The sequence below is a fragment of the Lucilia sericata genome, unplaced genomic scaffold (genome assembly GCF_015586225.1).
Source record: "Lucilia sericata isolate MDLA Ls3-8-SP2 unplaced genomic scaffold, ASM1558622v1 Contig000148F_arrow, whole genome shotgun sequence".
In the NCBI taxonomy this organism is placed as follows: domain Eukaryota; kingdom Metazoa; phylum Arthropoda; class Insecta; order Diptera; family Calliphoridae; genus Lucilia; species Lucilia sericata.
This window is the reverse complement of record NW_023994180.1, coordinates 52,207-124,295: the sequence shown is the minus strand read 5'-3', so window position 1 is coordinate 124,295 and position 72,089 is coordinate 52,207. Positions and strand designations below refer to the sequence as shown.

Here is a 72,089-nt window from a genome sequence, read left to right as displayed (position 1 = left end):
ACAAATCACTACTTATATAAGTACTTACAAATAAGGTGTTAAAAAATTATTTTGTTTTAAAAACAAAAAAATTGCTCCCAGAGAATACGGAGCTAGACTTCTTGTTCATTAGTGCGCTGTCATACTCACAGCAGCGCTGCGTAGTAATTTTATTATACCTCCAATAAAGGTTTTCACACAAAAAACCCATTTTCTTTCTGTGTGTGTAAAAAACAGTTGCTAGCGCGAGCTTCAAACTCAAAATAAAGTACTTACGTATCTGATTACATGTAAGTTATAGTAAGAGTAAGTAGTAGTCATTGAAAAGTATGTGGTTATATAAGTACAAGCCATTATCCAGTTTTTGCTGGAACATGAGTAATATCCATTAAAAAGTGTAAATTTTTCCATAACTTAATTCTAATAAGGTTCTATCGAAATCAAAAAACTTACCAAACTCAAACTAGCAGAACCAGAAATGAAAGCAATGAAAAAAAAATATTTACCTTTTTTAAACAAAAAGGTCAAGTGGCAAAAGTTTTGTAAGAGAATACAAAGCGCAATCTATATATATATAAAAGAGTAGTGTTACTGACTGACTGACTCATCATCGCACAGCCCAAGCGGCTGAATCTAGAATCATGAAATTTTGACAGTAGATGTGTATTTGGTTATATAGATCCACTAAGAAGGGATTTTTGGAAATTTGTACATTTACGGATAAAAAGGGAAAAAACGGGTAAAACAGGTTTTCTTAATTATATTACCTAATATTAGTGATACATGAAAAATTTTAAATGCACCTATATCTGAAATGTGAAATGTGTAACAAAGTTGATTTTGGTACCTTTTTTAGCCCTTTATAACTTTTTAACTAATAAACAAAAAAACATTTTTGTAAATATTTTGAATATATCTCCTAAAATTAGGAGACATCTGTTTCGTACTTTTTTATAATTCAGTCCTTTTTAGGTGTAAAAGGGAGAAAACTGTATTTTTGGTACTTTTTTTAGCACATTAAGAAAACTTTTTCAATTTATTGAAGTACTCCTATTTAATTACGGCCAACTCTGTAATATTTATTGAAACAAAATTTTTGCTATTTCACTGGGAAAAAAGTACCAAAAAGGGGAAAAACGGGAAATTTAATTTTATTCAAACTCATTGAGCCAATTTTTATAAAATTTGATAAAGTAGTTTATTTACTCACACAAAATAAGATATTGGTATATTATTTTGGAATTCGAGTACTAAGGGACCAAATTCGAGAAAATTTTTTGGTACTTTTTGAAAGCACAATTTTTCTGGAGTAGTATCTTTGAGTAGTATCTGTGATATAAAGATTTAAATACGGAACATTTTAGGGTAGCGAAGCACCCAGGGTATGCTAGTTTAGTAATAATGACAACAAAAAAACATTGTAGTTAAGTAGATTACAATGATTGTGTTTAAAAGTAACGATAATGTCAGTTTTGATTTTGCTATTGGTAGCGATATCAATGATAATGATGATGCTGGACGATAACCAATATTTTCTTTAAAGAAAAAACATGTTGCTAATATTTACCAATAAATTAAACACAATATAATAGGCCTTTAGTATAAATACAATAAATTATAGAAATGTCGGAGATACAACTAAACATTTGTTATATATGTAGATACTTAATTCTATTTTATTTCAAATCTATTTGTGTGAGTGAGCATTTATCAAATTGATGAGGGTTGCAGACCAATGGACCAATCTGTTTTCTAAATAACATAAAGTATTAGGGCAATTTCAACAAATTTATAAATGTTTATTTGGAAAATTGTTAATGTATATTTTATATGTTTTTTGTTTGTATTAAATTTTTATTGTTCATAATTATTGCAACAGCTGCTTATTACCAGGGAAACCAAATGTATGATTTTTTATGGTGCGTCGTATGAACTCATGGTCATCAGCTCCTTAGCACTTCTCGTTCGGACTCTATCGTGCTTTCAACAGACAGACGGACATGGTTAGATCGTCGTAGAATTTAATAAGGACCCAAAATATATATATTTTTGTGGGTCTGTGACCAATATTTCGATGTGTTACAAAAGGAATGACAAAAACAATATACCCCCATCTTTTTTGATGGTGGGTATAAAAATTCTATTTACAGCATATTTTCCTATTCATCATTACATTAATAGAGTTCCACGTTTCGGCGAATGACAAGAAAATCAACATCTAAACGTTTAAAGAAACACATTATAATAAATCGATCAAAACTAAAATCCTTCCATTTATGTGACTAAAATTTTATTTTGCTACATGGGCAAGAGTTCATTGATATTTATTAAGCTAAAAATGACAAGGAACATAAGGAAAATATAACATCTTAAAATACACAAGTCTTTCAAAACTAATACAACTATAAATATGTATATGTGAGCTTTCTTTATGATTCCTAAAACATTTTTTTTTGTTTCGTAATAAAATATACAAATTAACACAAAAATGTAGTTTATGTGTCAATTTTGTTAGTAATAAAAGGATAGCATTTACTACAAGAAGGTGCCCAGCAGTTCGGGGTGACTATTACGAACTAGTGATTTTAGAAATTTAGTTATAATAAGTATATATATTCTATAAGGAATACATTTTTGTCAAAAGTCCTGTGTGATTTTACTATCTCTGAAACGTTAATTTCTAAATTATTAGTCGCTTGTGTACGAATACATTTTATAGATACAAATATAAGAATAACATTTATATACAATATACGTATTTATATACATATATTTGTTGGTATACATAGTTTTGTAAACATACGAGAGCTGCTAATAAAGTTCTTTTAACAGAAAGTTCTTTTAAAGAACAACATGTTCATAGTCCTTATTAAATTCTAAGACGATCTTGCCATGTCCATCCGTCTGTCTATTGAAATCACGATCACGTGAACCTTCAGAAGATGACTTTAAAATATCCGTATAGTTATGAAATTAGAAGTTTTTTAGGAACCCAAATATCTCTACCAAATTTCATGTGCATCGGTTCATAATTGACCCTACTCCCCATATAATGTCATCATTAACGCTCATAATTGTTCATGAAAAACAAAATCAATATTTCTAAAGAATTTATGAAATTTTTGTGCTGATATTTGTAGCAACCAAAGGAATATTGGCATAGAATCACTTTCTGATTCGGCTAAGCTATGTCCGTCCATCCGTCTGTCTGTCCATCTGTGTGTCCGTGTTTGATGAAATTCGAAGAGGGCTTATATGGGGGCAGGAAGGTTAAATGAGGCTCGATCATTACGAAAATCAGCAATATCATTAAGACTTATATAAAACTAAGTTTTGTCGATTTTTTGGAGAGATACAAGAACATTTAACATATATGAGCTCAAAAGTGATATTCGGGGGCTAGGAAATAATGGACAAATTTTAATAATTTTTAATAGGCTTCGACCTTCGGCCAAAAGAAGAGTATGTGCTAAACTTTCTCATGAGCCTCTTGGTATATGTTGGATCATTATTTTTGGGTGTTACATCAGCACAAACGCATAATACACACCCCACTATAGTGGTGTAGGGTATAAAAACACACTTTAGGTATACTCATAACTAGTGTGGGGTGCCATATAGTCGGACATGTCCTACCATACTCTCTTACTTGTTTAATTTATTCTTTATTATTCTTTAAGCTTTAAAGGGAAGGGAGCTCGAGGCAGTTAACCTGACAAACGCAAAACCATTCGACGCAACAAAAGCTGAACTAAAAATATGGGTGAGAGAATCCAATAAGACCTCTTGGAATAATGAAACAGTGGGTAGAACCACGTAGATCCTATGGGGTGACCCTGATAAGAGCAAGACGAAAAATCTCCTCAATATGAGCAAGTATGAAGTTAGTATGATGGTACGTATTCTGAGTGGACACACAGGACTACGAGCACATCTCTGCAAAATTGGACGTGCGTATTCAGACGAATGTAGAGCATGTGGAGAGGACAGTGAAACTTTTAAACTTTGCTTATAACAAATTAATTTTGCTGATCCTATATTTTGTTTTGAATACTTTAAAAACCTCCCTCGTAACTTCCACAATGAATACAAGACATAAAACTTAATGTTTTTTAGGGGTGTTGAAATAAAAGTACAAAACTTTATAAGGTCATCTGTTAACAGTTGTTACTTTGTTGCTTTTGCTTTGTTGTTTTGTTGTTCCTAATAAAAATTATATTTTTGTTACCGATGATGTTACTGATTGTAATAATGAATTGATGGCTAAAGTTACACATTCTGCCATAAACAAATTCATTAAATTCTACTGATAAAGTCATAAAAGCACATAAATTAACTGAGGAAAAAGTAGAACAAATTTATGTACATAGGTACGTACATACATATACATATGGTCAATTCCATACGATTGTATGTGACATTCGCACGCCTTCAGAGTGGTATAGATTTTGTAAAATTAGGAGTACTTGGAAAACAATTTTGTCATTCTGTTCCATTTAAAGAATACTTTGCAAAAGGAATCATCACATTCGGAACCTTGTTTTCCAAAATATGGATTAAAATGTGGCGATATCATACGTGACAAAAAACGGATGTATTTTTAAAGTACATGTAAATATTTACGAAAATCTGCGAATTCTGTAGGTGTGTCTTTTTTGTTTTAATTTCTTACACTATGGGACACATTTTTCATTAGTAATCCATAATTTTTAAATAAAAAAAAAATTAATATAATTTTATAATGAACATTTTTAAATATCGTACGTGACACATCGTCTGTGACAGTTTTTTCTCCTGATTTTTTTTTTAGGTTATAAAATATATATTTTGGAAATATATGCATACACACACTTCAACAAATCAAGAGGAGTAGGAAAGTGCAGTCGGACATGGCCGACCTATACACATGTTTAAGCAATTTATAGATAAAAATAAAAAACTGGAGTTATATGGCGACTAGGGTCTAATATGGACCGATCCTCATAAAATTATAGGGTGTGATTTTAATTCATATAAAACTTATTTATGCCAAATTTTATCATAATACTAGTGATTAGAGGTGAGTTACGGACGTTTAAGTGTTTTTCTGAAATTAAACTTTGAATGGAACTAGGGTCAAATGAGGTCCAATCGTTATGAAAATCGTCATAGGCTTATAAACATTTTAGATCTGCCGATTTTTGAAAGGATAGTATTATAATTAACAGAATTATGAGATAAAAAGTGATATTTTCGGGTCCGTTTGTATGGCGGCGAGGTGTAAAAATAGACCGATTTCAAACATTTTCAACTGTCTTCGTCTTTGGTGCTACAAAAGATACATACCAAATTTTGTTGAATTATCTTAAAAAATGCAGAAGTTATAAGGGTTTTATTTTTCCAGTCGTGGTTTACCTTTTCATGGAATTGCCCATATGTATTTAATAAATCATAATTGATATAATTTATTAATTATGATAGCAAAAAGATTCGCTATCACTATTAATTATAATTATTAACATACGTTTTCTATTAAATAATTAATAATTTTTGTATACCTTCATCTTAAGGTATAACAACCGACGTCATTTTCTGAGCCGATTAAGCTATGTCCGTCCGTTCATCCATGTAAACAACAATTTTGATGATAATTCAAGTCTAGCCGATTGGTAGACTTTAAAGTGGTTGTAGTACCAATGCGTTACAAACATCAGCAAAAACGTATATTACCCTCTCCACTATAGTAGTGTAGGATATAAAAATTAATCACATTTTTTAATATGTATACTGATAACTGGACTATAGTACCATATGGCTGACCTTACCCGAATAAAGTTTATAATTTGTTAATATGTATTTGAAATAAATTAATTAAATATATGTGCTTATATGTGTAATGGTTTTAACTTTGGAAATTATTTGGTTTTTATTATCTAATAGTTAGATATAGTTTATCTTGTGCTAATATTGTAATATAATACTTTGAACTTAAAATATTTTACATAATATAGGATTATTCCAATTACAAAATAGCTGCAATAATTATTGGAATATTTACAAAATTAATTAGTTAAGCATCAGAGTTATCAACATCTACACCTTCAAATAGTACTTCTAATCTGTCTCTGTAAGTAGAATAAAAAAATATAATATAATATTAATGACATTTTATAACAATAATATTTAAGGATATCTTTTCGATAAAAATCAAATATAAAAGTACAAATCATTTCAATTCCATAGACAGAAATAAAACAAAATATCTCAATAAAAACAAACATTAAAAGATGTAATTGATTTAAGATTTTTTTGATTGAATCGCACCCAGGTAAAGAAATATTTCCATCTTAATTACTATCATCATGAATTGAACTGGATATAAAAGTGATAGGTCAAAAACGAATAACAAGACCAATAATGCTCTTTTGGAATGAAAGAAATAAAAACAGCAACTATACTTCACAAACTTGACCATATAAAAGCAGTGAAATCTAAGCGAAAGAGCAATTAGAAAGAGTGGAAGTAAAAATGACTATCCATCGTTAAAGTGTGTTAAAACTACAATAATAGAAAACTGAAAAAGTAGAGCAATCTTAAAGTATGTTGATGCATAAAAGCGGACTAGATATTAATCCACAATATGGAAGATTTGACGAAGCATCATTCCATTACATTGTCTGACAGTATGTATTTTGTAATTAATATTCTGAAATTCCCAGATATAAAACCCTGAAAATCAATCTGTAAATAACGAAGTTATGGGTCCGAAGAAACCTATGAAAATAGTGTAAATAAGTAAATAAGTAAAAGTGCTATATTCGGCAGTGTCGAATGTTATGTACCCACCATTTAATCATGTGCAATAAATTCAATTCGATCAATTATGGACCGATTTTCAAAAAATTTGACAAAGATTTTGGTTAAAATTAAACTTGTTATGTTGAATCTCGTTGCTATCAATGATTTCTAAGCCTTATATGGAGGCTTAGATCCATTATGGCCCGATCCTTATAAAGTATGACAGAAAGATTTTAGTTAATTTAAATCTAGTTTATGACGAATTTCATCGTATGGCTGTTAATGTCATTCTATAGGGTAAAATTTGTCTTGAAGCAAGATACGAGCGTTATAGTCATTTTCTGAAGGGGAACTTATAAGTGGAGTCAACTATGGATCTATAATCATAAAATTTTTATAGAGATTTTAGTTTATATAAAACTTTGTTCTTGGCTAATTTTGTTGCTATACAGGCATTCTGGAGTAAGTTACGAGCTTAAAGGTCATTTTCTGAATGGGCCTTATATGGGTATAGGATAATTAAAGAACTGATCCACACAGGGAAATTTTAGTTTCTTTAAATACTGTCTAATTTCGTTGTTATACTATAATGCTGTAGCAAACTATGAGTAATTTTCTGAAAGGGACCTAATATAAGAAGTAGGGTCAATTATGGACCGATCCTAATAAAAATTCGTAGTGATTTGAGTTCATATAGAACTTTAGAATTTCGTTGCTATACAAGTATTTTTGAGCAAGTTATGAGCATTAAAGTCCTTTTCTGAGGGGGACCTTATATAAGGGGTAGGTTCAATAATGGACCGATCCCAAAAAAAAACTTTAGAAAAATAATTTCAATGCTATACAACGTGTTTATGTTGAATTTCATCGTTATACATGCTTTTTAAAGCCAGTTAAGAGCATTATAGTCATTTTCTGAAGAGGTCCTTGTATGGGGCTCTAAGAGGAAATCGTGTACCGATATTGCTCATTTTCAATACCAAGCAAAGTGCATCAACTAAAAATATTTGTACAGACGGACAACCAGACGGTCGTCTTAGAATCTAATAAGTACCCAGAATATATGTTTATAGGGGATTTCACGACAAGTGACCCAACTTTCAAAACCGATATCTTCCGATCGGAAAAATAGGTAATAAGTTGCATAAGAAAGATAAAACACATGTTTTGCAAAATTGTCAAAGTTTGACCTACTGTAAGTTAGTACTTGACATATCTTGTTGAAAAATTGTGTCATCCTAATACGGTTTCAAAAAGTTGGGTCACTTGACATGAAATACCCCCCTATACTTTTATGGGTTTTAGACCAAAATTTACAAACGGAATAACAATATCAATATATCCCTCCTCTTTTTTTTTAATGGTGGGTATACAAATTCGAATCATTCGGTCATTGAAAACAACAACATTCAGCTTCATATGTTGTTGTATTTAGTTTATCTTGTGTATTAAAATTAACGACAGGTTGTTCTTATATATCAAGCTGTATGTTGTTATTGCCAAAAAGTATGGTATAGTCAGGGATGGAAGATTATGTATGAGATAAAAAAATACGTTTTAAAAATTTTTCAAAAAACACTATAGTGAATGGTATATAAGATTCGTCACAGCCGAAATTTCTAACACTTCTAGATATATTTTCCTCTGTAAAGTCAAAATTGCAAAAAACTATTTTTTTGCCAGTAATGTTTTTTCTTTGTTTTGTGTAAAGTTTTTCATAAAATTTTTAGTTACCTTGGATAATTAAGTATGTTTAAACAATAAGTTTTTGCTGATTCTGGGTTAACACAAAAAAGTTTGCCACCATCAGAATTCATTTCCATTGGGTTTAGATATGTAAGTTCTGCGCTAACGGCAATAGTTAGAAAAGCAAGGAACTGTATATAAGAAGAGAAGAAAACAAAGCAAAATTTATATTAATTGTTAAAAAATTTATATAGTTTAATTTTACACTTACCGCCAAAATTATGTGTGTTAATTTTAAAAATTGCATTTTTCTTTCTTTTTCTGTTAAGATTTAAAGCAATATTTGAAGAATCTTATAGCAATTTTTGTGTGTGTGATTTTTAACTTGTTGTTGTTGGTTTATATTCTGTTTTTTATAATAAGAATAAATTTAAAATTATTTTGTTATTTATATAAATATTTTAGCTTTTTTTACTCGCAGTCGTACTTAAACTGAAACCGATATGTTTAAAATAAACTGTTGCATTGAGAGAATCTTTGTTTAATGTTTATATACTTTATCAGTAATCACTGATAAGTCAAGTATTTCGCTCGTAGTCTGTTTGTGAATGACAAAAAATAATATTGAGAGAGAATATACTTAAAGAAATTGTGTCGTCAATAAAATTACTGTTTTTTTAATCTTGAATTTCAATAAATAAAGAAAAACCCCGTGAGAAGTAAAGCCAAGTAATTATGTTCGAAATAATATTATATATTGAGGCTATTCACAGTTGGCGGATGAGTAAGTCTATAGAAATTTTAGTTACTTGTTTGAAAAGTCTATATGGAAAACAAATATATACTAAACCATAATCTAAGATGAACATATACATATGCATGTATATGTTGTTCTTGACCTTTAATTAAAAAAATTACAGGTTTCGTTTCATATAGTTATATAAAGATTTGCCATTAACAAATTAACGTAAATACCCAAACTTATAAAATAATTAGCTAAGAAAGAGATGACTTGGTGATTCACAAAAAAAAAAAAAAAAAAAAAAATTAAATTATATACATATTTTTTGCAAGAAAACAAACTCACAGATAACAAACGTGTTTTTCCCAATCCCAAAATAAATCAGAATATCAGAAACTCACAACAAATTTTTTAAATGAATACTAAATATGTCATAATAAGTTCAACGTTGTTATAACAGAATAAATACTTGGGGAATACCATCAGCGTATGTACATATATACTGATTTGCAACGGAAATTCAAATTACTTGAAATAATATTCTTACTTAAGTGAGAGTAGAAGAACAACAAAAAAGTTACAGTTGTATTTATATTGATTTAAGTAAATATTTTTTTTAGCGTAAAAAAAACTGTATGTTTATCACTTTAATATACTAAAACTGATGTAGTTTTAAACAGTTCTGAGAAAAATAAATTTTATTTGCACCATTTAATGTGTTTCTGCTTGTAGTTTTAATATCATTTAGTGAACAATGAAATTGATTTTCTATGCATTATATTTTTTTAATGTTTTTCTAAATGCTTTGTTTTAATTGAACTCTTTATATGTGGTGCAGCAACAATAAAGCAAGTATTCGAATACTCAATATTTACACAATTTCAAGTGAATTTCAAAAAGTGTTCCATATTATATGATCCATTTGTTACCACAATTTACTCATTTATTAGCATTATGCAGCAAGTTATAAGCATTAAAGTCAATTTCAGAGGAGGACTTTATATGAGGCGTAGAGTAAAGTTAGACCGAATTTCATAAAATTTTACAGATAGATTGTAATCCTTATAAAACTTGTTTTTGTCGGGCAAGTTATGAGCTAGGGTCGATTTTGGACCGATTTTCAAAAAATTTTACAAAGATATTTCTTATTGAACATGTTTAAGTCGAATTTCGTTGCTATATGAGCACTACAGTCATTTCCTGAGAGGTACTTTATATGAGGCATAGGTTCAATTATCGACCGATCGTAATAAAATTTTACAAAAACAATTTGGCCGCTATAAGATTTGCATAGACTCGTTGTGTTACAGATGTTACCCATTTTCAGTACCGAACATCAAATTAAAAGTATTTGTGCAAAATTTGTGCTCTCTGAGTCGTTAGACAAACGGACGACGAGTCCGTCTTAGAGTCGAATACATTAATTTTTTTGGGTGCAAACATACTCAGCAACAACTTAGTTAGTTAGTTAGTTAGTTAGTTAGCTAGTTAGTTAGTTAGTTAGTTAGTTAGTTAGTTAGTTAGTTAGTTAGTTAGTTAGTTAGTTAGTTAGTTAGTTAGTAGTTAGTAGTTAGTTAGTTAGTTAGTTAGTTAGTTAGTTAGTTAGTTAGTTAGTTAGTTAGTTAGTTAGTTAGTTAGTTAGTTTAGTTAGTTAGTTAGTTAGTTAGTAGTTAGTTAGTTAGTTAGTTAGTTAGTTAGTTAGTTAGTTAGTTAGTTAGTTAGTTAGTTAGTTAGTAGTTAGTTAGTTAGTTAGTTAGTTAGTTAGTTAGTTAGTTAGTTAGTTAGTTAGTTAGTTAGTTAGTTAGTTAGTTAGTTAGTTAGTTAGTTAGTTAGTTAGTTAGTTAGTTAGTTAGTTAGTTAGTAGTTAGTTAGTTAGTAGTTAGTTAGTTAGTTAGTTAGTTAGTTAGTTAGTTAGTTAGTTAGTTAGTTAGTTAGTTAGTTAGTTAGTTAGTTAGTTAGTTAGTTAGTTAGTTAGTTAGTTAGTTAGTTAGTTAGTTAGTTAGTTAGTTAGTTAGTTAGTTAGTTAGTTAGTTAGTTAGTTAGTTAGTTAGTTAGTTAGTTAGTTAGTGTTAGTTAGTTAGTTAGTTAGTTAGTTAGTTAGTTAGTTAGTTAGTTAGTTAGTTAGTTAGTTAGTTAGTTAGTTAGTTAGTTAGTTAGTTAGTTAGTTAGTTAGTTAGTTAGTTAGTTAGTTAGTTAGTTAGTTAGTTAGTTAGTTAGTTAGTTAGTTAGTTAGTTAGTTAGTTAGTTAGTTAGTTAGTTAGTTAGTTAGTTAGTTAGTTAGTTAGTTAGTTAGTTAGTTAGTTAGTTAGTTAGTAGTTAGTTAGTTAGTTAGTTAGTTAGTTAGTTAGTAGTTAGTTAGTTAGTTAGTTAGTTAGTTAGTTAGTTAGTTAGTTAGTTAGTTAGTTAGTTAGTTAGTTAGTTAGTTAGTTAGTTAGTTAGTTAGTTAGTTAGTTAGTTAGTTAGTTAGTTAGTTAGTTAGTTAGTTAGTTAGTTAGTTAGTTAGTTAGTTTAGTTAGTTAGTTAGTTAGTTAGTTAGTTAGTTAGTTAGTTAGTTAGTTAGTTAGTTAGTTAGTTAGTTAGTTAGTTAGTTAGTTAGTTAGTTAGTTAGTTAGTTAGTAGTTAGTTAGTTAGTTAGTTAGTTAGTTAGTTAGTTAGTTAGTTAGTTAGTTAGTTAGTTAGTTAGTTAGTTAGTTAGTTAGTTAGTTAGTTAGTTAGTTAGTTAGTTAGTTAGTTAGTTAGTTAGTTAGTTAGTTAGTTAGTTAGTTAGTTAGTTAGTTAGTTAGTTAGTTAGTTAGTTAGTTAGTTAGTTAGTAGTTAGTTAGTTAGTTAGTAGTTAGTTAGTTAGTAGTTAGTTAGTTAGTTAGTTAGTTAGTTAGTTAGTTAGTTAGTTAGTTAGTAGTTAGTTAGTTAGTTAGTTAGTTAGTTAGTTAGTTAGTTAGTTAGTTAGTTAGTTAGTTAGTTAGTTAGTTAGTAGTTAGTAGTTAGTTAGTTAGTTAGTTAGTTAGTTAGTTAGTTAGTTAGTTAGTTAGTTAGTTAGTAGTTAGTTAGTTAGTTAGTTAGTTAGTTAGTTAGTTAGTTAGTTAGTTAGTTAGTTAGTTAGTTAGTTAGTTAGTTAGTTAGTTAGTTAGTTAGTTAGTTAGTTAGTTAGTTAGTTAGTTAGTTAGTTAGTTAGTTAGTTAGTTAGTTAGTTAGTTAGTTAGTAGTTAGTTAGTTAGTTAGTTAGTTAGTTAGTTAGTTAGTTAGTTAGTAGTTAGTTAGTTAGTAGTTAGTTAGTTAGTTAGTTAGTTAGTTAGTTAGTTAGTTAGTTAGTTAGTTAGTTAGTTAGTTAGTTAGTTAGTTAGTTAGTTAGTTAGTTAGTTAGTTAGTTAGTTAGTTAGTTAGTTAGTTAGTTAGTTAGTAGTTAGTTAGTTAGTTAGTTAGTTAGTTAGTTAGTTAGTTAGTTAGTTAGTTAGTTAGTTAGTTAGTTAGTTAGTTAGTTAGTTAGTTAGTTAGTTAGTTAGTAGTTAGTTAGTTAGTTAGTTAGTAGTTAGTTAGTTAGTTAGTTAGTTAGTTAGTTAGTAGTTAGTTAGTTAGTTAGTTAGTTAGTTAGTTAGTTAGTTAGTTAGTTAGTTAGTAGTTAGTTAGTTAGTTAGTTAGTTAGTAGTTAGTTAGTTAGTTAGTTAGTTAGTTAGTTAGTTAGTTAGTTAGTTAGTTAGTTAGTTAGTGTCTATGGTATGTTCATGAAACCTTTTAGTGTAAATACATGTAATACTGCATGAAAAATTGTCCTTGCTAAGATAAACACAAATTTGATAAATTTATTTAACATTTCTTAAATTCTTACATATATACAACACTAAAAAATAATAACAATGTTTTAGTAACAACAAAATAACGAAAAAATATTCCAAATAAAAAACGCTCTCTTTTATCTTAATGACTGCGCTGCACCAACAACTAACTCCTCAGTTAATATATATTTTCTTAACTCTTATACAACAAAGTAGAGAGAAAATAAACACAATACTCATGTCCTTGTTAACTGTTATTTTCACATACATATTAGTTTTCTTGCAGCTGCAGAAAGGATGTTTGAGAGTTTAGCATTTTTACTTTGTTTTTTGTTGCATATTTTTTGGCGCTACACCCCAAAAATGACGTTTCTTTTACAGAAGAGAAAGTTTAATATCTCTCAATTTATATGTTAATTCTGTGTTGTCTGTTTTATTTATTATATTTTTTCTAAGTACCACATAGCCTCATTGTTTTGTAGTAAGGTCAGTAGTAAATTTCGATCCAGCCGGCTTGGACGTAGTACGTAAAATTGTGATAATAATAAAAAAATTTTAAAAAATACGTGAATGAAAACAACTGAAATGTTACTGAACCCCAAAAAACTTGTTTAAGAAGCATAATCTCAACCTCATATATAAAACAACAAAAATTAATAATACAAATAATTTTTAAGTGTAAAAAAATAACAACAATTAATTACTAAAACAATATTTTAAACCACAGACAAAAAATTATACGAAAAAAAAAAAACAAAAATGAAATAATTTAATAAAAAGTTTTTTAAAAAATTAATTTATACCATTAATGATTTTGTCGTTTTAAAAAGTTTAAAATAATTTCCAGTTTTTTGTGCATACAAGTACATGCAATGTATGTACTTGTATGTTATACATAAGCATGTACTTAATACAATTTATTTCAAAAATGTAATAATCTTGTATGGAATTTGATTCAATATTAACAATAAAACAAGTGTTTTAATTTTGACCTTTAAAACAAGAAATCACTCTCAAAATAATACAGATTTTTTGAGAATATGTAAAACTGTATGAAAGACTTTTTCGAAAGCTAGAATGGCGATATTAGCGAATACAATTTACTTAAGGTCGTAGTGGACTTTAATAAAGCCATAACCGAATTCTTCGAAAACTCTGCATCATGTGAGTACCATTCCACTTTGGGATTGCCTGTAATGAAATAGCGAATGATCTGCTATAAAGGGAAATTAAGTTCAATTGACGAATACAAAACCGTTCGACACAACGAGGATAGAATTTAAAACATGGGCGAGAGAAACAGTGTCTAGATCCCAAACATAATATACATATTATGTCCCTTAAGTGTTCTGATTGAAAAAATCTGACTACGTAACGGAAACTAAGCTTCTGTCATATTGGATCATAATTCATTTCATTAATAGCTATATATATATTTCCACCAACATCTTCCATTAAAGGATCAACATGCCCGCACCGGCCTACGCGTATTTTTCCGACTTATACATACATCGAAAACCAAACCTAGCCACATGAATGTCTTAAAAACGTTATATATATAAAAAGTAGATTTATGAAAATCTTGCAGTTACTGAGAATTTTAATGAAATTATTTAAAATTTTTGAATTATGCAAAGTTTTTTACTTTTGAATGAAAATTGTTCTATTCATAAAGATGTTCTACAAACGTTTTCTAACCTTTAATCCTATTAAGTTATAAGCATAACAGGGTGACAAAAGTTGATTAAAACAATGTTTAATATAAATTTTTTTTAGCTTTTAAGAAAATTAACAAAATTAATATGGTGGCAGAAAAAGACAAGTTTATGGTACATACAGGTTGGCGTTTTCAGTCTTCAAAAAATTTGTGTGACAAATTTTGAGTCATTATTTTCAACATGAATGATTTGAATGCTTTATCAGTGGTAAAACAAATACAGTAAATGTTTTAGTTTGAATTTCAATTTATATTTACTTTAATAATACCGACAAAATCAAATATGTATGTATATCATAATTTAATTAGATTATTAAATATTTATGTATTCAAAATACACATGTAATATGTTAAATAACACTGTACAACACAAAAAAAAAAACAAGTAAGAAAGTATAGTCGGGCGTGGCTGACCATATGATACCCTACACCATTTATGAATATTATATGTGATTTATTTTTCATAATAAAGCATTTATCTTCAATATTCCATTGTTCCGATACATTTAAGCAATTTATGGATGAAAAACTAATTTTCTGAAAGAGGCTTTATATGGGGACTAGGGGCAAATATGGACCAAGCCCGATAAAATTTTGTGAATATATTTATATTTACGTAATATTTTATTGTGCTGAATTTCATCGCGATATTTGTGTTTATAAGTTAATTTGGGACATTCAAGTAATTTTCTGAAGAGGACTTTGTATGGGAGCTAGGGTCAAATGGGGCCCGATCTTTATGAAATTTGGCAGGGTCACCAAGACTTCTATAAAACTTAGTTGTGCCGTATTTTATCGATATATCTGTATATTTAACATAATTATGAGCTCAGAAGCCCTTTTCGGGGGTTCTGTTCTATGGGGGCTTGGGTCAAATAAAACGTGCGTGCCAAATTTCATCCAATTATCTTGAAAATTGCGACCTGTACCTTGCGCACAAGGTTTACATGGACAGCCAGCCAGCCAGCCAGCCAGCCAGACGGACGGACGGACATAGCTTAATCGACTCAGAAAACGATTCTAAGCCGATTGGTATACTTTAAGGTGGGTCTAGGACGAATATTTTTGTATGTTACAAACATCAGCACAAATCCAATATACCCTCCCCACTAAAGTGGTGTAGGGTATAAAAATAAAACAAAAAAATATGACAAAAACAAAAGACACGTGTTTCGTTTGAGGGGAGTTAAAGTTTCCCAACTCTGGCACATTCTTATTGTTAATCGGCATAAGTAACAATAAGACCCTTCCATTTTAGGTATAAAATGTGTTCAGCAATATCCCAGCAAAAAATCTGAAGTTTTTGGTAATAGCCAGTAGTTATTTCATACATTACTTGGTAATGAGTGTTCATTATCATCCACATTATTTCATTTAGCTGAATAGGTTATTACTGGTAAAGAACAAAACAATTTGGATTTGTTATGGCTCAATTGTCTAGGTCGTTCATTTAACAAACAGGGGTTCGTGGTTCGAGCCCTGCTGGATACTGTTTATTTTTTCAAAATGACATTCATTTATATATTTTTGTAAAAAGCCGTTCTCAAAATTATAAAAAGCAACATGTTAATGGAGCATCGAGTAAGAGGCTGGAGTGAGAAACATAGAAAACAACAGAATGCCTGAGTTCAAATCCCGGCCGAGGAATTTTTTTATTTTTTGTTTTCTACATACAAAGTCGGCCCAAAATAACTAGCTATCACATAACATATTTGTAGGTTTATTTGTAACTATTTATTTCGCAAAGTTTTTGTAATCAAATTAGTAACCATTTATTAATTTGTTTAAGGTAGGTACATATTATTTGAACCTCGTCGAACAAAAATAATTAGTTATTCACCCCAAAAGTAATTAGTTTCCACGTGATTCCATTATTTCTTTCTAGATTACTAGGTAATGAAAATTTTTGCTGGGATAATGTAAAACATTACGGAGAACATTTTTGTAGAAAATGTTAACTCCTCAAGTATCAAAATTTTCGAAATTTTTTTCATGCTAAATTTTTGGGGTACTTTAAAATAAAATTCTTAATAAATGCGAAATTAACCCTAAGCTCTCTTTTGTTGTCATATTTCTGACTTTCTGGTTGCATTTTCCATATTTGTCTATTCAGGGACTTATAGTAAAATTTCAGGGAGAATATTTTTGCGGAAAATTTAATCCCTTAAATCCCGGTTTTAATAGTGTTTTTGCTCTTTATTTAAAAGCAGGACAAAAAATCCTATACCTTGAGGAGTTAGAGGGTTAAAATATTCTACAAAATGTTTTCCGTAATATTTTACATATACCTAAAATGGAAGGGTCTCATGATTGCTTATGCCGATTAACAATAAGAATGTACCAGAGTTGGAGAACTTTAACACTCGCTCAAATGAAATTCAGATGTAAACTTTCAAAACGCCGATACACGTGTCTTTTGTTTTTGTCTCCTCTATCAAAATTTATTGGTCGGACCTTGTAATTTTGGAAAAAAATTGATTTTGTTGTATAGTGTAATTTATTATATTATATGTTTCTCATAAGATACTTGTCATAAAACCAATAAAATATTGACCTTTTCAGATAAGAAATCAACAATTGTATGAATATATCTCTATTAATACCAATATGGTTTAATATACCATACAACTACATGTAACATAGAATCTGTCGAAAAGAAAAACTAAACAATCCTGAGGGTTATTATGAAAATAACATAACATTTATGCCAAGACCTTTAGATATTACATTTATTACATAAGTATAAAATCAAATGAATATATCTAACTACATACGTATACGTACATACATACGTATGTATGTATAAAGTAATAAACAGAATAAAAGTGTCAAAAGGACTCTTATGAGTATAATTGAGTACTACCATATTCTTCTACAAACATACACATACATACATATATAAATACTATATATGTGTTTATATGCATCGTGTACGTTTGACTCAGTTTTCTTCATTTCATTGCAAACTCCTCGCTTCCTTTGCTGCCAAATTGTATTACAGTGGCGCTTTGTGTCTAACGTCAATACACACAGTGTCTAACTAATCACTCATTTATTACAATACTGTCATAATTCAAAAAAAAGCGGTTTAGAGAAAAACGACTTTAATTGTTTTATATTTTATTATTTCTGAAATAACTTTAAAAAAATTATCGGATTTTAAACATAAACATCGGAGTTATGCTAGTCTTGTAGTAAATGGACGCTATGTTTTAACTTTTACTCTGTTTGTTAGTTAGCTACACAAATATTAATGTTAAACAACATTGAAATTGCTACATATATACATATGTACAATTTTACATATGTATATATGTAGCAATTTTCTTAGTATTAGTTTACATAAAAATGCTTATTCCCAGTCGGCATTTTGCAGATTTGTTAGGTGACTAATTACCCAAATGATTTAACTGCTTTTAATAAACTTTTATATTTTATGACGTCAGGACAAAAAATTTTACAAATAATACAAAGAACTAAACTTTTATTGTTGGCGAAAGCAATTTTTGGACCACCTTAATAAGAGTCAAATAAAGTCCGATCATTTCGAAATTCGGCAAGGTCATCAAGGCTTGTATAAAACTTAGTTGTGCGAACTTTCATCGAGATACATTTATATTATACATAATTATGAGCTCAAAAGCCCTTTTCGGGAGGTTCAGTTGTATGGGGGCTAGGTGAAATAATGGACCGATTTTAACCATTTTCAATAGGCTTCGTCCTTGGGTCGAAACTCCAAATTTCATCAAATTATCTTGAAAATTGCGACCTGTACTTTGATAACAACGTTCACATGGACACACCCACGGTCGGACGATGGGACAGACATCGTTAAATCGACTCAGAAAGCGATTCTGAGTCGATCGGTATACTTTAAGGTGGGTATAGTACTAATATTTTAATGCGTTACAAACATCAGCACAAACGCATAATACCCTTCCCACTATAGGGGTGTAGGGTATAACTACACTATTAATTGGTGGTAACTGCAATTTTAATTCCTAGTATGACCTCAGTATTGTTGGCAATCTTGTACGAAAATGTTCACAGATTCACTACACACATATAAACTTTATAGAACTTTATAGGAAATTGGCATGTTTTCAAGTTTTCTTTCTTTTTGTTTAACTTGTTTCTCTCTATAACCCATTTGCTGCTGCAACTAAAAAAAAATTTATCAATTAAAAATTAAGTACTTTTGATCAGATGTTCAGATACCATAATTCAAATAGTATCTTCAAATTAAGAATATTGTTTTAAAATTTAAAGTACAATGCTTTTCCATAAGCCATTTAAGTTCCATATCATAATCCTGATACCAATACTTCCCCTGTTCCTCTATCTGTATACCCGTATGTCTATATGTTGCGAAGAATTTTCTAAAGATTTCTAATGATGGTTTTTTCATATTTGGTCACAATTTATTCCAACCAAACAACATGTACAAATGAAATTTTCATCAACTTGTATTTCACAAATACGAATAACTATATTGCAAAAACTTTTAAGCGCAAACAGGTGTACAAATTGCATTGACAACATTACAACAACAACTCCTGAATATCGAATTTCTTCTACGAATGTTAGAATATTTGATTATAATTTAAGATATGATCATTTGTTGCAAATTGCAATCAACATTTACATTGATATTGCAACATGTACAAGTAACTACATTCATATGTATGGCATTCTATGTATTTGTGGTTCAAACGATTTTGTATGTAGAAAACGTAATGACTTTATATTTACGTGTGCTGTTGGTGGCTTGTAATTGGATGTGAGTATTACATTTTCCAAGAGGAAGAAGAAAACTAGGTTATTAGATTTGTAACCACTAAAAATTGAAGCTTAGTTATTAATCTTACTAGCAAATGTTAAACATGTTGGAAATTCATGGGTTACAAAACCCGGAATTTTCTAAATGAAAAATTACATAAGTATTTAATACTATTCGCTCGCTTCAACCTTAAATTTTATTACTTTTTATACCCAAAGAGACATACATACATACATACATGTATGTATATTAGGGTGTCCTGAGGAATAGTTTTTTTTAGAATCTTATGTAAGAATACCTCTCAATCGATGCGTATTAATGTACGGAATACGAGAAAAGTAAAAAACGCTTTTATTTTACTTTCAAGTGATTATCTAAATTAGGCGTATACTTAATATTTTTAATATCTATAAATAATTAACATGTATACGTACAGGTGTCGTTAATAAATGCAGTGTAATTTCACAATATAAAACATTTCACTTTAAATGAGATGTAGTTCTTTTTTGCAAGATTATAATTTTTGTTTGCAAAAATGACTCCGAGGTCCCCAAACCTTTGGAGGTCCATATAAAATGCATGAATTTGGGCAAAACTAGGAGGCAGGGGTCTTTTTTTGGTCTTTATCACCTAGTAATAAAAACAATTCCTACAAAAAAGTAGTCCACGGGACACCCTAATGTACACATGTATTCATGTATATTTTGCAGTTCCTACACATGTCATTCGTTATGGAAATAGTCCACAAATTTTAAGACAAAAATTCAAATAAAAGAACTTGTCAATGTTTAGATAAAAGAAAACCACAAATGTCATGAAAAGACATTGTAAAAATTTATATTAAAAAATAAATCAACATCAATGTGGTCTCATCCTGGATGCTATAATACAAAATTAAAATTTACAAAATTGAACAAATTACAATTAAGATGCTATGGTAGCCATGAAATTTCATTATATAACCATTCATTTTATTGTTTTTTTATCTTTTTAAGCATAAGCTTAGTTGCCTAAATTTTAAGGAATCAAAATTTATGAGGCTTGTTTTACAATTGGACATTTGTATTATAATTTTATTTAACTTAATTTTGTGTTTTTTGTTCTTTTTATCTTCTTGACTGTATAGAAATTATTTATTTGAAATGGTTACCATTTACTCTTATTGTCGTTTTTCTCAGTGAAAATCCCCTCCAGTTATAGTCGTATCTTACACGTGTGGTACTAAATGGCTTTTTAACTTTTTAGTACAAGTATCTTTTAAGTATCTTGTTGTTGTTGTTGTTCTACAAACTTTTTTCTACTTTACTTTTGTTTTGTATACCCTACACCTACAGCCTTTGTGCTGATGGTAGTAACACCCATTGAGGTAGGTCCTAAACCTACCTTAATATATACCAATCGGCTCAGAATCACTTTCTGAAACGATTAAGCACTATCTGTCTGTCCGTCTGTCTATCCGTCCGTCTGTCTGTCTGTCTGTCTGTGTGTTTGTCTGTCTGTGTGTCTGTCTGTCTGTATGTCTGTCTGTCTGTATGTCTGTCTATCTATCTGTCTGTCTGTCTGTCTGTCTGTCTGTCCGTCTGTCTGTCTGTGTGTCCATGAAATGCTAGTTTTCACGCTACAATATAGTTTGATGAATTTTTCAAGATAATTTGATGAAATTTGGCTCATTTCTCTTGATTCAGGGACAAAGCCTAGTGGAAGTGTTTGAAATCCTCAATTATTTCACCAAAATTTATAAGGATTGACCCATATTTACCCTTGACCACGTATAACTCCTCTTGCAAGAAATCACTTTTTAGTCAAAAATGTTTTAAAATATTTCAGAAAAAATCCAGATTTATAGCATAACTCACTGGTGTAGAGTATCAAATGACCGACCATGGCCGACTATAAATTATTACTTGTTTCATTTATTGTTGTTTCTTCTTTTTACAAAAAGTTTGCAAATAAACAATTAGAAATACAATGTCTGTTGTATGAGTAAAAGACTATTGGCCTCGTTATCTTGTAAAAATAAAATTTCAATTTTTAAGTAGACTGTTGCAGTTACCACAATAACCAACTCAAACTCTTTTTTTTTAGTGAAAGTATGAATTATGTCAGGAATCTTAGGTATTCTGACAACATTGTGTAAGTCATATTTTACTCAACTACTACTGTTTTACTTAAAAATAAAAATGTTCACATTTTTTTTATAAAAGAAAAACATTTTAAAAATCTAGAAAAATTGTGGTAAACTAAAGCAAAATGCTGAGTGTTGAGGTTTTCATAACTAAAACTACTTTGTGTTTTTTTATACTTTTTCATACTTAAGAGGATTATAGTAAAAATGTGCTAAAATATGCGTCATATTATGTTGAGCTTATACTAAACGTAAGTAGGAAAAGTGCGAGGTCGACTAGTTATTAACCATTAAAAAAAAAAATTTCATTTTGCATTAAATATTAAAACGTTTTAAAAGCATTATGTTTAGTTAATTGTTGTAGAAATTAGCGAATAATTAATTTATTTTTAAGTAGGAATAATGATGCATAAATGAGTAAATAATTGCTCATATAACAATTTAAATAATTTTAGAATATTTAAGTTGTTTAACGAAACACAAACAAACTGTTTTAAAAATACTATCATACCCTCTACTACTACAGAAAATTGTACTGGTACTTAAGAACCCTGAAACACATTTTGTACTTTTAGTAGTAGAATTGTAACAACTAAAACTACAAATGACGTCGTTGAGTTTTATATTAATATTTTTAGTTTTTACTTTTAGTTTTCTTTTATTTTTTGTAGCTCCTTTTTTATTCTATTTTAAAATCTGTTGTTTTTATCATAATTGCTGGAAAATGTTACCCCTTATTACCACTTTGGAACATGTAATGTTTATTTAAACTGCATTCTTTTTCAATTTTGTTTTAACTAACATTCTATTTTAATATGAATTTAAGTGAATGCTTAACATTAGTTTTATTCAGATTTAAAAATGAGTTTAGAAAATGCTAAGCTTTTCATACTTTAAAATCTGCATTAAAACATGTAAAAACGAGTATGACCTACCATATGATACCCTACACCAGTGATTATGCTAAAAATGTGGATTTTTTTTTTAATTATAAAGCACTAAATTCTGAAATATTTTAACAATTTGTTGACAAGAAAGTACTTTCTAAAAGAAGGGTTATAAGGAGGCAGGGATTTAATTTGGGTCCATCTTTATAAGTTTTGGTAGAGAGATTTACGTCTACATTAAAGTTATTTATGCAGAATTACAGCGTGATATTACTGTTTATAAGTGAATTTTTACCATCAAGTCATTTTCTGAAGGGGACATTATATGGGGGCTAAGGTCAAATGGGACCTGACCATTACAAAAATCAGTTGTATTTTTTAGGCTTATATAAAACTAAGTTTCGCCAATTTTTTAAGAGATGCATGAACATTTAACATATTTATGAGCTCAAAAGCCCTATTCGGGGTAACGGTTGTATGGGGGCTGAGATTAATAATGGACCCATTTTAACCATTTTCAAATAAATGGGTCAAAAGAAGAGTATGTGTCAAATTTCATCAAATAATCTTGAAAATTGCTATCTGTAGAGTGCGCACAAGGACACACAGATGGACGGACAGATAGACGGACATAGCTAAATCACAATCACACAGCACAAACATATAATACCCTCCCCGCTACAGTGTTTTAGGGTTTAATTATAATCGCCCGCATGATGGCACTAAATCCAGAATGGCCAATTCTCAAAGAATCTGTTAAAATCAGTTAAAAGTTTTAAAATTGGTAATTTTCCAAAAAAGGGTATTGAAATTAATTCCGAATAAAGAACTTAATTCCGAATTTAAATAGAAGTATTTCATCTTCAGTTTAAAATATCAAATCTAAACATTTTTCGTAATAAACCCTAATGGTGTAAAAAATCTAAAACTTAACCTTTTTGGGGTTAAATAAGAAAATGGAAAAAAGGCTAGAAACTAAAACATAAAACATTGAGGCAAAATTTAATTTAAATAAAAGGCATAAATTTAACCTCAAAAAGTCTAACAAAAGGCAACTGTGGTAATTATTAAGAATTACTAATCAATTGAAGCATCGCACAGTGTCAGATTTTGCAATTTTAGGGGGACTAAACTCTGAATTTTAAAATTATTAAACATAATGCTATGAAAACGTCAATAGTCTATATCACTTTTTTATCTAGGATCAGAAAGGCGCAAAAAGGGGCGAAAACGGGTAAAATTAGTACTTTCTTATATAATGTTTTCATTCTAACGTGGAAATATTTGTGTTTTAACTCTAAAAACTTTTAAATATATGTAATAGTAAAGTACTTAAGCGACTGGGTGTTAAAAAGGGCAAGATTTTAAATGTGAGTGAAAAATTACTTAAAATAATATCAATTAAATATTAATCTTTAGAAAATTTTAAAACACAAGGGTAAAAACGGGAAAATATTTGTATTTTTGGTACTTTTTGCAACTTTTGTGCTTGTTCCTATTACGCCAATACATGTTACAAACACATCAATTTTAAAAACTTGATAGATCTACACTAGGAAGCATCAATGGCTTTACTATTTGGACAATTGTCTCTCATATTGAATTCAAACAAATGCAAAAAATTATCAAAAATTTTTTGACTTTTGTCCCCCTTAATTTGCAAAATCTGACACTGTGCATCGTTGCGTATACTTAATATTTATCTATTCTAAGGTATTCGATATTCATCATACGTACGATGGAACGGATAATAACGCAAGCCGAAATGATGGTTTGGAAAAACTAATCTAACTCGATTTCATGTATTTTTAGGTGAAACCGAATCTTGTATCGATTTCGATATCTTTATCACCTACAATTTTCTCGGAATATTATATTGAATATTTAGATCATATTACGTAAATTTAATATTATTATAAAAATATATTTACGTTTAAAGATAAGTTACAAACATTTTAATAGATTTTACATAACAACGCCTATTTTGAATAAAATATTTAAATTAAACTATTAATTAATATTAATTAACATAGCCTGCTGTTGAATTGTTTCTAGATACAGGCGGAGCATAAGATCTGTGTAAATCTGTTAAATTGAAAATATAAACAAATATTTTAAATATATTTTGTTGTTATGATTTTATCAAGTAGAAAGTGTAAATAAATTCTTACATAAACATATTTTCCCCCTTCTTTACCAGATTTATTTATTGCGAAAAATTTTATTAAGTCAAATTATTTTGATTGAGGACATTTTGTAAAGTTTAAATTAAATTTGAAAAAAAAAAAATGTTTACATTTCTAAAGAAATTTCTTGTGAATACAAAATTTACTTTGCTTTACAGTTTCTTAATATAAAGAAACATTCTAAAAATGTTTGTATCTTCTTTACTTTCTCCTTTGTCAGTGAAGTGTAGTGAATCAAATTATATACGACACGTGATTTTTAATACAAATTTTTTCGTTAAAAATTTGTACTTACATACCAAACATTTCTTTACACTTTATTATCTGTTGAAGGAAGGAAAAGTTAAGAAACACTACTTGACTCTATAAGACAGTAAAGTAATTGGAGCAATACAAAATTTTTAATGTAAAAGTTTTTTTGTCACTTTATACTCTACTTTTGTAGTGGTGAAAGAGTGTTTTCAAATATTTGAAATTTGTGGAGGAATGTTGTGAAAAGACGTTGAGTAAATATGTTTTTGAGAGTTGCAGTGATTTGAATTAATATAAAGTATAAAGTATTATATGAAAGGATATATAATATATATTTTAAAATTCAAATAAATTTAATATTCCAAAAACATTTATGTAAAACAATTACATAAATAACAGTTATTTAAAGCTTCCTGTATAAGCAAACATTGTATTTTTTTCCATGAAATTATCATTGCAAATGACAAAATATTATAAATTAAAAAATATTTATGTAGATTAATTTCTATGTTTACTGAAAACTTGTCACAATGCTCATGTTATCTTGAAACAATTAGGAACAAAATGAATTATGGGATTAAAAATAAAAACATAACCCAATAAATATTTTGCAATAAAGCAGGAATTACATATTTAAAATAAGATAAAATAATTAACAGAGTGATATTTTCGTAAAGACTAAAAATGTTATGAAATCATAATTTCAGTTTTTACTTTTTATAAAGCATTTCTTTTTTATTTAAATTCTTACTTGATTGTAATCACAATCTACTTGTTAATTGGGAAATCTTTTTATTCCTTAAAAAAAAAAAATAACAATATTTTTGACAATGACTTTGTGGTTTTCAACAACAAATTTGTGGACCATGGAAATTCAGGAAATTAATTACAATTCATTTGACTAACAAAACAAATACAACAACAGCAGCAACTACAATAACAGTATTTGAATTTATAACAATACTTTACAACCATATTCAAACAAACTTTAAATGAAACCTATAACAGGCAAAAGTAAAAAAAAAAACAACAATGCAAATATTGTCATACAAATTGTGCTATAATAAAAAAAAATAACAACAACAATTGAAAATAAAAATTGAGTGTAAATTTCTAAAAAGTCAACAATTATTTAGGGTTCATTTTTAGCAAATAACAAAAATTTCAACACATTTTGAACAAACCAACTATTGGACCATTAAATGTATCTAGAACGCATTATCAATGTGTTTTTTATACCCTCCACCACCATCAGTGGTGATAGAGGGTATATATAAGTTTGTCGTTCCGTGTGTAACACCAAGAAATATTCATCTAAGACCCAACAAAGTATATATATTCTGGGTCCTTATGAAATTCTGAGTCGATTTAGCTATGTCCGTCTGTCCGTCTGTCTGTCTGTCTGCCTAAAACACGCTCACGTTAAAACTAAGCAAAAGAAATAAACTAAATTTACCAATAAATATCCATTGTTGTCCTAAGCAGTTTGGTATTGAAAATCAGCAAAATCGGTTCACAACGTAAAAAGTTATGAGTAAAAATTTCAGACTACCTCGAAAAAAATTAAGTTTTTTTCCTAATTCTTTTGAAGTTTTCTCAGAAACTACCAAAGATATTGCGATGAATTTTGTCACACTTTATTTTTTTAGGGCAGTAATCAATTATGTTCAAAATCTTTACAATCGATCCAATATTTCCCATAGACCCCATACAAAGGTATATATTCCCGGAAATTAGTTTATCGTTAATAATTCAATCAAATATATCGGTATCAACACCAAATTTTGTACATACAAATATAATATGAACAGAAATCATATTACTAACGTAGATCTCAGTCGGTCCACAATGGGTCATAGCTCCCATATAAGGTCCACTTGTGAAAATCACCTAAACGCACATATTTCATTGATGAATAAAGCTATTGTGATAAAATTCGGGCTGGATATGTTTTATGTACATACAAATCATTCTACCGAATTTTTTGCGGATCGGTCCATTATTGGTCATAGCTCCCATATAAGGCCCACTTCCGAAAATCATTTAAAATCTCATATTTCATTGCCAAATAAAGCTATTTTGATAAAATTCGACACAAATATGTTTAGTCTAAATATAAATCACTATACGAAATTTTTTCCGGATAGGCCCATAATTGGTCATAGCTCCCATATAAGGTCGACTTCCGAAAATCAACTTAAACGCATACATTTCATTGAATTATAAAGCTATCGGTATAAAATTCGACACAAATCTGTTTTGTATACATACAAATCTTTATACAAATTTTTTTACGGATCGGTCCATTATTGGTCATAGATCCCATATAAGGCCCACTTCCGAAAATCACTTAAAAGCTCATATTTCAATGTCAAGTAAAGCTATCTTGATAAAATTCGACACAAATATGTTTTGCCTAAACATGAATCACTCTACGAAATTTTTTCTGGATAGGCCCATAATTGGTCATAGCTCCCATATAAGGTCCACTTCCGAAAATCACTTAAACGCATATATTTCATTGAATTCTAAAGCTATCGGGATAAAATTCGACTTGAATACGTTTTGTGTACGTACAAATCATTTTACAAAATTTTTTACGGATCGGTCCATTATTGGTCATAACTCCCATATAAGGCCCACTTACGAAAATCACTTAAAAGCACATATTTCATTAACAAATAAGGCCATCTTGATAAAATTCGACACAAATATGTTTTGCCTAAACATGAATCACTCTGCAAAATTTTTCCCGAATAGTCCCATAATTGGTCATAGTTCCCATATAAGGTCCACTTCCGAAAATCACGTACACGCATATATTTCATTGAATTCTTAAGATATAGGAATAAAATTTGACTTGAATATGTTTTGTGTACATACAAATCACTTTACCACTTTTTTCTCGGGTCGGTCCATTATTGGTCATAGCTCCCATATAAGGTCCACTTCTGAGAATCACTTAAACGCACATATTTCATTGTCAAATAAAGTTATCTTGAGAAAATTCGACACTTATATGTTTTGTCTTTACATAAATCACTCTACGAAATTTTTTCCGGATAGGCCCTTAATTGCTCATAGCTCCTATATAAAGTCCACTTCCTAAAATCACCTAAACGCACCTATTGGAGTAAAATTATACTTGATCTTTTTCTGCATTATACGAAATTGTTTCCTGATCGGTGCATAATTGGTCACAACTCAGATATAAGGACCATTTCTGAAAATTACTTGAACGCACATCTCATACATAGGTATACAATTTTTTCTGGATCGGTCCATATTTGGTCACAACTCCCATATAAGGGCCATTTCTAAAAATTAGATAGTTAGGTGGGTTTCAATAAAAAGTAGCTTGCTGGTGGAGGGTATTTAAGATTCGGCATAGCCGAATATAGCACTCTAACTTGTTTTTTTTAATTTTTGTTATATTTACCATAAAAGAATATGGAAAGTAACACATAGAAATATTTGTCTAATACCTACAAAAGTAAATATATTATGGGTTCTTATTAGATTTTAAGACGGTCTACCCATGTCCGTCCGTTCGTCTGTATGTCTGTCTGTCTCTCTGTCTGTTGAGATAGAGTCTAAACGAAAAGGGGTAGAAAGCTGAAATTTTTGCACAAATATTTTTAGTTGATGCTGTTTGTTTGTTTGTTTATCGTATTTCCAAACAAACAAAAATCCTATATTTCTTTAAACTTCAACAAAGACTTACTGCCTGTTTCACAATATCACTTAAACTTAATAATATTTTAGGATATTGTAAAACAATAATTTAAAAAAAAAATTTCCAATATTTTCAATTTCCCAACCACTTCCTTTAATTTTCATAACTTTTTATTTTATATTCTAACATTCTCTTTCTATCACTTCAAAGTAAATTAATCTTTCAGTTTCATTTTATGTAATAGTTTTCAATAGCAAAATCAACACAAGAATCACGAGTAATTGCACAAAGTTTATCTTTCTTTTTACCAATTAAAATTTAAAAAATTTCAAAAAAAAAAAAAGGATTTAAAAGAAATCAACTATATGATTTATTTAGAAATGTGTTCCGATACATAACGAAATTTATTCGAATTCTGTGTAAAAATCAACTTTCAAAGTCACGCAACTTTAAACAAAAACTTCTGATGTTGTTAAAGATTTTCCAAAAATACATATGTATGTACTTGTGCATATCTTTAAGAAAGCAAACGTTTCGAAACTTTTAGTTACTCTCTTCTAAACTAACTAACTAACTAACTAACTAACTAACTAACTAACTAACTAACTAACTAACTAACTACTAACTAACTAACTAACTAACTAACTAACTAACTAACTAACTAACTAACTAACTAACTAACTAACTAACTAACTAACTAACTAACTAACTAACTACTAACTACTAACTAACTAACTAACTAACTAACTAACTAACTAACTAACTAACTAACTAACTAACTAACTAACTAACTAACTAACTAACTAACTAACTACTAACTAACTAACTAACTAACTAACTAACTAACTAACTAACTAACTAACTAACTAACTAACTAACTAACTAACTAACTAACTAACTAACTAACTAACTAACTAACTAACTAACTAACTAACTAACTAACTAACTAACTAACTAACTAACTAACTAACTAACTAACTAACTAACTAACTAACTAACTAACTAACTAACGACTAACTAACTAACTAACTAACTAACTAACTAACTACTAACTAACTAACTAACTAACTAACTAACTAACTAACTAACTAACTAACTAACTAACTAACTAACTACTAACTAACTAACTAACTACTAACTACTAACTAACTAACTAACTAACTAACTAACTAACTAACTAACTAACTAACTAACTAACTACTAACTAACTAACTAACTAACTAACTAACTAACTAACTAACTAACTAACTAACTAACTAACTAACTAACTAACTAACTAACTAACTAACTAACTAACTAACTAACTAACTAACTAAACTAACTAACTAACTAACTAACTAACTAACTAACTAACTAACTAACTAACTAACTAACTAACTAACTAACTAACTAACTAACTAACTAACTAACTAACTAACTAACTAACTAACTAACTAACTAACTAACTAACTAACTAACTAACTAACTAACTAACTAACTAACTAACTAACTAACTAACTAACTAACTAAACTACTAACTAACTAACTAACTAACTAACTAACTACTAACTAACTAACTAACTAACTAACTAACTAACTAACTAACTAACTAACTAACTAACTAACTAACTAACTAACTAACTACTAACTACTAACTAACTAACTAACTAACTAACTAACTAACTAACTAACTAACTAACTAACTAACTAACTAACTAACTAACTAACTAACTAACTAACTAACTAACTAACTAACTAACTAACTAACTAACTAACTAACTAACTACTAACTAACTAACTAACTAACTAACTAACTAACTAACTAACTAACTAACTAACTAACTCTAACTAACTAACTACTAACTAACTACTAACTACTCCTAACTAACTAACTAACTAACTACTAACTAACTAACTAACTAACTAACTAACTAACTAACTAACTAAACTAACTAACTAACTAACTAACTAACTACTAACTACTAACTAACTAACTAACTACTAACTAACTAACTAACTAACTAACTAACTAACTAACTAACTAACTAAACTAACTAACTAACTAACTAACTAACTAACTAACTAACTAACTAAACTAACTAAACTAACTAACTAACTAACTAACTAACTAACTAACTAACTAACTAACTAACTAACTAACTAACTAACTAACTAACTAACTAACTACTAACTAACTAACTAACTAACTAACTAACTACTAACTAACTACTACTAACTAACTAACTAACTAACTAACTAATTAACTAACTACTAACTAACTAACTAACTAACTAACTAACTAACTAACTAACTAACGAACTACTAACTACTAACTACAACTAACTAACTACATAACTAACTAACTACTAACTAACTAACTAACTAACTACTAACTAACTACTAACTAACTAACTAACTAACTAACTACTAACTAACTAACTAACTAACTAACTAACTAACTAACTAACTAACTAACTAACTAACTAAACTAACTAAGCTAACTAACTAACTACTAACTAACTAACTAACTAACTACTAACTACTAACTAACTAATAACTAACTAACTAACTAACTAACTAACTAACTAACTAACTACCTAACTAACTACTAACTAACTAATTACTAACTAACTAACATACTTTAGTGACAATATTTTTTGACAGCCTGAACCCACGCGGAGTACCACCTCAGTTGGTTTGAGTTCAATGGGTTTAGTAAAGTTTGTTAGATTGTGTGGGTGTTTTAACTTGTAGTTGTTATTAACTGGCCCAACATATATATACCACTGATTTGTAATTACTGTTATATCGACTGCAATTACGTTGGTATTTTCTGTTTACTATTGCTTCTCAGTGGTTTAGCTCAATGATAATTATAGAATGCAGTGAATTCGTCATGAAATAAATTGCATTTCAGTCCAGTTATAATTTAACACTTCACTTAATTGAAAATAAACGGAGGATTGTATGATATTTTTGTTATTTTAGAACATTTATAGAATGTTCGTTAATTGTCAATGACGTCAAAAACGAAATCTGTACAAGCAGTCTTCAGAAGTGTGAAATAAAAAAGAAAGCGCATCCCTACAAGTTGCGTAGTTGTTAATTTCATCACCAGAACAAGATAATGGGACTTCGGACAAGCTTTGAAACCTAGTTTTAAGTGCGAATAAAAATATACAAAATTATTCTGCCATTAAATTACTTGTTATATTTAAATAATTGTATAGAGTATTACATCAAAACATTTAAATATTTTGACCAACCTATTTAATTATAAAAAAAAATTCTAGACAAAAACAATTACATCGACTTTCCTTTAAATTTGTTTTCAACAATCTAAAACCAAAAGAACAAAAGTTTTATCGTTAAAAAACAATTTATTTTGGCAAGTTTTAAGCTTTTACGAAAAAAATAAAAAAAAAAAAATAGTCAACAAGGATTAAAATTAATAACAACAAAAATATATTTTGCCATACAAAACACATAAAAGAACTCTCATAAACAAAAAGTTCATGTACAATGCTAAAGTTGTAGTAGTTGTAAAAATAAAATAAAATTGAAATTTAAATCTTTACTGAAGTGAAATAATTGTATGTTTTTATAAGAACAGAACATGTTAAATAATTGTACAATTAAGGATTACATTGTCTACTAAAGGATTTATATTATACATATAGATGGACAATTAATTAAAGTGATAGTTTAAGAGGATTAAATGTAATGTATATGGAAATTTGATATAGCTGCTTTTTAAATCTCTGGCTATTTCGAATTTTACTTAATATCACTTATTTACTACAAGCATAATTGAAAAATCGGGACTTTTTGGACTGTGTATTAAAAAAAGGGTATTTTTTATAATTTTTTGAAAGGTTTAGCAAATTTTTCGAACTATCTAAAGGGTATTTATTGAACATGTTGAAAAAAATATAAGGAATTTGTTTAATGTTGTTACTTTAATAGAAGAATTTTACTTCAAAAACTTACAACAACATAATTTTCATATGTATGCGTTGTAAGCGTGGATTTTCAGTACGTATGAGCAATAATTAATTAAACATTTCGTATACGTAATATGATATGCATTTTTGTTCAAATTGGTTTAGCAAGCTTCAAAAGACGTACGATTAATTAACGAAATCGTTACTTAATTTATTATATAATTTACACTTCATTAGCGCTTATCTCTGAACACTTCCTTTTTCCATTAAAAACCCTAATTTCCTTTATTAGGTTCAAGCATGGAATCGCTAATTAAAATGTTCTGTTTTTTAAAAAGAAAAATAGGTCATATTTTTCTCTCTGCTTTTTTAATATAAATCAGAGACAATACCGAAAGGAAACTATTATCAAACATATTTCCACAATTCCAGGGAAATGCATTTGTTATGTTTTGTTTTAAATTCCAAACAATTTCCCAGAAAAACAGCAAAAAGATATAAACTAGATATAAACTCGTAAAAACCATGTAGGATTTAAAAAGAGAAAAGTTATAAAAAGTGCTCTAGAATCAGTTAAAACATACACAACATCAACTCAAATAGGAATTTCAACAGAATATGATAGACTATGATAGACTTACACCAAATAATAATAGAGCACAATAAAAGCAGAAATAATGTATAGTTTTCTCAATCAAAAGTTAAAAAATCAATCAAGTTAATTAAAATTGTCTTTACACATCAACTACAACAGCATTACCAATACATAGTAAAATGTTAGAAAAATATAAACACAACAGAATACATATTTCACTATGTAGTATATCATAGCAATGCAATTGTATTAAATATATTTAAGAGAATTAAATTTTGTTATCTGATTTAGAAAAAACAAAAAAATTTTATTGAATATAAAATCACATCAGTATTATAAAACAATCAATCAAACAAAAACTACAGGAATTGAAATCAAATATATTTATTTATGATGGATTTAAAGACAATTGACGGCAAACTGTGACAACAAAGTATTTCCCAGATGTTAGTAAAAGTGAAAGATTATAAATAAATGTGATAAACTAAAATATTTTATGTATCTGACACTAATAAATGATAAACTTTCGTAATAAACAATGGAAGTAAAATTTTTAGTAAATTATTTGAAATTTATGTTGTCCGATATATATTAATATCATTGGCATTAAAAAAAGTCACATAGTTTCAGTTTTAACATCATTTCACTTTATCTTAAATACCCAACACGAATGTATCATCATCAAGGTGGTACAATAACTGAAGGTCAAATGAAATATGGTCATATTATCGTTAAGCGTTATGACATTTTACATAAAGGGCAACAAAGTAAATGATGATAACTTCCTTCTGTGCAAAGATAACAAAAATGATTAATGTAAACATACAATGGCACCAGCGGACAATACATTTTTATTTTAGAGGGAGAACATTTAGCGTTATGACAACTTTATGATTTCACACCTGTTTCTTGGTTTATTTATGTTTTGTTACTAAATAGCTTAATAGATAAATATTACAGGGTAAGAGGAAATTTTAGTTTTCGAGAATTTCTTCATTTCAGTGCGTTTATATCCAATTGAGAAAGTAATTCAAATCTGTGATCACTTACAATATTTTTAAAGGTTAAGTTAGGTTAGGAGGATGTATTATCAACCTCCTCCAATCAAATCCGAAGAAATACACGTAAGCCACTATCGGGACTGTTGTGCGCTCCTTTTATGAGAAAAAAAATGTTCACTGAATGTATTATTTTACAATGTTCAGAAACTCAGGACGAAATTCCTAAGAATTTTCTAATCAGTGTTAGTCAGGAATGTTATTTCTGGAATAACATCACTTTCAAGATAATTGGATTTAACTTCGCCGAATGCCTGACAATGGCAAAGAAAGTGATCCAGAGTCTCCACATGCTCCACATTTGTCTGAAGCCGCAAGGCCAATTTTGTATAGATGTGCTCGTAATCTTGTGTGTCCACTCAGAATACGTACCATCATACTTACATCAGACTTGCTCATTTTGAAGAGATTTCTCGTCTTGCTCTCGTCAAGGTCATCCCATAGGATCTTTGTGGTTCTACCCACCGTTTCATTATTTCTAGAGGCGTTCATTATTTCAAGAGGCCTTCTGTTATTCTCTCACCCATATGTTTAATTCAGCTTTTGTTGCGTCTAAGGTTAACTACCTCGAGTTCCCTCCCCTTAAAGCTATTTCATTCGCCCTTTTGTTGCCGAATACTCCCGAGTGACCTGGTACCCATATGATGTAAGCTTTACCTCTGGAAGAATATTCAGTTAAAGCTTTCTTAAAATCCAATACGCTCTTAGATATCGGTAAATATATTAAGCCCTGTGGGCGCCATATTTATTATAATCCAATTTACACATTCCGTTATTGCTCGGACTTCTGCCTGGAAGCTAGTGTTGTGATTAGGTAAACGCTGGTATATTTCTATTTCTGGGTCTTCAACATAGAACCCCAGGCCCACTTTGTCGCCCAATTTAGAGCCATCCGTGTAACAACGGTTTCATACAGGTATTTGCTCCAATGTTCCTAGAGCCTTGGTTGAAGTATTACACATGGTACCACTTATACCAAGCAGCATGTACGCTGAATTCCCTGTAGTAGTTTGATATTATACTTTTTGTCCAAAGCAGTCCATCAGATTATTGAAGCATAAGCTATGATTGGTCTAATTACACTTTTATAAAGCCAATTTGTCATAGTGGGACTAAGTCCCCACTTCCAGCCTATAGTTCTCCTACATATTGCACCGATGTGCCTTATTGATCCTATCCTCTTCTGCAACTAACTGATCAATATAAATAATGTAATACAAATTAGAAAATACATATTTAATACTTTAACATATTAAATTACTTTTAATTTGCTATAAATCCTTTTAGAATCTAAATAGTACATTAGATAGGAACACATTCATACATAACATTTTACATCATTTTTCTTTTTTCTATACAAACCAGTTATTTTAAGCAGTTCTAGGGACTTTGTGAGCACTGGTAAGAAATTAAAAATGAATGGAGTAAAAAATTGAAAACTGAACACCAGCATTTTATACGAAGTAAACGTAGAAATCTTTATACGACAGTAGATCTGTACACTTACATACCTAAAAACATTAATACATTTGTACATGTTGACATGTGTTCGTTTGGCATAAAAACACCGGAAGCTACTCTAGAACTGACTAGCATGTTTGACATAACTTGACAGATATAAATATGTGAAAGAAATTCGTGTAAATACACTTGTATGCGAATACAAAACTACAGGAGTTTTACACGTCTGTACGTAATGCATGTATTTTGTACGACATTTAATGCCCATTGTGTAGTTAGAATTGAAGTGTAATTACTTAGAATTGATAGACGATCAACTGTCCATTTCCTTTTACTACCTTAATTTTCTAAAACTTGGGTAAACTTTTAAAATTTTTGAAAAATATTCATATATATAGTCTTTTGAAGTTAATATTTCAAAGTAAAATAACCCACTTAACTTCGAAATTTTCTGAGACCTATGTATTATTAAACTCTAACTTTTATCACTAATGAATATAATATTAAAGCTTAATTTCTATTTCCTATTTCTTGTATACTGTGCCTCTAGTTTAGCCAGAAATTAGACTTTTATGTTTTCACTATATTTGTTGGGAAATTAAATTGATCACAGATTTTCTTTTTGCTCAAGCGCCTCTAGTTTAGCCAGAAAATGGACTTTTATGTTTTCACTCAAAAAATTTATTTTTTATGGTAAATAATAGTGATCACAGATTTTTTTTCTTTTCGACCTAGCGCCTCTAGTTTAGTCAGAAAATGGACCTTTATGTTTTCACTCAAAAAATCGATTTTTGATGGTAAATGATAGTGATCACAGATTTTCTTTCTTTTTGCACTAGCGCTTCTAGTTTAGCCTGAAAATGGACTTTTATGTTTTCACTCAAAAAATCGATTTTTGATGGTAAATTATAGTGATCACAGATTTTCTTTCTTTTTGCCATAGCGCTTCTAGTTTAGCCAGAAAATGGACTTTTATGTTTTCATTCAAAAAATCGATTTTTGATGGGATATTAAAGTGATCACAGATTTTCTTTCCTTTTGCCCTAGAGCTTCTAGTTTAGCCAGGAAATGGACTTTTATGTTTTCACTCAAAAAATCGATTTTTGATGGTAAATGATAGTGATCACAGATTTTCTTTCTTTTTGCACAAGCGCTTCTAGTTTAGCCAGAAAATGGACTTTTATGTTTTCACTCAAAAAATCGATTTTTGATGGTAAATTATAGTGATCACAGATTTTTTTTCTTTTTGCCATAGCGCTTCTAGTTTAGCCAGAAAATGGACTTTTATGTCTTCATTCAAAAAATCGATTTTTGATGGGATATTAAAGTGATCACAGATTTTCTTTCCTTTTGCCCTAGCGCTTCTAGTTTAGCCAGGAAATGGACTTTTATGTTTTCACTTAAAAAATCGGTTTTTGATGGTAAATTATAGTGATCACAGATTTTCTTTCTTTTTGCACTAGCGCCTCTAGTTTAGCCAGAAAATGGACTTTTATGTTTTCACTCAAAAAATCGATTTTTGATGGTAAATGATAGTGATCACAGATTTTCTTTCTTTTTGTCCTAGCGCCTCTAGTTTAGCCAGAAAATGGACCTTTATGTTTTCACTTAAAAAATCGATTTTTGATGGGAAGTTAAAGTGATCACAGATTTGCTTTCTTTTTGCCCCAGCTCCTCTAGTTTAGCCAGAAAATGGACTTTTATGTTTTCACTCAAAAAATCGATTTTTGATGGTAAATGATAGTGATCATAGATTTTCTTTCTTTTTGCTCTAGCGCTTCTAGTTTAGCCAGAAAATGGACTTTTGTGTTTTCACTCAAAAAATCGATTTTTGATGGTAAATTATAGTGATTACAGATTTTCTTTCTTTTTGCACTAGCGCCTCTAGTCTAGCCAGAAAATGGACTTTTGTGTTTTCACTCAAAAAATCAATTTTTGATGGCAAATGATAGTGATCACAGATTTTCCTTCTTTTTGCCCTAGCGCTTCTAGTTTAGCCAGAAAATGGACTTTTATATTTTCACTCAAAAAATCGATTTTTGATGGTAAATGATATTGATCACAGATTTTCTTTCTTTTTGCCCTAGCGCTTCTAGTTTGGCCAGAAAATGGACTTTTGTGTTTTCACTCAAAAAATCGATTTTTGATGGTAAATTATAGTGATCACAGATTTTCTTTCTTTTTGCCCTAGCGCTTCTAGGTTAGCCAGAAAATGGACTTTTATGTTTTCACTCAAAAAATCGATTTTTGATGGGAAATTAAAGTGATCACAGATTTTCTTTCTTTTTGCCCTAGCGCTTCTAGTTTGGCCAGAAAATGGACTTTTGTGTTTTCACTCAAAAAATCGATTTTTGATGGTAAATTATAGTGATCACAGATTTTCTTTCTTTTTGCCCTAGCGCTTCTAGGTTAGCCAGAAAATGGACTTTTATGTTTTCACTCAAAAAATCGATTTTTGATGGGAAATTAAAGTGAAATTATAGTGATCACAGATTTTCTTTCTTTTTAGCCTATCGCTTCTAATTTAGCCAGAAAATGGACTTTTATGTTTTCACTTAAAAAATCGATTTTTGATGGTAAATTATAGTGATCACAGATTTTCTTTCTTTTTGCCCTAGCGCTTCTAGTTTGGCCAGAAAATGGACTTTTGTGTTTTCACTCAAAAAATCGATCTTTGATGGGAAATTAAAGTGATCACAGATTTTCTTTCTTTTTGCCCTAGTGCTTCTAGTTTAGCCAGAAAATGGACTTTTATGTTTTAACTCAAAAAATCGATTTTTGATGGGAAATTAAAGTGATCACAGATTTTCTTTCTTTTTGCACTAGTGCTTCTAGTTTAGCCAGAAAATGGACTTTTATGTTTTCACTCAAAAAATCGATTTTTGATGGGAAATTAAAGTGAAATTATAGTGATCACAGATTTTCTTTCTTTTTAGCCTATCGCTTCTAATTTAGCCAGAAAATGGACTTTTATGTTTTCACTTAAAAAATCGATTTTTGATGGTAAATTATAGTGTTCACAGATTTTCTTTCTTTTTGCCCTAGTGCTTCTAGGTTAGCCACAAAATGGACTTTTATGTTTTCACTTAAAAAATCGATCTTTGATGGGAAATTAAAGTGATCACAGATTTTCTTTCTTTTTGCCCTAGTGCTTCTAGTTTAGCCAGAAAATGGACTTTTATGTTTTAACTCAAAAAAACGATTTTTGATGGGAAATTAAAGTGATCACAGATTTTCTTTCTTTTTGCCCTAGCGCTTCTAGGTTAGCCACAAAATGGACTTTTATGTTTTCACTTAAAAAATCGATTTTTGATGGGAAATTAAAGTGAAATTATAGTGATCACAGATTTTCTTTCTTTTTGACCTATCGCTTCTAATTTAGCCAGAAAATGGACTTTTATGTTTTCACTTAAAAAATCGATTTTTGATGGTAAATTATAGTGATCACAGATTTTCTTTCTTTTTGCCCTAGCGCTTCTAGGTTAGCCACAAAATGGACTTTTATGTTTTCACTTAAAAAATCGATTTTTGATGGGAAATTAAAGTGATCACAGATTTTCTTTCTTTTTGCCCTAGCGCTTCTAGTTTAGCCAGAAAATGGGCTTTTATGTTTTCACTCAAAAAATCGATTTTTGATGGGAAATTAAGTTGATCACAGATTTTCTTTCTTTTTGCCCTAGCGTCTCTAGTTTAGCCAGGAAATGGACTTTTAGGTTTTCACTTAAAAAATCGATTTTTGATGGGAAATTATAGTGATCACAGATTTTCTTTCTGTTTGCCCTAGCGCTTCTAGGTTAGCCACGAAATGGACTTTTATGTTTTCACTTAAAAAATCGATTTTTGATGGGAAATTAAAGTGATCACAGATTTTCTTTCTTTTTGCCCTAGCGCCTCTAGTTTAGCCAGAAAATGGACTTTTATGTTTTCACTCAAAAAATCGATTTTTGATGGTAAATTATAGTGATCACAGATTTTCTTTCTTTTTGCCCTAGCGCTTCTAGTTTAGCCAGAAAATGGACTTTTATGTTTTCACTCAAAAAATCGATTTTTGATGGGAAATTATAGTGATCACAGATTTTCTTTCTTTTTGCCCTAGCGTCTCTAGTTTAGCCAGAAAATGGACTTTTATGTTTTCACTTAAAAAATCGATTTTTGATGAGAAATTATAGTGATCACAGATTTTCTTTCTTTTTGCCCTAGCGCTTCTAGTTTGGCCAGAAAATGGACTTTTGTGTTTTCACTCAAAAAATCGATTTTTGATTGTAACTGATAGTGATCGCAGATTTTATTTCATTTTGCGCTAGCGCCTCTAGTTTAGCCAGGAAATGGACTTTTATGTTTTCACTCAAAAAATCGGTTTTTGATGGTAAATTATAGTGATCACAGATTTTCTTTCTTTTTGCACAAGCGCTTCTAGGTTAGCCACAAAATGGACTTTTATGTTTTCACTTAAAAAATCGATTTTTGATGGAAATTATAGTGATCACAGATTTTATTTAATTTTGCCCAGCGCTTCTAGTTTAGCCAGAAAATGGACTTTTATGTTTTCACTCAAAAAATCGATTTTTGATGGAAATTATAGTGATCACAGATTTTCTTTCTTTTTGCACTAGCGCTTCTAGGTTAGCCAGAAAATGGACTTCTATGTTTTCACTCAAAAAGTCGATTTTTGATGGTAAATGCTAGTGATCACAGATTTTCTTTCTTTTTGCCCTAGCGCTTCTAGTTTGGCCAGAAAATGGACTTTTGTGTTTTCACTTAAAAAATCGATTTTTGATTGTAACTGATAGTGATCGCAGATTTTATTTCATTTTGCGCTAGCGCCTCTAGTTTAGCCAGGAAATGGACTTTTATGTTTTCACTCAAAAAATCGATTTTTGATCGTAAATTATAGTGATCACAGATTTTCTTTCTTTTTGCCCTAGCGCTTCTAGGTTAGCCACAAAATGGACTTTTATGTTTTCACTTAAAAAATCGATTTTTGATGGGAAATTAAAGTGATCACAGATTTTCTTTCTTTTTGACCTAGCGCCTCTAGTTTAGCCAGAAAATGGACTTTTATGTTTTCACTCAAAAAATCGATTTTTGATGGTAAATTATAGTATTCACAGATTTTTTTTCTTTTTGCCCTAGCGCTTCTATGTTAGCCACAAAATGGACTTTTATGTTTTCACTTAAAAAGTCGATTTTTGATGGGAAATTAAAGTGATCACAGATTTTCTCTCTTTTTGCCCTAGCGCCTCTAGTTTAGCCAGAAAATGGACTTTTATGTTTTCACTTAAAAAATCGATTTTTGATGGTAAATTATAGTGATCTCAGATTTTCTTTCTTTTTGCCCTAGCGCTTCTAGTTTAGCCAGAAAATGGACTTTTATGTTTTCACTTAAAAAATCGATTTTTTATGGTAAATTATAGTGATCTCAGATTTTCTTTCTTTTTGCCCTAGCGCCTTTAGTTTAGCCAGAAAATGGACTTTTATGTTTTCACTTAAAAAACCGATTTTTGATTGTAACTGATAGTGAACACAGATTTTCTTTCTTTTTGCCCTAGCGCTTCTAGTATAGCCAGAAAATGGACTTTTATGTTTCTTTTTGCCCTAGCGCTTCTAGTTTAGCCAGAAAATGGACTTTTATGTTTTCACTTAAAAAATCGATTTTTGATGGTAAATGATAGTGATCACAGATTTTCTTTCTTTTTGCCCTAGCGCCTCTAGTTTAGCCAGAAATTGGACTTTTAAGTTTTCACTTAAAAAATCGATTTTTGATGGTAAATTATAGTGATCACAGTTTTTTTTTCTTTTTGCCCTAGCGACTCTAGTTTAGCCAGAAAATGGACTTTTATGTTTTCACTTAAAAAATCGATTTTTGATGGTAAATTATAGTGATCACAGATTTTCTTTCTTTTTGCCCTAGCGCTTGTAGTTTAGCCAGAAAATGGACTTTTATGTTTTCACTTAAAAAATTGATTTTTGATGGGAAAATAAAGTGATCACAGATTTTCTTTCTTTTTGCTCTAGCGCTTCTAGTTTAGCCAGAAAATGGACTTTTATGTTTTCACTTAAAAAATCGATTTTTGATAGTAAATGATTGTGATCACAGATTTTCTTTCTTTTTGTCCTAGCGCCTCTAGTTTAGCCAGAAATTGGACTTTTAAGTTTTCACTTAAAAAATCGATTTTTGATGGTAAATTATAGTGATCACAGATTTTTTTTCTTTTTGCCCTAGCGACTCTAGTTTAGCCAGAAAATGGACTTTTATGTTTTCACTTAAAAAATCGATTTTTGATGGTAAATTATAGTGATCACAGATTTTCTTTCTTTTTGCCCTAGCGCTTGTAGTTTAGCCAGAAAATGGACTTTTATGTTTTCAGATTTTCTTTCTTTTTGCCCTAACGCCTCTAGTTGAGCCAGAAAATGGACTTTTATGTTTTCACTCAAAAAATCGATTTTTGATGGTTAATGATAGTGACCACAGATTTTCTTTCTTTTCGTTGTAGTGCCTCTAGTTTGGCCACAAAAATTATTTAAAAATGTTAGGAGATATAAAAGAGCTATTAGAAGAACTATTGATATACATGCATCTGTGTATTAAATTTTTGCGGAATTGCCAAACCAGCCACAGGCATTTATTTACATTATTTCCTTTTTTTTTTGTTTAGTAGTTTCTTGTTGTAGAGTGTTGCTTGTGTCAATTTTAATTTTGTGATTATAGTATGTATATACATATTTGTTAGGTTATAACACGTGTCTATGATGGTATAACTTCCATTACTTTTCACTTGACTCATGTACTAATACTTGTTGTTATTGTGTGAGTGAATGTCCTTTACTTTCTATCAAGATAAATATTAACAATGTGTCTTTTCACATATTTTTCGTCCCAACTAGAATGTAGAGAAAAACACACAGACATAAATATACACTGAATACTTCCTCAGAAAAATGGTGGGTGAGTTGATAAATCTGGAATTATGTTTGGAATACTAAAGTACACGTAACTTAAGGGTCCAAAAACATTTTGTTATTAAAAAAAGAAATGCCCAAGAAGTACAACAAACCACAATACTCTTTTTTGGGGCACATTGTAAACTACAGGCGTAGGAGAAAAAAATATGCTAAGGTCAACCAAAGAAAATAAGATAACATTTTTACATTATACTCACATTCTCTATTTTACTTCAAATGTAAAAAAAATAAACATTAAAAGTCAGTTTTTATATTTACTTCTTATCACAATAAAGACATCTTTAACTTATATCACTTCTATTCTGTATAATTTCTGCATCATTTTTGTGTATAGGAAATGTACCAGAAAAACGGTGCTTAGATTTCTTTTGTGTTTATTATTCTCATGTTTTCATTCTCATATTTTCTTTACCCTCAAAACATACATATATACGTATATGTATATAATCACTGAATCTCAGTGAATCTTTTGTTAGATACTTCAGCTGAATACCTCTGTTTCTGTAGAGCAAGTTTTTGGCATAAATATTTGATTAAAATTTAAAAGGCATTAAATATCTAGAGTATATTTATAGTTTAATTTTAGAAATTAATTTATTCGTTTATATTTAATTTAATTAATTAAGTTTGAAGGTAGATCACGGAGTTATTGATATTATTTAAATGAAATATTAACTTTATCAAAAGTATACTAATTTATTTCTGTTATTCCTCTAATTATATAGAGCATTATTCAAATATATAGTGTTTTTTCGAATTTTTGAACTTTGGTGTTAAATTGTTCCCAAGTGCATTAAAGGGTTAATCTACCTTTTTTCACTCTGTTTTAAATATCGTACTATATACCATAAATTCCAGTCATTTTTGGTAAATATGACCGACAAATAAATATTATTTCGATATGGCACACTAAGAATTCCCAAATATTGCAAAATTTGACCTTTGAACTTTACAGTTTATGGGTTAAGAACGACCGATTTTAATAAAACTTCGGATATATATTTTGTATTATATGGACTATAATATTCTGAAAATACTTTATTTAAAATGTACATTAGTAAAGAATTAATATATATTCTCCAAAATGTTACAAAAAATGCGATTTTCCCGAAATCCGTCGAGTTCAAATCGCATATACAGCTAAACCGGAAGAAATATTGATCTAATTGTTTTATCGTTTAATAACCTTATCTATTGATCATAAATCCCTATGAGATTTCCTAAAAATTTTGAAATTTGTTTAACAAAGTTTCAAAAAAACTGAAATTAAAGATTTGAAACGGCCGTTGAAAAAAATCAAACTTTTTTTTAACAAAGCTGAGAACAAGTTTGCTTTATCTTATAAGGGCAAAAACTAATATTCGAGTAATTATAGATCTACATATTTTAAGTAAAAATAGTTTTTTTGGAATATATCCTAAAAAAAGTAAATTTTTTGTCACATTTCGAATTCATGTGCTGTGAGACATGTTAATGGCCTAGGGAATTTGCAATAACTTTTAAAGTTTTCAAGCTATTTTTATGTTTTATATCTTTCCGAAATATTTACTCTGTGCACATTACGATTCCTTTAAAATAAAGTTCAAAATTTATTACTAAATGTCCAAATTTTAGCAAAAACGGAAAAAATCTATATTTTCCCCTTGTAACTTCAGAGCCGTTGCGGCACCTGTTAACGTTATCAGCCTAATTTATTGTATGACACTGTTTTACAACTCAAAGAACAATTCTAGAGGGGGGGAGTCATCATACATTGTATATCTTTCGCAATCACTCGACGTATACGTTATTTTATTGAATTAAAAATAAAGTATACGCCAACTGTGAGTTGATATAAATCTGTACAAAAATATTATTTCAAGTGCAATTTCCTAAACCTACACATGCTATGAAATAGGAATAATATTTTGTATTTTATGCTTTTAAAAAGTGATGATTTCATAACTTTTCGTTAAGAAATTTAACATATGAAAATACATAGTTAAATTATATTATTCAAAAGCAAATAAAAAATCTTTTAATATACAGACTTTAACACTTTAAAAATCTATGAAAAATCTAATAACTTGTTTATGTGTCCTCCACTTGGATTTCTTTCAGCACATGCCAAAAAATAGAGGAAGAATTAAGATTGAACTGCTTATAAACTTGTGTAGCAGAACACTTCAATATTTATATTAGGATGGTAAAAATCTTTATTAATCTTTACAAAGAAAAATAGTTTTGAAATAGACATATCGTTCATTTACTTACAAGACCGACATAATCCAAAAGAATCGATTCGAGAAAAATGGCTTTGAATGTTCAATGACATTTTACTATTTTTTAAATAATTTGTAAACAACCTATTTGAAATTTGATAAAACTATATCAAAGACTTTAGTATGACATAGTTTTGTAGCTCTCAGTTCAAAAAAACCCGAATTTTGGATTATATCAGTCTTGTAGTAAGTGAGCGATATGTATATTGAATAAGAGTTTTACCAAAAAGTTTTGTGGTTATATTCTAAAACGCCATTCTAATGTTTACTAAGAAAAATAGTTTTCAAGTATACATATGTACATATGTATACATCCTTGTGAAAAGAAGGATTAAAAAAAAAACGTAAAAAACTTTAGATGTAGAGCAATGAACAAATATTGTATTTGCTTCTTTACTTCTTATGTTAAGAAGAATAAAATAATTTGTTTTATTTTATTCTTCTTAACATAAGAAGTAAAGAAGCAAATACAATATTTGTTCATTGCTCTACATCTAAAGTTTTTTACGTTTGTTGTTAAAAGAAAAACTAAAATTTATTTTTTTATTGAAAAATGTGTATAGTTTTAAGTTATTTTAAACTTAGTGCTTTTTCTTTTGTTGATTTGTTATTTAAATGTCAGCAGAAGAATATTTCTTAATTAACTGATCTACAATGTAATACGAGTGACAAGTTTAATTGTATTAGTATTTTTGAGTTGGTTGCACGAAATAAAAATCTACGTGACAATTGTATACTAAGCTTTCACATAGTCCTGTTTAAACTATAATCATGCTCAAAATATTTGGTAAATTTATGATTTATAAAGTGTAAATTTTACTTTAAATTAATATTTTTGCATAGTCAAAATTTAGACTGGTTTCTACAGAATAAATTTTTGTATTGTAAAAGTTACTTTATCAAAAAGGACTTAATCCTGCAAACATTCAACTAATATTTGTGTTATAAAAACTGGTTTTCATGTTGATTTAACTAAGCTTAAATATTTTTGCACATAAATATTAAATCATAACTTCGGCCAACGTTTGCTAATCCGTTAGTAGTCTAAGCGCCTTTGCACTTGCTTGCTGTCATACTGTTGCAAATATTTTTATTTTTAACGGAAATGAAAACTCATAGTTTTAGTAAATATATACATACATATGTAAGTATATTACATATACAAATATGTAATTTTAAAACTTTGTTGTTTTAGCAAAAATAATAATAATATTCCACATTTCTAAATAATGTGGTTATAAATTCAGTTTAGAATTCGAATCATACAAACACACTCGCGCACTCTAACCAAACATAAATAAAGTTTTAGAACATTTGCTGATACAGTGAAATGATATATAATGGCATATCGTCACCTCAAATGCAAAAGGGCATAACAACACTTTTAAAAATTTTACAGGAGAGACAAAAGACTATATAAAATGAAAGGTATTTTTATAGCCTACACCACCATAGAGGGTATTATACGTTTGTGATGATATTTGTAACGCATACAAATATTGGTCCTACATCCACCTTAAAGTATACCGATCACTTTTTGAGTCGATTAAGCCATGTTCGTCCATCCGTCAGTCCGTCTGTTCGGCTGACTAGATGGCTGTCCATGTAAACCTTGTGCGCAAGATACTGGTCGCAATTTTCAAGATATTTTGCTGATATTTGGACCATACGTGTTTTTTGTACGGACGAATATGGTTGAAATCGGTCCATTATTTCACCTAGCCCCCATACAACCCTACCCCCCGAAAAGGGCTTTTGAGTTCAATAACACTAGTATTACGATGAAATCCAGCATACATAACTCTAATGTAAACGTAAAGCCATGTACCAAAATGTATAAGGATAGGCCCATATTTACCCTTGCCCCCATATAACCCCCTTTTAGAAATATCAATATGTATTTTGATACAGTGGATTTTAAATTTTTTGGTTGTTACGCCTTTTTGCATTTCAAGTGACGATATGTATATTCGCTCTTATATATATAAATAATTTTTCAACTTTTGTATATGGTTAACCTTGCAAAAAACTTACAATGATAGACTAAAAAGTGGTTTTAAAATTATACATTTTTCAAAGAAGACTCACAGACTCATATAGGAACTTTTTAGATTGTCCTTGTAAGTACTCAGCAAATCCTTGGTAATGACTTAAACTTACATAACAACTTAATTTTCAATTACTACTACAAACCGTCTGCGGCTTTGTGTTCAACTGGGAATTAAAGGACTAAAAATATATTAAAAACTGTCTGCAAGTCATTGCATATAATCAGCTATATAAGTAATTTGTTTTGTATTGCATTATATGTAAGTACTCTTATAATGACTTACATGTAATCAGATATGAAAGTACTTTATTTGGCCGTTTTATTAACTTATTTATTGCCTGTTTTTTACACACCCAGAACGAAAATAGTCCTACTGTGTGAACACCAGTGGTACCGTGAGTACGACAGCGAACTAACGAACAAGAGGCTCAGGTTCGTATTCTGTATGAGCAATTTTTTGTGCATAACAAAACAAGTTTTTAACTTCCTATTTATAAGTTTGTATATACATATTTATGTAGTTAGTTATAAACAAGCGTGGAGAGAACTTTCCTCCAATGTTATCACCGTGTTAATAATAATAGTTAGTAAAAAGCATTTTGTAGCTTTTTAATTTATTAGTTTTCAATGTAAGCTTTTGTTGGGTAGCTCTGTTTAATAATTTGTCTGTTTATGTATAATATTAAGGTGATGCTAAAATTCTACTGCAGTAATCATATTGTCTAATATATCGCTCATATACATAACTTTGTTTTAGACATTAAAATATAAATAATATTTTATATCAAAAACTTCTGTTACAATTTGTATCGCTTTAATATTTTATAAGCTTTTATAAACTCATGTTATATATTCCTATATAGCTGTTCTTATGCAAAAAATATTAATGTTTTATTAAAAGTTTCTATGAAATATTCTAGTTTTTTTATCATATAATATCACTCATACGTAAGTGGTGGCTACATACCGCATTGAAACTTTCTAGACAGACAGTCAGCTGAACAAAAAAAAAATTTTCCAACTTTTAAAAAAAAGTGTAAAGCAAAAATACGACGCTATGGATAATCTGATGGAAGTAATTATATGTAGATATGTATGACTTGCAACTACTGACGGATGTTTCTAATAATAGTAATTAAAACTATAATTTTTTTTTTATATTTATTTATATTGAAAAAGTTTGTTATTTAATTATGTTTATTGTTGGCAATAATTAACTTAATATTGTAAGTCCATTTATGCCACTAATGGACTTATAACGTTTTTGCGGAAATGTTGGTTTTCAACTTTTTAGGAAAGTATAAAAAACTATTAAATATTAATAATCAGCTTAAAACAACACGATTGCTATGGTTTATAGTATGGAACATATTATAGAATATCTTCCTAGTTACAGTGTTAATTAAAGTTTAATCAGTATTCCATTTACAATTCGAATTAGACTTAGTCACTATTTAATTCTTGAAGCAAAATCCCTATAAGGTTTTAATGATTACTAAGTGCAAAAGTAACCTTAAATCCCAACAAATTTTGAATTTTTGTTACAATCTTATTATAATATTATGTAATATAAAAACTTCAGTAACATTATATCCTTTTTAGCAATTTTACGAGAATCCCCATAAAGGTAAACGCTATCTTAAAATATAAACCTTATTGTTTAATGTTTGTTTTGTTTAAAAAAAGCTAATCAAACTTTCTGTAATCAGGACAAATACTTCACACTTATCAACTTCTAGGTCATTCATTCAATTTAAACATCTCATTTTTAAGGAACATTTTAAGAGCTGTTATCATAATAAGTATTATTGCTGGCTAATATAAAAGTTTTTTCGTTATTTCATCCTTTTCCGTATTAACAAGAAAACTTTGTTTCAAGTATATAAAGATTTATGAGAATAATTTAATTTTTAAAATTCCGTCTTTATTATGCTGCCTGCACACGTAATAATCTTAAATAAAGAAAATATGAAATTATATTCCCAGCAAAAACTTACATTGAAAAGTAATGTGTTAACACAACGCACAACACTAAACCGCTAGACTTTTTATGGATATGACTTCAAAACACACTTTATTTTGACGTATATTGATCATTATTGATGAAAAATGGGTAGGGTATATTGGGTTTCTGCTGGTGTTTGTAACGCACAATAACATTGGCCATATACCACTTAAATCAGCTTAGAATCATTTTCTGAGTCGATTTAGCTATGTCCGTCTGTCCATCCGTCCGTCCGTCTGTCTGTCTGTCTGTCTGTCTGTCTGTCTGTCTGTCTGTCCGCCTGTCCGTCTGTCTATCTGTCTGTCTGTCCGTCTGTTCATATAAACCTTGTAATCAAACTCAAATTACGCTCAAAATCGATAAAAATGTTAAAAAAATCTTTAGCCTTTTAACTATTTCCTGTATACGTTAAAAAACAAGCTTTTCACTACTTCTTCTTCACCATTTTAACTCATTTTTTTAACAAGGTTATGTCATTATAGGCAAGTACTTACCACACTTGCTTACAAATAACTACTTATAAATAGGGAGTTAAAAAGTTGTTTTGTTACGCCCACAAAATTGCTCATACAGAATAAGAACCTGGGCCTCTTGATCGTTAGTTCGCAGTCGTACTCACAACACTACTGTCTAGTTATTTTATTGTGCATAATAGTTTTCATACAGAAAAGTTGTTTTCTTTTTGTATGTGAGTGTAAAAAAACAGTTGCTAGCGTGCGATCAAATAAAATGTGCCAATAAAACGGCAAGACTTAAATGTACTTACAAGAGTACTTAAATGTAATGCAGACTGTATGATTTACTTATTGTAAGTTCTTAGTAAGTAAGTACAATTCATTATCGAGTTTCTGGTGGATATTTTTTCCTGTTTTACAAATATATGCTTTAATTATAAAAGCATTATTAGATTCTAAGTGAGTTTTAAAAATTCGTTGCCATGCCATACAAATCTGTCTTTTCATATCTTCCTTTTCATAAAACAAATTCAGTTAGTTAGTTAGTTAGTTAGTAGTTAGTGTTAGTTGTTAGTTAGTAGTTAGTTAGTTAGTTAGTTAGTTTTCGTTAGTTAGTTTTAGTTAGTTTTTTAGTTTTAGTTTAGTTTTAGTTTCGTTCGTTCGTTAGTTAGTTCGTTAGTTAGTTCGTTAGTTAGTTCGTTTTTCGTTCGTTCGTTCGTTCGTTTCGTTAGTTCGTTCGTTCGTTAGTTCGTTTAGTTCGTTTTTCGTTTAGTTCGTTCGTTCGTTCGTTCGTTCGTTCGTTTCGTTTCGTTCGTTGTTCGTTCGTTCGTTTCGTTCGTTCGTTCGTTCGTTCGTTTCGTTCGTTCGTTCGTTCGTTCGTTCGTTGTTCGTTCGTTCGTTCGTTCTTGTTCGTTTTCGTTCTTTCGTTCGTTCGTTCGTTCGTTCGTTTTCGTTCGTTTCGTTCGTTCGTTCGTTCGTTCGTTCGTTCGTTCGTTTCGTTTCGTTCGTTCGTTCGTTCGTTCGTTCGTTCGTTCGTTCGTTCGTTCGTTCGTTTCGTTCGTTCTTCGTTCGTTCGTTCGTTCGTTCGTTCGTTTCGTTCGTTCGTTCGTTCGTTCGTTCGTTCGTTCGTTCGTTCGTTCGTTCGTTCGTTCGTTCGTTCGTTCGTTCGTTCGTTCGTTTCGTTCGTTCGTTCGTTCGTTCGTTCGTTCGTTCGTTCGTTCGTTCGTTCGTTTCTTGTTCGTTCGTTTCGTTCGTTCGTTCGTTCGTTCGTTGTTCGTTCGTTCGTTTTTCGTCGTTCGTTCGTTCGTTCGTTTTCGTTCGTTCGTTCGTTCGTTTTCGTTCGTTCGTTCGTTCGTTCGTTCGTTTTCTTCGTTCGTTCGTTCGTTCGTTCGTTCGTTCGTTCGTTCGTTTCGTTTCGTTCGTTCGTTCGTTCGTTCGTTCGTTCGTTTGTTCGTTCGTTCGTTCGTTCGTTCGTTCGTTCGTTCGTTCGTTTCGTTCGTTCGTTCGTTCGTTCGTTCGTTCGTTCGTTTTCGTTCGTTTCGTTCGTTCGTTCGTTTTTTCGTTCGTTTTCGTTCGTTCGTTCGTTCGTTCGTTCGTTCGTTCGTTCGTTCGTTTCGTTCGTTCGTTCGTTCGTTTCGTTCGTTCGTTCGTTCGTTCGTTCGTTCGTTGTTCGTCTTCGTTCGTTCGTTCGTTCGTTCGTTCGTTCGTTCGTTCGTTCGTTCGTTCGTTCGTTTCGTTCGTTCGTTCGTTCGTTCGTTCGTTCGTTCGTTTTCGTTCGTTCGTTCTTTCGTTCGTTCGTTCGTTCGTTCGTTCTTTTTCGTTCGTTCGTTCGTTCGTTCGTTCGTTTCGTTCGTTCGTTCGTTCGTTTCGTTCGTTCGTTCGTTCGTTCGTTCGTTCGTTTCGTTCGTTCGTTCGTTCGTTCGTTCGTTGTCGTTCGTTCGTTCGTTCGTTCGTTCTTTCGTTCGTTCGTTCGTTCGTTTGCCGGCGGCTGTCTATACATCAACCTACACCTTGGCCCCTATCGGGACTGTTTTGCGCTCCTTAACCAGTGCCTCAGGTGGGAATCGAACCCACCACCTCCGGCCTACCAGACTAGAACACTAACCTACCGGAGGCCACTAAAACAAATTCAAAAATTTAAATATTTCAGCATCACGATTGAATTCATTTTCCACCTGTTTTTATTTGGTTAAGAAAACGAGTTAGCTTACACCTTTTATGTACCACAAAATTATTTACGGTTAAGGTCATTGTATTGTATAAAAAATCAATTCAATATACTAAAAACGTGCCAGTTTAGGGCTTTTACTTTCCTTTTTTTAAAAAAGTTAAAGTTATGCTTCTAGTTTCAACCTCAAAAGTAAAAAAAAAACATATTTGCATTTTAATTTAAAGCTTTTGTAAAGTTTTTCTTTTTAACTGAAAACACTTTGCGAGCATGAAATAAACTGAGTAGCAAGGTTTTAAAACTGCTAATATTTGCTTATTTACTTTTGTTCTTATTGTTGCTGTTATTATTATTATTAATGGTTCGTTAGGGCTGGAGTAGGACCTACAAAAAACACTTTATTTACACAACTAATGTAATTGTGAGCAAAAGCAGTGTAAAGGCAACAACATAAGTAGCAGGACTTTCATAGCCACAAGTACTGGAATTAATGTAAAAATTTAAATGTATTACGTCAATTTGCATTAAAAGCAAACAGCGGAAATTAAAATGAATTAAGTTTTTAAAATAAAAGGAAATATAAAAAATGTATTATTGTTTTAATTTTTTTAGCAAAATTTTTGAATTAAGATTAAAATTTTAAGATGGAGGCGCAACGATCTCTCAAATGAGCTCTCTGGAACTCTGTTTTCAATCGTATGTATGTTCACACATGTATAAAAAACAAACAAAAGTCAGTCAGAGAACTACTTTTTTACACTCAGCATTTCGCTGTTTTAACAAGTACTTCAATAAAATATGTAATAAATAATAGTCGGGCGAGGCCAACCATACAATACCCTATACCTGTTACAAAAATAAAATGTGATTTAGTTTTCATTATAAAGCATTTAAGTTGATTTGTACCTTGCCTCAGATATACTTAAACCATCTATTGTTGAATAAAATTGTGGACATTTAAGTCAAATTTTGAAGGGGGCTTTTACTAGAGACTATTCTCAAATGAGACTCTATAACTATAAAATTCATGGGGGGTCATCAAGGCTAGTATAGAACTTGGCTTTGCAGCTTTTTGTCGAGATACAAGTATATTAAACATAATAATGAACTTAAAAGTTGTATTCGTCGGGTTCAGTTGTATGAGGGCTGAGTGAAATAATGAACCTATGTTAGCCATTTTCTATAGACTTCGTCTTCGGAAGCATAGAAAATCATGTGCTAAATTTCATTGAATTATCTTCAAAATTGCGAACTGTTTCATTACAAGGTTTACAAGCCCTATTCGGGGTTCAGTTGTATGGGGGCTAGGTGAGATAATGGACCGATGTTAACCATTTTCAATAAGCTTTGTCTCCTGTACCATAGAAAATCATGTGCCAAATTTCATTGAATTATCTTTAAAATTGCGACCTGTAGTTTGATTACAATATTTACATGGACGGACGGACATAGCAAAATCGACTCAGAAAATGATCCAAAGCCGATTGGTATACTTTATGTATATGACCAATATTATTGTGCGTTACAACCATCAGCAGAAACCCAATATATCCTCCCCACTAAAGTGGTGTAGGGTATAAATAGTATAATACGTATGATTGTTGTTTTATTACTCATACGTAGTGTGAGATATAAGATATTATTTTAGTAAATATTTTGAAAAATAGTTAAAATTAAGTATTTTTGCTGCGCAAAACGACTTTTTATGCAATTATTGCAAAATAATTAAAAAATTCCAAAATTATGAAATTTTGAAACCTATTTCGAAAAGATTGCAGAAATTGTTTTAACATATTGTACTGAGATCATGATTTTCAATAGCTGGTAGTTCCTTGGATCTTTTCATTTCATATTCTCGTGTTCATTATATTAATACGCATGGATTAAGAGGTATTCCTACAAGTGATTTTAAAAAGCCTGTTTCTCGGGACACTCCATTGTATATATGTAGGTTCCAATCTTTAACATATTAAAGACCCATGTTTGGTTCAATCTGGAGCAAAGTTAAAAATGAAAAAATTACCTAAATATTTATATAAACTATATCTTAGCAGCAAACAGTTCCTATAGAAATCCAAAAAATATAAAAATTTTTAAAATATTTACATACCAGAGTAATTAGTTTATTGTCAGGATATGAAAATATATTACATTATTTTCAAAACATAATGTTTAGGTTTCAATTATTTGACTGTAATCAAAAGTTTGTGATATTTACTGCATAAATAAGTATTTATGTATGTATGTGTGACTTAAAAAGCAATAAAAGTTGTAAAGGATCTACAAATGTTTACAACGCTTCTAACTATAATTTTTTATCTTTGCTAGTAACAGTATGTTATTATGTGCACACTTACATATGTATATCTGTAATTTTATTTTCCCAGCATGTGTCTGTATAAATAAGGATATGTGTATGTGTAAGAGTAATTAAAATTGACAAGAATGATACTTGAACTTAACATATACTCATATGTGTATAAAATTATTACTCCTACACTTAAAGTTTTTAATTAAAATTTTGTGAAATTTGTCATAATGTTGCAAAATTTATAATTTTTAAACATGGATATAAAGTAAAGGAACAAGTTGGAATTAAATTTAATTTAAACGTTTATGTGTAAAATTTAAAATAATTTATATGTGCAATTAGAAATCAATGTTTGTATAAAACTCTTAAAACTGGCAGTAGACCACTATTGATCTATTGATATAATAGTGAAAATCGTAGATCACTCACATTTTTCATCAAAAATACATTGAGATGAAATTTTGTTTTAATATTTCATTAGATCTTAAATTTGTAAGTTTTTATAATACTGTATCTAATATCTATCTAATATAAATCTGATGTCAATAATAATCCATTAAAACTCATTAGTATTATAAAAAAGTGATATCGTCATCACTATAAATAAATCAATTCTGTGCAAAAAAATCATGAAGTGTGCCTAAAAAATAATAATATTGTATTAAAAATAACAAAAAAAAAAATGAAATTTTGTACATCCAATTGAAATCTATTACGCTAAAGAAAATCCAAATGGAAAAGAACGTCAACAACAGACAATTTTTAGAAAATAACAAAGGAACAAACTAAACAGATATTTTAATATCACAAAATCTAAAGCAAACAGAAAATCTTGCGACAAAGGACAAATATAGCTTGCAGAAATAATATTTCCTAAATCTTTGGCGTACGTATGTAGGTATTAAAATATATAGCTTATTTTCCCATTGTATATATAGGGAATATATATATACAATGAACGTATGAAGATGAATTTTAATATTGATTCTATCGTTGTTACTATTATTCTATTTTACTTAAAAAACATCATTTAGAAGGTAATGACCTAAATATACATTTAATAATAAAATCGATTTATTATTTGATTCTTTTGTGGACTAAATTCAAATCATAAAAATATTTGTAATATAAGCTAAAAACAAGTAAAAAGTCTATATTAGCCTATGTTGAATCTTATATACACTTCACAATAAAAAACAAAACAAAAAAACAACAACAAGTAACGCAAAACGAAACAAAACACCAAAACACAAAATACGCAAATCATTAAAACCAACACATGTCCAAACATACGTTTTTTTCCAATAAGTAATATTGTTGTTGCTTTTATCTCAAAGCAAGCAAACAGTTGTCTTTTTTTAATGAAATTTTCAGAGACGGTTTCGGATTTTTGCTCATATTTCCGTTATTTATGGAGGTATTTAGCAGATTGCAAATAGGAAACTTCCCAAAAGCGTGTCTGATGGAATTGTTGAAGATTTTGACTCCGAAGACAGACAGACAGACAGACAGACAGACAGACAGACAGACAGACGGACGGACAGATAGATAGATAGATGAACAGACAGACGGACATGGCTTAATCGACTCTGTTATTTATAAGGATCCAGAATATATATAATATGTAGTATATATCGGAAAACTATATTGTAGAAATTACAAAGGGAATAACAAACCAAACCATGCTCAAGAGGTGAAGAGTATAATAACACTTGTCTGCAATGAAATCCTCTTTTACGAAAAATTATTATAGAATTGAAGTTATGAATATAAGAAACCTACATCTGCTTTTAATTTCTTTCTAATATGTTTTTTTTTTTTTTTTTGTTTTTTCAGATCAAGCTGCTGAGACTTTACGTCATACTGGAATGAATTAAACTTGTTAAAAATCAAAGATTAACAATTGGAAACTTTATAAATCGGAAAGAGGAGTAAAAGAATATGTTGACACTAAGTTTGCTAGTACTACAAAAAGTTGAGAATCCCTAAAGGAAGTAAAATTTGCACTCACCACTACAGAAACAGAATAAATGTATCTCCTTTTTATCTTTGCAGAGATCTATGAATATTTCGGTTATAACAGAATTGTACCAAACTGCCCTGTTTCTTCATTTGATGTAAAAGATATGCTATTAGTTTTGTGAGTGCCTACAGATTTATCAACGAATGGTATATTTGTTGTTCTCTTTAGATGACCAAGGAAAGATTTTTGCATTCATGTAATGATAAAATTTTAATGTAATTCCATTTTAGGCTACAATTATAAATTACATATAAGTATTTGAAAATTTTGTAAAAAGTAAAAAAACGTTATTTTAAAGAAGGATAATATTAAACGTAAGTACTAATTTGAACTTTCGATAAAAATGGAAGTTGCTGATGTTCCCGGCGAAAATGAAAATTCAGTTTGTTCTAAGATAGCGATTCTCAAACTTTTTCTCCTGTCGTCAATATTCAATGAGCTGGATCACATGACAAAAATGTACTATTTTGAGATTTTCATATTTTTTAAAGCTCTTGAAAATGCGCTTTCGAATTTATATCAAACATGTATATGTAAGTATTAAAAAATTTTTAAATTTTCGAATTTTTTTCCAAAGTTTACATGGAATTATTTATCGAAATTGAATTTTAGTGCATGATTATGATAGCTCCAGTGCTGTTGAATGTGGTTTTTTAATATTGCTAGCACTTCTATTTTTACGCAATATCCATTATTAATAATTTGAACTTTAGCCGCGATTCTGATACTGATAATGATTTTTTTGCAATTTTTTTATCGTTAAGTGAACTACCGGTATATATCGCTTCATTTATTAAAGAAAAATTTATATTATTTTGGATTTTTATAGGATTTTTTTTTGCAATCAAAAAATATACAAATTTACGATTTCTTTTTTTTTCAAAATTTTCAACTTTTAGTGCTTATAGCTTTTAGATGGAATTGGTCTGGAATTTTTGCAGGTGTATAACCTTAAATGTAATAAATATAACGATATAAAAATAATATATGTTGGAAATAATATAATAGGTCGGTGATGTATGTAGCTTTTCTATATTATATATTAATATCTTCAATTCTGTTATAATTTTTCTTAAAAGAGACTATTGCAGACTAGTGTTATTAAATATTATATAATTTTACCAAAATGTACTTGTCTCTTTTTCAAAATCTATTCAGTTAGTATTTAAGGTTACGATTACACTAATACAAACTACACTATAGACATTATTTCATTTTAAATTTCCTCTTTTTGGTTTTGGAAGTAGTACAAATTTCTCAAAGGGTCTTTAAAGGTTGGATCGCAGGATGTCACTGCTATTGAACATTTACATATGTAAAGTAAATCGTCTATAACAAATTGATTTTGGTAACTAATAGTTCATATTAAAGACATTTCGTAAAGGATTCTTTTGCAGATAAAAAATTATTTTAGTAGCTCAAAAAAGTACACTCTGTTAATAATTTTTATGCTGAAAGAAAATCTTATTTTCCATCCCTCTGCTACATGCTTTGGTGGGCCAGCAAAATAAGATTAGTTCTTTCACTTTTTGACCGATGCAATTTGGAATTACTCTTTTACTGAAATAAACTCAAATTTTAGGAGACTTTTTTTTTCTATTTATATCGGTTAATCATTCAATAAAACATTTTTTTTATAATATACTTTTTCTTTTTTAATTTTTTTTTAAATAAATCGTAAAATTAATGATGCATGGTTGTACATTATGTTCATACATTTATCAGTGTAAGCTTTAATGTTTAAATAGTTTTCTAAATGATTTGCAAACTAATTCAGTTGGTACATAGCGAAAGCCATTAATTGAACCTATAAAGCAAATAAATAATTTTAATAAGTCATAAGTTAGACATTTATGGTTATTTAAGTTTTTGATGGGAATGTACTTACAGCATTTATTTCTGGCAATGTATTGATGTTTTTTAACAAAAAATTAGCAATTAATTTAGAATTTTTTATACAAAATAGCATCGTTTCTAATTTGCTAAAACACGTTTTGTTTTCTATTACACATGCATTTGATAAATCATTGTTAAAATTAATATTTTAAAATTCATAATATTCCTACTAAAGCACTTATAAATATTAAAATTCCACAAAGCTTTTAGATTTTTTTTCCTTTTCAGTATTTAATAAAATATTTATAACACATCTCTGTCTCCTTCGGTTCATTTCATTTTATTCATTATTGCACCAACTAAGCTGCTTTAAAATAATGTAAACAATATTTTTTTATGGATTTTATTTTTTATCTGGCTGTTCTTATGTTGCCTTAAGTCATGCCAAAAAAAGTATTTCCTTTACAAAATATATGAAATATATAAGAGAAGATGAAAAAAATTTAAAAGGAAATACGCATACAATATATATATATATAAGTCCTATTTATGGGAATTGTTTTCTTTTTATTTTCACCACAGAAAAAAAAAATCACACACAGCTACACTTTTAAAACAAGTAAGAACTTATAGTCGGGTATGGCCGACCATATGATACCCTACACCCAGTGATTATGTAAAATATGTTGATTTTTTATAATAAAAAATTTAATTTAATTTTTACCTATAGTCTGAAATATTTCAACAGTTTGTTAACAAAAAAAGGAATTTTTTAATGAAGGTTTATGTTGGATTAATATGGACCTGATAAAGTGATTCTTAGCCGATTGGTTTACTTTAAGGTATACCAAACCAATATTTTTGAGTGTTACATACAGCAGACAAACGCATAATACCATACCCACTATAGTGGTGTAGGGTATAAAAACATACATACGTACATATACTCACAATAATGAATCTTTAGCCAAAAAAATTGTGTGTTGAGAAGTGGAAAAGGATTCTTTTTGTGTAAATAGCAGGCATGGAAAATTGAACTCGTAGAATAGTACTAACTTATAACAAGAAGAGTTCTTTTTTAGGTTCTAAAGTACTAAACTAATTTTCAGCTAGGCGACATAGACAGACAATAGCATATACTATAGACTAGATTATAGACTACTTTATAGACAAGACTATAGCATATATTATAGACTAGTCTATAGACTAGACTATAGACTAGACTATAGACTAGACTGTAGACTAGACTATAGACTAGACTATAGACTAGACTATAGACTAGAATATAGACTAGACTATAGACTAGACTATAGACTAGGCTATAGACTAGACTATAGACTAGAATATAGACTAGACTATAGACTAGACTATAGACTAGACTATAGACTAGACTATAGACTAGACTATAGACTAGACTATAGACTAGACTATACACTAGACTATAGACTAGACTATAGACTAGACTATAGACTAGACTATAGACTAGACTATAGAATAGACTATAGAATAGACTATAGACTAGACTATAGACTAGACTATAGACTAGACTATAGACTAGACTATAGACTAGACTATAGACTAGACTATAGACTAGACTATAGACTAGACTATAGACTAGACTATAGACTAGACTATAGACTAGACTATAGACTAGACTATAGACTAGACTATAAACTAGACTATAAAATAAACTATAGACTAGACTATAGACTAGACTATAGAATATACCATAGACTAGACTATAGACTAGACTATAGACTAGACTATAGACTAGACTATAGACTAGACTATAGACGAGACTATAGACTAGACTATAGACTAGACTATAGACTAGACTATAGACTAGACTATAGACTAGACTATAGACTAGAGTAGACTAGACTAGACTATAGAGTAGACTATAGACTAGACTATAGACTAGACTATAGACTAGACTATAGACTAGACTATAGACTAGACTATAGACTAGACTATAGACTAGACTATAGACTAGACTACTAGACTAGACTATAGACTAGACTAAGACTAGACTATAGACTAGACTATAGACTAGACTATAGACTAGACTATAGACTAGACTATAGACTAGACTATAGACTAGACTATAGACTAGACTATAGACTAGACTATAGACTAGACTATAGACTAGACTATAGACTAGACTATAGACTAGACTATAGACTAGACTATGACTAGACTATAGACTAGACTATAGACTAGACTATAGACTAGACTATAGACTAGACTAATAGACTAGACTATAGACTAGACTATAGACTAGAGATAGCCTATACTATAGAATAACTATATACTAGACTATAGACTATACTATAGACTATTACTATAGACTAGTACTATATGACTGACTATAGACTAGATTATAGACAGACTATAGACTAGACTATAGACTAGACTATAGACTAGACCTATAGACGATACTAGACAGACTTAGACTAGACTATAGACTAACTATATACTAGACTATAGACTAGACTATAGACTAGACTATAGACTAGACTATATAGACTAGACTATAGACTAGACTATGAACTAGACTATGACAGACTATATACTAGACTATAGACTAGACTATAGACTAACTATAGACTAACTATAGACTAGACTATAGCTAGACTATAGACTAGACTATAGACTAGACTATATACTAGACTATGACTAGACTATAGACTAGACTATAGACTAGACTATAGACTAGACTATAGACTAGACTATAGACTAGACTATAGACTAGACTATAGACTAGACTATAGACTAGACTATAGACTAGACTATAGACTAGACTATAGACTAGACTATAGACTAGACTATAGACTAGACTAGACTAGACTATAGACTAGACTAGACTAGTGATTAGACTATCGACTACACTATAGATTAGTCCATTGACTACTACGTGGACTTTTTATCAAACGTTTATAAGTTAGAGAAATTACCGAAATGTCGTGGGGATACAGCGGTATCAAAAAGTACTGTAAAAAGTACTAAAGTACTAAATTTTCCGTGCCTGGTAAATTGTATGAAAGTGCTAAAGTCGAAAAACCATTCGGTGTTATATCTGTATTAGAATTTGTTAAAAATTTTAGTTTTGACTTGTCACAAGGTGCAATTTTTCTCTTAAAATTTTAAATTACGAAAAAAATATACTAACATATGGATTCTTTACATTCAATTAAAAATAGCCGTTTACATATACTTTGCTAGGGTTTGAATTTTATGTTTATAATATCCCAGCAAAACTTACGCAATCACTTACTATTCAATTATTTCTACATACCGCCAGAATTACCTTTAAGTAGTCTTGTAATGACTTATATATATAATCATATACGTTCATAATACGCACATTTCCGTATTTTGTGAAATGCGGTTTTTAGCTTTTTAACTTATTACTTTTCAATGTAGGTTTTTGCTGCGATTATACCTTATGTCTCAGAATAACTCTCCGTAATGTATATATATCCAAAAATGTTATTGTAACTTCGAATTATTTATGCTAAATATCGATTAATGATTTTTAATTCCCATTTGCTAAATATTCAATTTAAAATAAACTTCTTCTAACCATCTCGTACTAGTTAAACCAAAATCATATAATTTTCTCACTACTCTCTCAAACGTGGGCGATTTCTTTATACTTCCGTTTTTTGCTTATTTGAATTTATTCCACATTAATGTATAAACCCACGAATTGGTCTTTTCTACTTATTTCCATAATGTCAAAGTGACGTGATCCTTAATCGTTATTTGTTATGGAAATTCCCAATGGTTCTATATATAACATTTATATCCCTGACAGTTTTTATTATTTTTTTAAAAATTATTCCTATTTGCCTTACTGCTATCATAATACTTTATTTGAATGTCTAAATATGTCTTTGAAACAATGAACAGAAGAGTCATGTTTGTTGTGGGAAAAGTGTATGAAAATGAGTAAATGCTTGGGGTGTGTTCGAGTGTATGTTGAACAACAAAAAAGCTCTTTGTATAATTTTTTTTTAGTTTAGAATAGATTTCCATTTTTTTCCTCCTTTAATCAAATTTGACATAATTGAAATGGCAAATACATGTATATCTAGTGATCGCTTAGACATCATTCATTTCGTTTGTGAGACATTTACGCTTCCATTTTTTGTGACCTTTTTTCAGTTTATTTAAAATTGTGGTAAATTTGCGTATTTGTCAGGGGAGATTCTTATTTGCATAGACAATTATTTATATATTTTAATTTCAGCTTTTATATTATACATACATTGAGTTCCTACTGTTTTTATGACGAGTTTTAAAAAATTAGTATTAAGCAAGTAAGAATGTTATATCTAACTATGCCGAATCTTATAAATTGTCTAAACTAAACTAAATTGTCTAAATTTTCTTCCGATTGCTTATAATTAACTAATTTACGATCATTTAAACTGTATTTGGAGGGCCACTTGTATGTCAGTAAGGCGAAATCATGGACCAACATTGCTCATTTTCAATACCAAAAAATTCTTATCAATAAAGAATTTGTATGCAAAAATTTCATTGTCTAGCTACTATCCTGTGGTCCCTATCGTAATTTCAACAGACTGAAGGACGGACAGGCGGACATGGATAGATGGTCTTAGAATTTAATAAATAAATAATTTTGTGTGTTGGTGGATACAAAAATAGCAACAAATTTATGTTATTTTAAATATATATAAATATTTACCTTGAGTGTGGAAAGTGTGTTCTTTATTAAATAATTTCATTGTTTGAAAATATTTGAAATACACATGGCGTATGAGTGATATATAATTTATTAAATAAAACTTTGTAATGGTTGTCATACTGCATGTGAAGCGTATGAGTATTATAGAATTCAATATTAAAGGAATACGACAAAAAAAGTAAATGATGGAAAACATTATTCTATTATGTTAGAATTTTTGTTTTTTCACCAAAAGTTTGAAAACAAGTTTTTAATTTTTTAAGTCGTTCTTTTTGTAGTAGAATTTCTCTTATTTGTGTTGGCTTTTTATTTTAATTTTAAATGACAAAATAATTAAAAAGTTTTCTGATAAAGTTTCCCTTTAAATTGAAAGAGTTAAAAAAATGTCCTACAAACAGCATGCCGAAAATGTTATAACACACATGCCGAGTCTTATATACCCACCATACGCTATGTATGTTGTAAACTGAAGTTAATTTTAAAAGGTGGTGCAATATATCGTTTTATGTCAGAAGAATTTTTTGGGGGACTGCAGTCAATTATGGACAGCGGTCTATAGTGTATATAAATTCTTTTTTCTGGAAATTATTTTCTGTATAGAATAATTTCATTGTTAGAAAATATTCTGTATACACATGGCGTATGAGTGATATTTAATAAAATTTATTAAATAATACTTCGTAATTGTTGGCATAATGCATGTGAAGCGTATGAGTATTAAAACATAAGTGATATTTAATGAAGTTTATTAATAAAAATAATACTTCGTAATGCTTGTCATACTGCGTATGTGTATTATAGAATTCAATAATACCTATACGTACTAAAAATCAGTATTACATATTAAATTTTGTCTTTTGTCTAAAGTTTTTTTTATGTCCTATGTAATATTATTGACATTGGTTCACTCGAGAAGAGATACATTTACATACAAAGATTAATTCAAAGATAAATTTTTATATGGAAATATCAAGTAAGTAATTAACTACTTAATCTTAAAAATAAAAAAAAATTGATTCATTCACTTTTATTGACTTAAAAAACAGTTCTTCTGTAATAAAAAATTTTTGTATTGAATCCTCATTACATTTCTTTCTGTGTAGGATTAATAAAGACTTTTATCCCTTTAATGGATGTATGTACATCCAACCAATATTAATCTTTATCACTACGTGGTAGTCAGTGGTGTTCTAATAACGAAAAACTTTTTACAAAATCCTTCGGCGTCAAATTGATTTTCTAAAATTATTTACAAACAAATTTACAAGAATTTGGAAGAGAAATATGCCACAGAGCCTATGTAAAATAAAAATTTTAAAATTTTTTATAAAAGTTATAACCCTAATGTACACAAGTCCGTCTGCCTGTCTGTCTGTCTGTCTGTCTGTCTGTCTGTCGGTCTGTCTATCTGTCTGTCTGTCTGTCTGTCTGTCTGTCTGATTGTCTGTGTGGCCATGTAACATATAATGCAGGTTTAAACAGGTTAAGCCTCCGGTAGGTTAGTGGTTAGTGTTCTAGTCTGGTAGACCGGAGGTGGTGGGTTCGATTCCCACCTGAGGCACTGGTTAAGGAGCGCACAACAGGCCCGATAGAGGCCTAGGTGTATTTCTTCGGATTTGACGCATATACATCCTCCTTTCAAACTAACTAACTAACTAAGTAACTAACTAACTAACTAACTAACTAACTAACTAACTAACTAACTAACTAACTAACTAACTAACTAACTAACTAACTAACTACTAACTAACTAACTAACTAACTAACTAACTAACTAACTAACTAACTAACTAACTAACTAACTAACTAACTAACTAACTAACTAACTAACTAACTAACTAACTAACTAACTAACTAACTAACTAACTAACTAACTAACTAACTAACTAACTAACTAACTAACTACTAACTAACTAACTAACTAACTAACTAACTAACTAACTAACTAACTAACTAACTAACTAACTACTAACTAACTAACTAACTAACTAACTACTAACTAACTAACTAACTAACTAACTAACTAACTAACTAACTAACTAACTAACTAACTAACTAACTAACTAACTAACTAACTACTAACTAACTAACTAACTAACTAACTAACTAACTAACTAACTAACTAACTAACTAACTAACTAACTAACTAACTAACTAACTAACTAACTAACTAACTAACTAACTAACTAACTAACTAACTAACTAACTAACTAACTAACTAACTAACTAACTAACTAACTAACTAACTAACTAACTAACTAACTAACTACTAACTAACTAACTAACTAACTAACTAACTAACTAACTAACTAACTAACTAACTAACTAACTAACTAACTAACTAACTAACTACTAACTAACTAACTAACTAACTAACTAACTACTAACTAACTAACTAACTAACTAACTAACTAACTAACTAACTAGAATTAGAAAAGTATACTTTAGTATCTGTGCCTATGTTATTAACATGCATATTTTGAAATTTTTTAATAGTTTTAAACTCCCTGGTTTTTTTTTTTTTGTTGTCTTTTAATATTATAATAAATAATTTGTATTTATATCAATTAAAACGTTTCGTTATTATTCTGTAAAATTATTGCAATTAGAACTGTCGTACTGTATATATAATAAAATATCGATAACAGTAACGAATCATTATACATACATAATTTGTATTTATGTTTACAGCATAATTTAAATAAAATCCTTCTGTTTCACTTGTCATTATTTCAGCTGTTTAAAAATTTCCCCTAAATGTCTACTGTTTATAAATTATGACCTCTACGTAATTATCATTAATAACATACATACATAATTACTTAATTTCACCTTTAAAATTCACCATTCTTATATTAAAAATTAACAACTAAACAATTATAAATTTAAACAATAAAACACAATGGCAGTCAACTTAAACCCCAAACCCCCAAACAAAAACATAATTGCAATTACACTTACAATTACGCCTTTTTAATAACTTATAGCAATTATTTAAAAATTAAGGAAAATTAACAAAATATAGCAACAAATTCATTGTTATTTACTGCATGTGTGTTTGTGAAAGAAGGAGGTAGGTATGATGGCTGAAGGTCACTTAAAGAACCATAAAACTCGCACAAATACGTGATTACAGGAAAGGTATGCAGGAGAGCTTCAATTATTATAATTTAATTAGAAAGCTTATACTTTTTACTACACAGAGAAAACAGATTCGTTGTGATAACCGAATTTGTTTCCAATCGAATTCAGTCGGTTCTCACAACTATCCTAAAATTCGATTGTTGTTATTGTAAAATTCGGTTGCTATTACTGAATATGCACAACTATTTGTATTTTTTATTCGGTAATCTGGGTTGAAATTATTGGTATTTGCAACTGAAATATTATTTATTGAAAACCAATTTGTGGATTATTTGTATTTTAAAATAAATTTTATTTTGTTTAAAATATTTACAAAAATATGAATATGTTTAAACTTATAAATCTTATAAATACAAAATAACAACTTCTCCCCTTTAGTTTTAAGATTTTGATGTTAATGAACATATCGTTTATGTACCAGGGATTTTGCTCTTCATTCTGTCCAACATTTCCAAAGGAACGCAATCTTTCCACGCCTTTCTGCGGCTGTAAAATTATTAAGAATTATAGAAAAATAACACAAAATAGTTTAAAAGATATAAGATATAAAATATTCTAAACATTACCTTGTTTTATCCAAGTTTCCGCATTAATTTATCCTCAAATGTAATTAGGTTTTTTTAAATTATAAATTCATTTTATTATATTTATTTTTTGTAAACGTCAACTACAATTACCAATTAATCGTTTGTGAACATCGAATTTGGTTTTTTTAACCGTAATTAAATTTTTAATAATTTTTTCAATTGATAATTGGTTGTAGGGCTCAATATTTTTTACTTTCTACTGTTTTACAGTTACAGCGACTAATATTTGATGTTCTTATGTTTCAATCCTAAATAAAAGTCACTTGCATTTACTGAATTCACAAATGAATATAATAACCGATACAATTCAGTTCAAATTATTGATTTGGAAATTGTTAAAACCACAATTCGAATATTATTATGTTTTTTTAATACTGAATACAGAAAATCAGTTAATTATACAGTTTTTCAATAACAGCGATACAATTTTAATAAATTTAACTAAATATTAATCATGGTAAACGATTTCCAATCGATCTGTTTTCTATGTGTAAAAATAAATGTGCTGGCACTGTGGGAATTTCGATTTAAATAAATATTTGCTTAATTTATTTAATGGTCTTACACTTTATATTAAGAAGTATTTAAAATTATGTAGATTAAATTAAGGTTTTAGCACTTTAACTTTCTACCATACAAAACTGTCTATAATTTCTCCTTTATATTTTGAATTTAAATTTAAACGTTTTAAAATTTGCATACATAAGTTTGAATTTGTTTTAACAAGAGACAAAGAATTTAATCTAAAATTAAATAAATATTTGTATTTGTTGGGTTTGGTGTGAAAAATTGTGTTCATATCAAGTCTAGCATGAAAACAAAAAAAAAATCTGAAATGTATATCGTCAGTTGTAATACGAAATAACATACTAGAAACATGTAAGAATCTTCTATACTCTTTACCACAGTGTTTAAAAAAAGAATAATTTTATAAAATTTTTATTTCACAGACGGACAGACAGACAGACAGACAGACAGACAGACAGACAGACAGGCAGACAGACAGACAGACAGAAAGACAGGCGGACAGACAGACAGACGGACACACAGACAGAAAGACAGACGGACAGACGGACAGACAGACAGACAGACAGACAGACAGACAGACAGACAGACAGACGGACACACAGACAGAAAGACAGAAGGACAGATGGACATGGCTTCCCGGTAAACTAAGGAAGTTTTGCACTCTCTTTATCTCCTGTAATATAAAAACAATGAAATGATATTTAGCATTTCATATGACGATACACTTTATTTACTTTTACAAATGTCATTCATCATTCACATACAAACACAAACATGCTTTAGAATTAAAAAACAAATTAAATTTCAAATAAAAGACTTTATAAGTTTATGGAAAGGAAGCGAAAACTGCTGAAGGCTTTAATTTAAATACATTAGTATTTTGTAAAAAAATCTTTCGGTATCATTCTAATGTACACACATATAGTTAGTCATATTATACGATTATAAAAAATAACATTGTTCTTAACAATACATACTTTATAAGGTATGAGTAGGAGCATAACTACATAGAGAATTCTTTATCATCTATATATATTATCTACTGAAAACCTTTGAATTCATTCAACTAGAAATAAAATCTTATAATCTTTAAGCATTTCCGTCTTTATCCATTTATTAACTACAGGATGTAACTTGAAAACAATATCAACAACGATAAGACACAAAAGCTAAAATATCTAAAGGCATCAAAAGACATTACCACCACGACTAATATAAAGAAAAAATAGAAATTGTATAACTATTACAATAATATGTGTAAAATAAGTGAATCAATAAAATAGAAATTGTGAAGCGACTGCTAGAATATTTGTGTAATAAGTGAACAAATCGGTCACAAAAATTGTTAGTTACATTATCGTTCTTAAGTTTACAATGCTCTTATGTACATAGATCGATAATAAGTACTTATATGTAGTAGAGTTACTTACATTCTTGCCAATCCAACATGATGGATTGCTCAAGGATATAAACATTGTCCCAAATTAAGTAACTTAAAGGAGCATGGAAAAGTGTAATATACAACAAATCTACACTTATTTTATATTAATTATTTAAAAATTTATTTGACATTGAGTTGGTAATAAATAAAAGTAATGGTTAATTAACTAAAATCTATATTGAATAAAATTATATATGAGCTTTGATCAAATGTACATGAATGGAAGTTAAGGCTAGTAAATATGCTAATCTGTTAGAAGGGAGTTGAGGTTGAAATAACCACTAGATATTCTGGTATATTTCACTATAGAGGGAATGTGATCACTTTCGCAATGTCAGGTAAATAAAGTAAGAATATAATTGATAATTTTATTACAATAGAAAAACAAATAGGAAGTCTATATTCGCCTTTGCCTTCGTGAGAAGGTTTTGTCTTTTCCGTTTGGAATTTATACAATATTATTTTCCGACCCTATAAAGTATATTTTTATATTATGGATCCTTATAGATAGCGGAATCGACTAAGCTACATATGTCTGTCCGTCTGCCTGCCTAACTGTGTGTCTGTCCGTCTGTCTGCCTAACTGTGTATCTGTATGTCTTTCCGTCCGTACGTCTGTCTTTCCATCCGTGCGTCCGTCTGTATGTTTGTTGACATAATTTTTTAGAAGACTCTAGACATGTTCGAGATAAGAATCTTCAATAATTCTATCAGACATGCTTTTGAAAAGTTTTCTATTGAAAATCTGAAAAATCGGTCCATAAATAACTGAGATATGAGCAAGAATCTCAGAGACTACCTCTAAAAATTTCTTCAATAAATTACAAATAAAAGCATAAAAAACAAAAACAATGATGATAAAGCAGTTATAATTGGATAATACAGCTCATATTTGTTTGAGGGTGGTAATACAGTTGAATTTGTTTGTGGATAGGCAATACAGTGGTACTACATACTTGGTAAAGGCTATATAAGATTTGGCACAGCCAAATATAGAACTCTGACTTGAACAAAGACCAAACAATGCATGATTTTTTGAATGATTGGCTTGAAAAATTATCAATAACTTTGTTGTCTGTCCTTTGATATTATAGTTTTATACCTCATTGGATAGCTAATTTTCTTTGTGAAAATGTTAAGAAAAGATAATTTTAATGGCACAATTTAAGAAGAAATCTAGAAAAGTCATATTATTAACCCAATTTTACACATTTCGATAGATTTCCAGGCAAGGGTTACCGTTATCCTATTGGAATAAACAGTTATTTTTAGACACTAATGAACAAAATAAGACCCATTCAAACAATATTTTTGGACACCTCTAATGTACATATTTTGTTCAAATCAGTTCAAAAAAAACTGAAATTTGAATTGTGACAGTCTTGTAGCAAATAAGCGACAAGTGTAATTAAAACAAGGACAAATTGCATAAAAATTTAGACTATTTTGGATTAGTGATGCTTATTTTTACATAAGCAGATTACACAACTCCAAAATTGAAAAACCTTATTTTTTTGAATATGTACCATGTATAACCAATGTACAGCTCAGAAAATTGTACAAAATTAAATTCAAAAGTGATTTAGTGTCACGTGTATAATATAAATTGATCATCCTTTATATTGTCTTTATTATTGAAAAAGAAAAGAATAGTAACATAAGAACGAATATAACGAAAATACAAATGACAAAAAGTTATATTAATAGTTCAATTTAATACAGATTGTGTTAGAGTATATGTATGTATGTACATGTGTACATATACTACTGCTACATGTCAAAATATTATATAGGAAGGAGTTTAAAGTGAAAGAACATGTACTGATTAAACATGTTTAAAAAAATATTATCAAACATTTATCTCCATCATTCTATATATCAAATTTATTTATTCAATCTATTTTACATTATTAATCAGTCAGTCTAGTTTAAGAATAGTTTTTTATTTTCAGTTTAGAATTTTGCTACATTTCATTTTGCTACATTTCATAATGAATTACTGGCTACAATTACACTGTGTGTAATTTTTTAAGTCATGGAAATATAACCATATACGGACACCAATACGTTATAAAAAACCAAAGAAAAGACCCGTTTCTCTCAGTTTTTCCCAAAGTCATGAACTCTCAAAGATTTGGGAGTAATTTTTGCAAAAACCGTTCGGATTTTTGATTTACTCTCTGAAGCAAAGTTGTAGCTCTTGTCATAAAGAACAACAATTACGAACATATAAAATCAAAAGGACTTCATATTAATTCTTTCTTTTCAAGCGGAAAGTTTTACATTGTGAAATTGCACTTTTTTTATTAACGACACCTATACGTATACGTGTTTATGATTTACTGATATTACAAACATTAAGTATACGCCTAAAATAGAGAAGCAGTTGAAAGTAAAAAAATCTATTTTGATTTTTAAAATGAAGTTTTTTTAACTTTATCAGAGAGTAAATCAAAATTTCGACCGGTTTTTGTTAAAATGGGCCCCAAATTTTTGAGCTCACATAAAAAATAAAGTTCATGACTTTAGGCAAAACTGGGAGACACGGGTCTTTTATCACGTAATGGTACATATGTACATAACTGTGGTAGTAATCCTCTGAGTAAATAAATATGTATGTATATTAAATTACAGATTTAAAGCAAGTAACCATTATTGATAGTGTGAAAAATATAATAATGATATACATATATTCAACACAATATTCAATAAATATTTAGACAAGCTAATTGAGACTGTGCGAAAAGGAGATTCTGTTTAAATTGAACTCTTCAAATAAATATACTTGAAGTAATATCCACAGTAAATAAGTATTATTATGCATAAATTTACATACATTACTTTTTGATTATGTATTGAAATGAAAATCAAGAGCAATTTACATACTTAATTGACAAGAGTTTATCATCATTATCATAATGTTTAAGTAATATTATTTATTGTGGCCCTTAAAATTATTATTACATGTATGTAAATATACATAAACATTAGGACTTAAGTTTATAAACAAATACAATACATTGTGTTACAGCATCCTCCTTGTTTGTGGTCTCTATGAACATATGTTGCATTATAATGTTTCAGACGTAAATAGATGTCAATAATATAAATATCTCTCCTGCACGATGGGGCAACTATATGGAGACTTCTGGTGATTTACCCTTTGCCCCCCTATAACTCCACTTTTAGAAAATCTTTCTTTTTGTCAATAGATTGTGAAAATATATCGGAATTAACGTCAAAAGCAAATTAAGTGCTTTATTATTAAAAACAAGTAAGAAGTCTATATTCGCCTTTGCCGAATCTTATATACCCTTCACCATAGTGTATTTCAAAAATATTTAATTTATAAAATTCAATTTATTTCATTTTCCCGACTCTATCATTACTTTAGCAATAGCAAAACAAACATAAATCGTTTCAAATAAGCAGTGTTGTTGTTGCTTATTTATCAAAGCATGCAAAAAATTTTCTTTTTTTGGTGAAATTTTCATAGGTTGTCTCGAATTTTTGCTTATATCTCGGTTATTTATGGACGGATTTTGCTGGTTTTAAATAGAAAACTTCTCCGAAGCACGTTTGATAGAATTATTGAAGATTTGGATCCCGAAGATATCTGAGGTTTTCAAAAAACTGATTTCAACAAACACACAGACGGACAGACAGACAGACAGACAGACAGACGGACAGACGGACAGACAGACAGATAGACTTAATCGACTCCGCTATCTATGAGGAGGGTATAAAAATACCCCAAATTTAAAACACACTAATTAGTGTAGGGTATCATATGTTGTTAGTTGTTAAATTTTAGTTGATGTTTTTACAAAAGTTTTTCTATGCAAAATTCCTATAATAAATTGTCGATGCCTGTGTGTCACAAAAATTTGTTTTATAAACCTTTGATAAGTTATTATTATAATAAAAAGTTACTATTAAAATACTTTAATTAATTATATATGGAATGTTTGTAAAACTTTAAAATATATT

General features: G+C 29.2%; 1 long non-coding RNA gene across 1 annotated transcript; it reads left to right on the top strand.

Moving 5' to 3' along the window:
- The first annotated feature begins 13,458 nt into the window (after positions 1-13,458).
- On the top strand, positions 13,459-56,078 carry LOC119601198. The gene is made up of 3 exons (XR_005231194.1): positions 13,459-13,632; positions 13,932-14,118; positions 55,663-56,078. It is a non-coding gene; the product is annotated as an uncharacterized LOC119601198 (long non-coding RNA).
- The last annotated feature ends 16,011 nt before the right edge of the window (positions 56,079-72,089 follow it).